Raw genomic sequence first — 71,651 nt, 5'->3', positions numbered from 1 at the left:
CATGGATGGCAAAATCAGGACCAAGGGAGCAATCTCATAACTACTCTTAAGACTGGGAGTTACAGAGGAAGAACTACCCGAGGCATCTTGGAGCAATTTCTTTCCACAACACCGTACGGCCCTCTCAGATCGATGCTACCGAATGGAACACAACCAGAACAGGTCAGCAGACTCCCCCTTCATTATGAAAGAACGATGCAAGAGTCAAGAATGAACATATCTGCTAACAAAATCAAGTACACGGTGGTAGTAAACAGGAAGGCAAGGAATGTTGGGATCGAGGATACATCCACATGTACGTAGATTGCACCCGAATACGAAGATAACCCCTTGTCGAGATACCAGTCTCACCATCAACAAAGACGGAGGGGCTTCAAGCTGGCTAAGCCAACTAAAGACCAAATGGAAACAAGGCCTCAATCTCATCAAGAGCTAACAAGGCACGCGCCAACAAGGCACGGAGAGCAGACAAAGAAACTATCAAGCTCATGGTACGGCACTACCTGTATCAAAGGAGCTATACGACAACTATCTTCCTGTTAGCTAAGGTCAGGGGAAAGTAAAGACCTTCAGCAAGGCCGAAATGCGAGTGATCACCAGCCTCCCAAAATTTACCAGCACCTCAGACCTGCAGAAAACAGCCCAGATCAACCAAGCAAAAGCCCATGTGAGTGGGCTTCCTCTTTTTGTACTTCGACTCCAAAAGAAATACCCAAGAACCACCCTCAACAACCTGAGCGAGGACAAAATGATGGTGGACATGAAACCAACTTCACAAAACCAGGGCAAAGAACACCCCAAAGGGAGAAAATGTGATGAAAATAAACAAAAATTAAGATGGTATTACAGCACTGGCATGGCACTCAGCTTGGGCTGGTATAGCAGTAAGTACAGTTGTGGAGTGGACAATATAAAATGGGTCAGGCGAGCTTGTCGCTTAAAAAGGATGTAGCACTATCTATCAGAAGAAAGATTAACCATAATCAAGGCCTCAGTGGCTTTTCAATACTTGTCACCACTCCTCAAATGACCAGCTGTTGCCAAGTTAATGTTCTGCGACAAAAGGCAAAATCAAGCGTGTGATGAAACCATTGGGTCAGCAGGTCGAGCGATCAGTTTTTGGGTTTTCGATAATAAGTTCACGGTTTTTATCTTGTTTCACCAAGCATCAAAACTATTGGTGATCATTTCAGTAAATGTTTGCCGATCAAGTGAGGAATAATGGCATAAATGAAACAGTCACTAAAATGCCATTTGTTCACACAAGAACCTCGACGATAACCCAGGTTTCTTCCGTTAGATAGAACTAGAAGTCTTCGGTGCCGCTCGCCTGCGCTTTTTCATATTGTTTGCGACTGTACCTACCCAACAGCAGGAGCATGAAAACAGCAGAACTCCAAGCCATCCTCTTGGTTATTGAAGGGTGAAGATCAAAGGACTAACCATAAGGCATATACATTGCCACCGGTTCCCAAAAAGCAGTAAGAGAATACAAATATATATGAAGTAGAAACAATGTTGCAGGGAAAAAAACACCGAAGACATTTAAGACTGCTTACTAGTGATCCAAAACTATTGACAAATTGACTATTGATGCTATTGAGTTTTTCCAAAACTATCTATAGTGTCGCAGAACTATAGTACTATCGACAGTTTTTTTACTATTGATAGTCAGATTTCAGGCGACTATCACTAGTACTATAGATAGCTTTGCACCATTAGAGCAAACACAGTTGCCGCACCGCCGCCTCGCCTCCCTTCCTCCTCTCTTCGGCCAAACTCCCGTCTTCGTCATCACCGAAAGCTGAACCGAAGTTGGGATGGTAAGTGCTTAGGCTAGTTGGTGTCGCGTTAGAAAAAATAAAGCAAGAAAAAGAGAGGGGGGAGGGACACAAACTACTAATGTCGCAAAAACTATCGATAGTAAACCCTCGACAGTACTATCGATAGGTTTACGATAGTTGACTATCGATATTTTTCCGGTAGTCAATTAACAATAATTTTCCGATAGTTGACTATCGATATTTTTCCGGTAGTCAATTAACAATAATTTTCCGATAGTCGATTATCGATAGTACTATCCATAGCTTTTCAAAAGTCTACTATCGTTACTATTATCAATAGTTTTTCAAAAGTCGACTATCGATAGTACTATAGATAGGTTTTTTGCTATTGATAGTAACATTTTTGGCGACTATTGACACCATCAATAGTTTTGCACTACTGCTTACGTGTAGGAACGCAAAAGCATTATACCGTAAAATACCGAGCATGCGCCCACACTCGTGTAAGCGCCCCCTTTTGTTTTATGAAAATTTCGCATTTTCGCAAGACCTAACAAGCGCCCCCTTCTGCGATCAACCTTCCCCAGAGGCGTTTTTTTTTTGTTTTGTTTCTTTTTCTTTTTTGTGGTAAGTTGATTTTTTTCTTGTCCTATTACATATTTCAGTGAAAAGTTATCCCCAAAATATGGATGTAAACAATAATTGATCGCGGTATAATAGAGAATCCAATCCAAGCCAAGCCGGAAAATGTGCGTGAAGTTGCGCGTCACATTCACGTGAGCGCACCAATCCGTCACTTTCATTTGGACTGCGTCATGTTCGGATTGTGCGACTGTCTCGTCTTTGTTTGGCCATGCATTCCTACACGGTGCAAAAGATTGAGGTGGTGGAGTGGCACCGGAGAAATGGAAAGAACGTCCACTTAACCGCTCGCCAATTTAAGCTCGATTGCAAGAGGATCCGCGAGTGGGAAAGAAAACTATGAAGTTCTGTTGCAACAGTGCTTCGGCAAGTTGAAGCTTCGGCGAAAGCTGAGCAACGGAGCCCCGGTGCTCAACCAAGGCGACAATGCCCTCTTCGAGTTTCTGGAGCGCGAGAGGAGGGCTGGACGCGCTGTCAGCAAACAGACTTTTATCCGAAGAAGCCCTCAGAATCGCAAGCCAGCTGCAGCTCAGGAACTTCGTGGCTTCAAGCCAGTATCTAAAGCAATGGAAGCAGCGCTTCAATGTTTTTACGCGCAAGCGACCAATGACAGCCAGAAGGTGCCTGAGGCGTGTGCTGACGCGGCAAAAGCATTTCACTCCACGCTCAGCTGTCCGCAAAGTCATCACGAATACACCTTGCACAACATGGCCAGCATAGACCAGACGATGGTTCGGATGGACACGCCAGCCAATAGAACCAACAACCTTGAAGGTGCCAGCACAGTTCGGATTGCCAACACCGGCTGTGCCCGGCGGGGCTTTACAGTCGCTTTGGCAGCTTGCGCCACTGGCCACAAACTACCAATGTTCGTCATACTGAAAGAGCCAAGTGAAAAAATTCCAACAAGAGCCTTCATGAGCCTTCGTATTCGCGTCTCCAGCTCGACGCTCGCCCTCCCGCGGCGGAAACGGGAAGCGCTCTAGTGAGGGTCCCCCGACTCTCCTGCTCAGCGGGCATGGCGGAACTGCTCGCGATCATGGCTCGCGAAATGTCGTTTCCGAATGTAAACAAGACTCTTCACTGTCCCAACGTAGTGCTGCAGCCGGTATGGGATTGTACCTTACTGGAGAGTTTTAGTATTGCGCATAGAAGCAAACGCGAGCGATATGCGTTTGCGTTAGAGTTCCGTGCCCCACGTTGTGCGTGCGCCCCATCGCCATGCGCCAACCAAGACCGCAGTTTCGGGCTCCGCGCACGCGCAGTGTAGAACACGTAAAGCTAACGCAAACATACAGGGCTTGAGTTCGCTCGTATACGCAATATTAAAACTCACAACTGTTTCACCGGCTTCCAACGCCAACGAAACGTGCTGCAGTGACCAGACGTGCAAGCAGGTAGGCGTTCCTTCGAACTGGAAAGGTTGAGATTGGCAAAACAACGGCGAGCAAATACAAAAGTAAATAAATGTTATGAAAAAACTAATAATTAAAAAAAAGCTTTTTCTTTTTCTCATTTCTTTTTTTTTTTTATTTTTGGGCATTTGGTTTGGAAGGTTATTGGCGGCGACTTTGGGCGTTTCGCCGGTTGTCAAAAGTCGTGACTTTGAGCACAATATACTTTATTCATGATTAATGTAATTTTACTTGGATTTCTCACATTAGCTAAAATGTTTTCATTGATTTTAGACTATTTTTTTATTGGTAATTAAAATGCAGCAACTGAAACCAGTGATGATAATTAGCACAGTTTTTATTGTCATATTTCTTTCGCGCGTTTAAAATTAGATCATAAGCAACAAATTATATTAGAACTTGAAGAATTACTTATTCAAATATGTGACTTTTAACATTATTATTATTGATACAAATCGCGGCAAAGTATGCCTCCAATTAACGCCAAGATCGCGAGAATACGCCATTTAACCATAATAGTCTTTCCAGAAGGTATAATTCTGTTTTCTTTTTAGCATATGAAAAACTCTGACATAGTTATCAAGATAGACAAACAGTCAAACAATGGATGTAATATGAAGTCCTACACGTCACGCGGTGCTATAAACACACACACACACACTTCAGCTGTCTGACTCGGATTCCGTCTTTGGGTTGTTGCAGTGAGAGCAGCGTTTATTAGTTTATACGTTTCGTGGACATATTATAAAAATTAGAATTATTTTCTTATTCTTGTGCTGGAATAATTGTCATTATTTCCCATGACAATTATCTGAGCGAGAGAAAGGCTGCGAGAACGCACAGATATCAGCACTGATTTTTTCAGCAACTACTAATATCACCCTGGATCGAACAATATGTCACAAAATAAAGTTTCCGCGAACAACTTTCCTAAGTAAATAATTACGATGTGAGACACATCTTGAGTCGTGAAATAATTCGAAATTAAGGCCTATATCGAGAAATTAAATCCAAAATAGAGGTAAGTTTCGGTTTCGCTCCAGAATTAAAACGCGCATCCTTCCGTAAAAAATACGCTAAACACCGTTCTTGTTTTCAGGTTAAAGGGGTAACCTGCGCTCATAAAACATTAGCTTCCTTGTATTACCAGAAATAATTTATGTCGCTCAGTGAAGCCAGCTCACTAGACGGGCTCAACAGCGGCACGCATCTCTGACCCTCACTAAACCCGCCATCTTGGAAAATGAGTGGCGCCACCTATAGTTAGTTGGAGTCGCGGATACCGGGTAAAAACAAACTTTTCTCCGCGATTTTTAAAAAAAACGAGCATTGTTGCTATCGTGGGATCGCATTCTTTATTTTTTTTTTGTTTCACCCCTAGCAAATGTTTGTGTCACGGCTTCGAGGAACGGCTGGATGACCTCGGAGAAATACCTAGAATGACTAGGGAGCATATGGGGCCCGAACATTGATGACGTACGACGGCTGTTGGTGTTGGATCAGGCACCGATCCACAAAACACAAGCGACAAAGGACGCCATCCAGGAACGCGACACGGATCTGGTCTAAGTGCCTGCCGGCTGCACCAGTATGCTCTAGCCCACCTACATCTTCTGAAACAAGCCATTCAAGGCTAGTCTTTGAAGGACCAGGGAGGCCTTCATGCGAAAAGAAGAAAAGACCGCCAAAGGAAACTTGCGAAAGCTTTCCCGGCAGGATGTGCTTGAATTCATCTCTGAGGCGTGGGCTTCCGTCCCAGAAGAAACCGTGGCACGTTCGTTCAGAGGCTGCGGCATTGCAAGCGCGCTCGACACGTCCGAGGAGGACAATCTCCATAAGCAGCTCGATGACATCGGCACTGTCGTCCCCGAGAACCCCGACGAACTGAGTGCATCGATATGATTTTTGGGTCAGATCCAAAGTAGTCGTTTGATGGATTCAACAGCGACTTGAGTGAATAGGGGTTCGTAAAGTGAACACCTGGTTCTGCGTACGCATTTCATGGCGTGAACAATCATTGAAGTGTTTGTAAAGAAACCTTTCATTTTGAACACTGGGCAGTGGACATTTTTTATCTGTTGGCCGCCATTTGTTGCCGCCATCTTGAATTCCGGCCTCGAATCAGATCAAAGGCCCTTCCCCCCCATTTTTCACTGAATTATCTTTACATCTGGAGGGGGGCGCATGCTCAGTACTTTACGGTAGTCCCGCAGGTGAGATGTTTTCGAGTAATGTTTCTACCCACATTAAAGTTGTTTCTGCCGGCACCGTATTCAGTGTGCCGCCGTAAATGTAGACGCTGCTGCCGATGTCGAGGTCATAGATGTAGATGTGGTCGCCTCACAGTCCATCGCACGAAGCACACAACGAGCACAAATGAAGTCTGAAGCGCAAATGATGCGCCGGGGGCAGTGCGCCAAGTCCTCCTTTTGCACAGGGCACTCTGGCGGGGACATCACGCTCCATCTCTGCGCAGGCCTGGCTCCCCCACCAGCTTCACAGCTTCCATGACAAAGCATATCCATTGCTGTGGTTTTCTTTGTGTTTTATTTCTGAGGCGTGTCCACTTCGACCTTGAGCGGTGCATGCTTGGCAACATATTTTTATGGCAATCTTTCGGGCACAATGCCGACGACACCTTTTTCCCATAATAGAACCATATAAGGCTTTCGCCTTCAGAAAAAGCAGTCAGGATCTTCGCCCCTTCCGAAAGTAACGACAAAATTACACGGATACTGGGAAATCAAGGCATCCCGGACAACGCTGTAGCCCACGAGACCACGCAGAGAGAATTACAAGCATCCAGCACCGCACAATGAATCATGAATCCCTCAAAAGAACTCTCGCCAACAGGACTTGACCCGGATAAAATCAAAGTTGAAGGAAACAAAAAAAAAGCATGCACGGTTGGCAGTCTTCCTACCTACCTATTGTATGGAGGACAACCCATTCCCACCCAGGCACTCCAGATGAGAAAAAGTGTGCATCTGTCGCATTGCAACAAACATGGCAACCACACCAGTGTTACTTAGAGATTCTCTAAGCCCACATCAGAAGACAAACGTGGCCTCAACCCCAACTGTAAAACATGTTGAGTCCTGGCTAGATGCTGACACCTCATCTGGGACTGCAAAACAACAGACAAACAACGATACGAAGCCATTTCCAAATTTACATAAGATTTACGGTGACCGCTAGTCAAGTGCTACCAAAAAAAAAGCAGATCATGAACTCCCTCCTTGACTATGCTAAGTAAGCAAGCCTGACACAACCCTTCTAATCTCAACCCTCAACCCCATCTAACCTCATCTCTTCTATCCCCGCAAAATCAGACGACTTAGACAAGCTATCATGGTTTGGCTTTCGAGAGACAGCCAGACATTTCGAGAGAATATGTCAAGAAACATATTCTCCTACACCTCTTTTAACTTTAGCAGAGCAAACGCTGGAGAGGATACGAAATGCTCCCCAGCATTCACTCTGCTAAAACGGAAAGAGGTGGGAGGCGCATCCACTAACGCTTTTCAAACTTTTTCCTGTTTAGCTTTCCTCCTCAACTCATAAATCGCGCATTCTACCAAACAGTTCAAGGAGACGAAAAGAGGGGAGTCTCCTCTTGCTCGGAATCTCGTTTGTATACCCGGACAGAGCCATTGCCCCCCTAGAAGATTAGCCCGTCACTCAAGATTCAGACAAAACTTGCTTTCCCCACCCTGTTCACCTCGAAGGTGACCGTGCTATAAAGCTACGTGCTCGTTGGGCCAGCCACACTTTTGCCACGTGATCACGCTCTCTCGCACATACCCACGCGCAGAGAATGAGGTCAAGTGATGAAAGGGAGGCGGCTGATTGGTCGGGCAAGCGCGTAGCTTCCACCACAATGTCAGCTTAGGGGCGAAGGAAATAAGGGAGGTCCGGTATCGTGTGAACGTGCGTTTGGAACCGGTGACACGCTTTGGGAACCGCGGATGTACCACAGTGAAAAGGCAGAGAGCTTACGAAGGGGAGGAGGTACGAAATAGCCCACTGTGTTTTCAGATTTTCGCACTGAAAGTCAGGCTTTTGACTTTCTACGTTTTTTCTTTGGCCCATTGAACGATGTGCTATTAGTAAAATCCCAATCTAAAGTGATTCATACCAGCCCAAAATTCCTTTCATGGGCCCTTTAACCTGTCACCAACTATACACATGACGTGACCCATGCACTTGCGGCAGGTTTGCTTTTGTTTCTTTTAGTTTCGGAGTAAACCTTGTGGTGAATGACAAATTTCTGAGGGAAATTAAATTACATAAAAGATTATCCTCAATACGACCAAAAGCTCATCATGGCACTTCCCAACTCCAAAATGTTGCACAATTCTTGATACAAGCACCAAACATGACTTTCAGCATTGTCCGTGTCATCGCTGGCCAAGAGTGGAGATACGCCTTAAAGGAGCCACGCAAAAATATTGGGCAGGAATGTTTCCCACCTTACACAAACTTGCTAGAACTAGCGGGACCCAAGTATGTATGCTCACACGCAATACGCCACTGACCGAGGAGCTTCTTCGTCACTGTATAATTTCAAAGATAAAAGCGGACGTTTCCTTCCAGTCTCGCCTTTGCAAAACTTGATGATGTAGTTGTTGGGATCATATTGTTGGCATTGTCAACAATGCAATCTCCAGGATTTCGTCATCAGGATTTGCGACTCCGCAGTGACAATATTTAAATGCGACTCATACAGTGGACATGACCACATAGCGTGAGCAATAAATTTTGGCTCATGAAAATCAATGACTTAACATGTACCATATTTTCCGGGCTGTAGTCCGCACCCGGTGCTTAGTCTGCAGGGGAAAATTTGGGGCCAAAAATAAAAGCTTTTGCATAGATAGTTTGCACCCGGTGCATATTCTGCAAGCCGTGCATACCGTAATATCTTGAGAGGTAGCCCACCTAAAATCTAGAGCAAATCAGATGAAAATATGGAGTGGTATAACTTTCAGTGTACAATAATAAAGAGTTAAGAAGTAAATGCTATTTTTAGGTCATGCATCCCTTCCAATCATGTTTTCGTTGCAAGGGGCAACTAAGTAAAGATGACTGTACTTCAAAGTCAGCAACATTCACTTATATTCCGCCACGGCTAACTAGCCGCATTTACATCGAGGCCATGTTGATGCCAACACTACTATTACTAGGAGTGGGCTATCTTTCATTGTTTAAAAATACATAGCAAATCAACCTGAAAAAATAGGGGTGGGCTAACTTTCAGGGTGGGGCGTCTCTCGGGATTTTACGGTAGTCTACACTTTGTGCCTAGTCTGAACGTAAAAATTATCATACATCATGCACAGCACACTTTGACAAATGCCTGCCGTATTAGCTCACAAAGAAGCTTGTGTGATACGTAAATCAACATTAATATACTCCGTTATCCTTAAAATTCTTCACGTCTTGTCACAATGAACGGCCTAGCAAAAACAAATCCTTGTAGAGTCTGCATGCGTAGATAGTATGCATCGGCTAAAATTTGAACTTTTAAACATGAATAATCCATGGGCTATAGCCCGGATTTGGATAGTTGCTCAAGCTCAATCGCTGCAAAGATGGAGATAGCTGAACTTTAATGATCGCTGGAGCTCAGCACATGCGCTGTGCTTTGTCAACCACAGCATGTGGCTATGACAAACATTGGTGCCATATATTCAGTTCCAGATCCCGAGGTCACTTCCTCTGGCTAAAGGTAGAGTGCAAGAGGGAGCAGCAGAAAGGAAGAGAAAAAAAGCAGATGCTCATTTTGCTGAAACGGGGTGAGATATATATGATTGTTTGGTTCTCTTTTGCTGCAAGCTGGCGCCAGGACTCTGCTCGGCGCTGCTGCATTCCAATTGTTGTTTTTCGCACACTCCGTCAACTGAGTCTCAAACTCCAGCAGGCTCCGAGAAAGCCACAGTTACACTGCAACTGCAAAAGATTGGCACCTACAAGCAAGACATCCAAGAAGCATTCTCACGTTTACCTTGCATGATGCAGGACCACTTCGCACCATTCAGTCTCCACATGTGTACACAGTTTCTCCACACTAACACATCACATTCTGTGTTACCGCTGGCTTTGCCACACTAGTATGGCAAGAGGGCAACTTTTACTCCAATTTTTTCCATCACAGCCAGTGCTCGGTGAGAAAAAAACCAATGCATGTTTCATTGGTTATGAATTTTAAGGAATAATTCTAAGTGGTATATACCGAAAGCAAAAAAAGATTGGTTTCGTCCCTTTAAGGTTTTATAAGGTAGCAAGCACCACTAAAATGCACCTGATGACATTTTCAGCTTGCTATGCGCAGGCACCCACTGTTCCAGCTGATTTTATAACCAGTCTCATTATTTCAGTCAAGTATTTCTTTTTTATTCTTACAAGCACATTAGAATGGAAGCTTTTATGCTTCTGAAATTGTGTGGAACTGGCAAGTAGAGGTAAGAAGATACTGCCTGATGGCTTTGGGACTATGGCCACGCTTACATGAATGACACTATTGCAATCTATGCACATTGACTATTGCATTCAATGTGGTCATGTAAATGACATAGCGTGCTAGGGAAGCGCATCGCATTCAAGCCGCTAGACGAAGGTGTATTGAGACGGCGAATGAGTATTCATACAGAGGATTAAGGCAAGGTGCTCGCTGCAAGGGTGGGTGAACAGCTGAGAAAATGGCAGCAGTCTATCTCATTGGCGGCAGCGGGGAACGGTGTCAGGTGTTCGCCTGAAATTTTCTCCCAAGAAGAAATGCGAGGTTTTGTTGCAGTAAGTGAGCTGAATAAAGCTGAGCTGGTCATTGAGGGCAGAACCCGTCCAGGTTTGCAAATCACGACTTGCGCATCAGAAAGAGTCCTTAGAAGCTCCGGCGCAAGCACAAACGGCACCGTGACCTCCGAGCTCTGGTACCGCAGAACGAGCAGCCCCCACCTCAATGCCGTTGCTGCCTGCGCCGGAACCTCTCAGCCTTGGGGTCCGGCCGTGGATGGAGCGATCTGGTGAGGCAAGGCATGGCGGTATTCTGCGGGCGGATGGAAACGATTTTGTTCGCCAGGGCGTGCACACCGAAGTTGCCTCAGTTCCAGAGTGATGCAGCCTGAAGCCCAAAGCGCTTGGGTATTGATGTTTTTTGTGCCTCGTAACTTCTTGCAGAGCATTGAAGAGAGCTTCGTTGATATCTACGCCTGTCGAGAGGGCCTCCGTGGCGAAACACCAGCCAGAAAAAGGTGGTCACGTGGTGTGGCTGGTCCTGGAAACACAGCTCTAATTTTGAGATGCGACATGGCGTGGCACCACCTTCACGTAGAACTTGATGTGCATCCATGCAAACACTGCCGCATCGGCTTTCTACCATGGAGTACTGTAGTCGATCTGCTTAAAGGGGCCCTGCCTCCAATCATATTTAAGCGTCTACCTTTTTTGCAGTTTCCACGTCTCTTGGGATTCGGGCAAGTGAGCGGGCACACAGAAAGTAACTAAATATCAGTGCGTCATATTTTAACCGGACGGCACGGAAACCTCCTCCACCTACGGGGGTGACCCGCAAAACTGAAAGCGCGCAAAATGTGAGGTATTTGGTCCTGGGCTTACTACTGGTCAGAGCCGCTAAAAGCTTCTTTTTAGTCGAATAACAAAATATAAGTGGCGCGAACCGTTTCAATTATTTATTAAAATAGTTTTATTCAGTATTTTAGATCAGAAAAGAAACAAATGCAGTTTATAAAGTTCAGAAACCGGAAATGACCCGTTGACACAACCGCCACCAAGCGGTAAAAAAGGCGGCGCATACTAGAAAAGAATTGTGGGATTAGCGGCGAGCATAGAAAGGTACCGGATGTACGCGGCGGCTCTGCGGCCGTTTACGGACTCGAGGATCCGACCGGTTCAGAGTGTTCCCAAGGCCTTCGGCGCAGGTTTGGCTTGCTGTTCGGCCGTTTCATGGTATGGCAGTGAGTGGCTCCCGTTCTGAACTGATCTTTATTCCGTGTTTGCTGTCGTTTGTGGCCAATGAAGTGTCACGCCGAACTAGTGTTTGGGCATTTGTTAACTCGCAGCGGCAGCAGGCGCTGCACCACTCCTTCTCTGTTGCTAACGGCTTACTCTCGTGCCCATCCGACATAGCTGAAGCATTTAACAAACAGTTTGCTGCAGTCTGGGCCAATTCTTATGCTAATTCGCTGGCCCCCTCTAGCTCAACTACCACTGTTCCTCGTGCCGCCACAACTGGTCAGCCTACATCCATTTTATCCTCCATTACAATAACTACTGACGACGTCCTTGAGGCGGTGTCCCAACTTCGTCCTTTACAGAATCCGGGCCCCGATGGTATCCACTCTCTTGTACTTAAGACCACAGCCCCCTTAATGGCCCCGGCCCTCTGCCGGATGTTCCAGCGTATACTGGACTCGGGTGTTACCCCTCGTCTGTGGAAGGTGGCCCATGTCACGCCGGTATACAAAGGACATGGTACTTGTGCTGATAATTTGTCTTCATACCGCCCCATTGCATCCACCTCAGTCTTGTGCCGCACATTTGAGCGAATTCTCAACTCTAAGATTTGCCTGCACCTTGACAGCAATAGTCTTCTGTCACCCTCACAGCATAGGTTCCGCCACGGCCGCAGCTGTGAAACTGCCCTTGGCACTCTGGTCCACATCGTCAGTGCACACCTTGATGACCACACACCCGTTGAGTTGGTCCAGCTAGATCTCTTTCGTGCCTTTGATTGGCTTCCCTATCCTGGGTTGTTGGCGAGTGCTGAGCTAAAAGGGCTGTGTGGGCCCCTGCTTCGCTGGCTCGGTTCCTTTCTCACTGGCCGTACCCAGAAAGTTATCTACCGAGGTGCTTCCTCAACAGCTACTCCTGTCCTTTCTGGCATCCCACAGGGCAGCGTCCTTGGCCCAGCCCTATTCACCATTTTCATGGACAGCATTACGGATAACTTGGCCTCAACTCCTATCCTATATGCCGACGACATCTCTCTGCTCCAACCCATCCGCACTCCTGCTGATTACGTCAGTCTACAGGCTGACCTAGACCGTTGTCAGGACTGGACGCAGCTGCACCATCTCCCCATCAATGCAATTAAGTGCTCGACAGTGACTTTCACTAATTCAAGTCGCCCACCATTTTCTCTCCAACCACCTCCTCTAAAACTTGGGCATCACGTGATAAGCCGAGCCAGTACGGCTGTGGTGCTTGGAATCGAGCTTGACTCTCGGCTGAACTTTTCCACGCACACAAATCATACTCTATCCAGGTCTCGCCGCCTGCTAGGTTTCGTGACGCGCTTGACCACCGGAATGCCGGCGAGTGCATTCCGGTGGATGCACTCGCATTCCAGTGGGTGCACTTGAATATTGTAGTGCCGTGTGGTTATCCCAGTCACAAGCACTTCAAACAAGTCTCGCCAGCGTTCAACGCCGTGCAGCGTACACCTTTTACCGCCGCACAACACCTAAGAATGAGCAACTCCGCTACGCTGGAATTTCTTCCACCGAACTGCTCCGGCATGCCTCCTGGCAATCCCTTGACTCAAGAGTACGGGCCTCAACAGTGCGACTAATGTGCCGCGTCATGTCCCCTGGCCACCGGGAATTGCCCTACAGTCCGCGCCTGAACAAACGAACAGGCCGTCTTCAGCCGCTCCTTACGCGCACGCAACGCCACGGCTCATCTTGGCTGCCCTGTGCAGCAGCTCTATGGCGTCGGCTTCCATCTGATCACACCAGAACTTTCCCACCCGACGCCGATGACCTCAAGACTATAATGAGGGCTGCCCTACGGGCCATGTAGTGCACCGCCAGTATTGACACACGAACTGACTTGTGAACAACTATGAACAATAGGACCCAGGCTGGGCCCGCAGGCCTTTTGGTATGGGCACCCTGCCTTCTGCGGCCCTTGCAGGCCTGGATCTCCTAAAATATATGCAAATAAAGTATTATTATTATTATTATTATTTATTCATCGCGCAGCAAACGCAATGCATGTTGCCCTGGCTGCCCGCTTCATACAACCTATCCAGAGCATGCTTTAGTGGCGCCCCCTCGAGCCGTCGACACGGGGTGCGGCAGCCGTGAGCACTCGCTGAGCTCACTACCCCTCCTCTAGTTCACGGCCACTCAAGCAACCAAGGTTTATGAAGGTGGTTATTTTTTACTTGTTTTTGTAATTTTCATTTGCCTATAACTTTAAAACTAAAGCGAAATTCGAGAAAAGAAAGATTTATTAAGTTACTACGTTCAGTGCGCTCAGGTTCGGTGCAAATTAAAAACCAGTAAAAAAGTCCTTGCAGGGCCCCTTTAAGTCGCATTCGTGTAAACGGGGCTCATGACTCCACTAAGTTACCTCAAATTGGAATAGTAATAATGGAACTCAGAAAGGCAGCAATACACAAAACAAAATGTATAATCTCATAATTTGTGAACAGGGTGCCTGATATATTCTATTTATATCATCCCAAGCATAACATGCAATTTCTGAGTCTTCCCATTTTTACTGGCAGGAACATTGAAATTACCAATCTGGTAAAATACATTCATGTTCAGCCCCAGATTTGGCTGTAAAGTAGGATGTTCAAGTCTACACTGTATCAGTAACTTGCACAAAAGTGTGAACATTGTATTCAAGTTTCCTCACAAACTATACATGCAGCAATGCTCGATAACACCCAATGTCCAACCCAAATCAAAGTCTCGAGTGGCGAATGTTTTATCAGTAAGCAACATGCTTGATCACTATGACAGAAAGAATACAGTAAAACAATGTTAAAGAAGCCTGCAATCATATTTAAGCGTCTACCTTTTTTGCGGTTTCCACGTCTCTTGGGGTTCGGGCAAGCCAGCGGGCACGGAGAGAGTAACTAAATATCAGTGCGTCATATTTTAACCGGACGACGTGGAAACCTCCTCCACCTACGAGGGCGACCCACATTGCCGAAAGCGCTTGATATGCGACGTCTTTGGTCCTGTGCTTATTACTGGTCAGAACCGCTAAAATCTTTTTTTTTTTAGTCGAGATCCAAAATATAAGTGTCGCGAAGCGGTTTTTGTTCAGTATTTTTGATCAGAAAAGAAACAAATGCAGTATATAAAGTATGGAAACAAAAAAATTACCCGTTGACATACCCGACACCAAGCGGCGGAAAAAACGGCGCATACTATACTTTGTTTCAGCTTCGGTCCGAGCGCGACCGATGTTATGAGCCGAAGAACCAATCAAACAGCGAAAGAGGCGCAACGTCATGCCGTGCTCTCTGCAGCTGATAGGACCAGCCGGCATTCGCCGTAATCTGTGCGTGCCCCTCCGGCGGGTAGTCCTATCAAGCGCAGAGAGCACGCCATGACGTTGCACTTTTTGCGCTGTTTGATTGGCCCTTCGGCTCATAACATCGGCCGCGCTCGGACCTAAGTTGAAACGAAGTATAGAAAGGGCTAGTGGGATGAGGCACCGACAAACGGCGAACGTTAAAAGGTCCCGGATGTTTGTGGTGGCGCTGCGGTCGTATACCGGCTCGAGGATCTGACCGGTTCCGAGCAATCCGAAGGCTTTCGGTGCAGGCTTGGCTGGCAATTTTGCTATCTGGCGGTATGGCTGCACGAAGTAGCTCCCGTTCTGAACTGATAGTTACCCCGTGTTTGCTGTCGTTTGTGGCCAATGAAGTGTTATGCCAAATTAGTCTTTAATTGTGCAGCAAATGCAATGCGAGCTGCCCTGGCCGCCCGCTTCATACAGCCTATCCAACACGTGCTTTAGTGGTGGCCTCTCGAGCCGTCGACACGGAGTGCTCGATGAGCTCACTACCCCTCCTGTAGTTCACGGCCAATCAAGCCAGGACCTACGACGTCATAAAGGGGGTCATTTTTTGCTTGTTTTTGTAATTCTAATCTGCCTATAACTTTTAAAATAAAGCGAAATTTGAGAAAAGTTGTATTAAGTTACTACGTTCAGTGCGCTCAGCATCGGTGCAAATTAAAAACCAGTCAAAAAGTTGTTGCAGGGCCCCTTTAACGCGATTTTCAGACAACCGCGGTAAAAAAGTGTATAATCTGGAAAAACCTAACAATTGAAAGCACTTTTGGGGGCCTATACAACGAGCAAGTTTATCTGCTCTTTGCACAGAGGTAGAGTGAGCTCAGATTGAAGAACACAGTGATGTGATTGGCCTAAGCCATTTGGAGCAGCCAAAACAGCGTTTTGGAGCAGCAAAAGTGGCCTTTGGAGCAGCCAGAATAGTGTTTCGGAGCAGAAGAAGTGGCTTTTGGAGCAAATATTCTTAGAAAAATAATAATATTTGTTTTAAGTGCTGGACAAACGAAGGGCACTTTGTGCTGTGTTATGACAAAACTCGCTGTTTCTGTTTTCACTGCCGAGACATCCCACAAGTGTACAGTGTTGTAGGCGTTGCCGAGCAATTCCGAAAAGAACGCTCGCCACCGTTTTACTGGTTCCTGGTTCCTGACGTGAGAGATTTTCGTTAGAAGTAAGCGAACGCAAAACAATGGATTGCAAGCGCCCCGGCTGGTGCTCTGTCGTGCCGTCATGTTCACATGTACGTGAGGGAAACTTCAGCAAGCTTGCAGTGGCACGTGCTTCCTCACGCGAGCAGAGACAACGGCTGTTCAATCGAAACCGAAACAATGCCACTCCGCTCCGTCGCCAACTGGATCCCAAAATAGTATGCAAAATACAACTGTCCAGCATTCGACAAAAAAAGAAAACAGTCCAGCGGCGCGTGCTTGCCAGGCCGGCAGACGAGGTACAAGCTAAATAGAAAGAAAAACAGATCCTAAGTGCATCGATGCATGACATCGTGAGCCAGGGCCAAAAGTTTTGTGGAGCGCTCTGAGCAAGGACTGAACTCGAGACAAACAAGCGCGCTGTGTGGGTTCAGCGTGCAGACATTGCCTTCTTTGCTTCAGCTCACTACTCCTCACCAACGTTTTTTTGCGGCAGATTTTTCATGTAGCGGGGTCCCTCTTGAAAGATAGCCCGCCGAGAGTAATCTAGGTAATAAATATTTTGATGAGCAGCCTTTGAGTTAAAGAGGGATTTTTTAGAAGAAGAGGAATGTCGATGAACAAGTTTAGAAAGCGCCACATCTGCAGCGACGTGGGGATGGCAACACCCGACGTCGCACGACTACGGTGACCCAGTGGTCGCGCGAGCGTTTCAGCTATCAAAGTAACTCTCGCCGAGCAAAAACATGGTTTTGTATCAAAGCATGATGGCATAGCTGGCACCCGGCACACTAGCGACGGAACGTCCGCACATTCCTGCGAAAAAAAAATGTAAAAAGAAGACGCGAGACGAGATTCCCGTGACGACGAGGGCAGCGAGGGCGCGAAACGCGAGACTGCGGCAAAAACCATGCAAGACCGAATAGACGATTGATGCTGGGTACTTTGCGTCGGGCGGCCGCTTGCGCCACCTATAGCTCAGGCATGCTCAATTACGGTTCTCAGTTTAGTTTCGGTTTTGAAAGGCGACCGAAATTGGACCTTTGGCGCAGGCTTGGCGCAGATTAGCCATATTTTGGCAAAATGTAGCAAGATGTAGCAGGGTTAGGCTCTTGGCGCAGTTTGGCGCAATCGGCGCAGCAATCACATCACTGAGAACATGGCAGATAGAGACAAAGGCCTTTGTTTCCACCCACTTATCTAATCAGAGCGAGCAAGTTGGTCGGAGCACCAAGCTCCAAGACTGTCTGGTAGTTGTAGCAATAGCTGCCTTGTCTTTTCAACAGCTTTCAGAAATTCATCAGATCTTTACAAACGACTTGGCCTTCGAGAAAGAGGAGATGCAATAGTTAATAAGTCATGTTGTTCCTGTCTACTAGCAATTACCAGACACACTACAACGAAGAACTCATGGCTGAGATGGCTACCTACCGAAGCACTTCATCACACAGGTGATCTTACCCCTTTATGTGCCTCCCTCATTTGTGGAGACTCCTCTTGTTTTTGTACCTCCCATCTTTCATGCGCAAATGGATACATTTTGGTACACTTGGTCACAGTACACACGAGAAGTGAAGCAACTCTTGTACAACAGTTTAACTCCATAGACTTTCAGAACTGTTCTTTAGAACTAGCGGCCTGTGCATAATCATAATCATTGAACGTTGACGTACAAGACTGAGCAAAAATTTTCAGTCCCCGTGTCACCACAGCAACAGCAACCACCATGCCGGAGAAAAGTGGTAAAGCTCGACGAGTGTGGCGATGCAGAAGGGTAAAGCTTGATGCAAGGCTGCTGCGGGCACAGGCAGCACTAATTAGGAACTTTGGATTCCATGCGAAATAAAACTAGCAGATGGCAAGACAATCAAATGAGTGTGAAATACTGAGCCCCTTTCAAGATTGGTCTAAGGTTACACCCGCCCTTTAAAAGAATGACAAGAAACCCAGCTTAGCCAGGCAAAGACTTGGAAAAGAGGGGAGCGAAGCTAAAGAAAGAAATCGGCAGCGGCCCAATGTATTGCGTCAGCCACATCGGGTGGAAATTTTTGGACCCAAGAACTCTGAGGGTAAATGCAACAAACAGGAAATTGATACACACATTCCTATGGAAGTTCAACGAAACCAGTGTATAGGAACATAAAAGCCGGAAGAACATATAAATCTAAAATGTATTAACGAGCATCTCTTGCATTAGTTTGTTAGACATGCAAATTGGGTACTGAAAAGCCCATATTAGCAGCATCGCTGGTAGGTTGCAATGTCGCCCTCACAAAGTGCGAGAACAATATCACGATCCTCCAAAGTTCTCCATATGTGATGTTTCCTTTTACTTCACAATATTTTAAAAGACTACTTCGTATGTGCCAAAGGTGTCCGTCAAAAACTGGGCAGCACTGCTCTGTTGAACATAAGGTCAGACGGGGTATACAAATATGTCGCACAGTGTAGTGTATTAACTACCAGATTGCTACTTTGCAAACTAGAGTATTGGCATACATTCACCACAAAATGGTATGTTTCACTGTGCAGTAATGTAAAAAATTGGTTGTAATATAAGATGTTCATTATTATAGGATAAAGGTATGTTTTATGTAATAACATAAGGCATACAATTTCTCATTTGGTGCATTTTTATGTATGACGTGAAGAACACAACAAGATAATCAATATTGTCTTTTGGAGAGATTCGATTTGAAGAAATTGTGATTGCAGGCTACTATGTCACTGAATGTTTTAAAAGAATTATGTATATAAATATAGAGATTCACTCCAATGCTGGTTACACAAACAACATGAGATGGCAAAAGATGAAAAGAGATTCCTCGTTATGATGGAGAATTATCACAACTTCGAGAGTTTAAATAAGCTGAAACAATGATTGAGTGCATCCTAACAATTGTCAGAGCTCACTGCTCTCGCATGTCCCATATATATCCCATATATCCTGGCAGTGTGTGGGGACCATTATCTAAAATATGCATAACATGGAAGCCAAAAGATGGGGTGGATGATTGAAGTCCAATACCAGCTGCTCAGAACAGCCCCCCTCCTGTTGACGCAGCGAGCCCTCCCTCCAACATTGCCATTCTGAGCTTGACCACGCGCAGTTCCATTTCCAAGTGCCTAACCTGGAGGTTGTGCTTCTCCACTCGCTGCTGACGCTCCAGTTCTAAAAGCTCCAATTTTTTCACGTGCACCTCGGTCTTCCTTAGCGTGTCGGCCTCTATGGCACGTGCCTTGGTTTCGAGTTCCGAAAGCAACACCCGGTTGCCGGGCATTGGATGCGACGAATGCTGAAAAGCCGCAGATCCGCACAGGCTCCGCACGTCTTCGATGCGGGGCAGCTGAGCTTCCGGAAAGCTTGCGTGGAAGGCAACGCCGTTGTGCTCTTCGCCGCCGACTGGGAGCCCAAGCACAGAGTCCTCGTCTCCATCGTCGGCCACTTCTGGCAGCGATGGTGGAATGGCTGCATGGAACAAAACATGCTCAATGGGACGGTTTGAATTGACACACTTGCAGCCTGAAATGTCACAAGAATCTGCACTGGCATGATGTCTCAACCGTGCATTTCACAAGTATTTAATGCTACTATGTTTTGATCCCTTAATTGCCACCTGGTGCTGTCACAACTGTGCTCTGTGGGCCCCACGTTTCAAGCTGTGTAGACCACAAAGCCTCCCAAGTTGAAACGAGATGACATTTACCCCCACGCCTGGTCAGGCTAGGCAATGCAAGTCTTAGGGACAGCAATGGTGACTGTCCTTTACAAAAGCAAGGCGTACAAGCTACCACTGCTTCTAGTGTCGAAGGCTTTGAATGCAGTTAGCTGAAGTGCAACTGGTTTCGAACAATGGGCATTGGCATTGAAGTCGGTGACACTCAGCAAACAACAGGAGGTTCTAACATTACGCAAGCTCAGCAAGAAATTCTGTCTTTTCCGAAAGTAAAATTACACCTGGTGCTGACCGAGGAAGCGATACCCAAGTTCTTAAAAGCACGGCCTGCCCCCTTGGCACTCCAATCAGCGGGTAAAGCAGATTGATCAACTTGAAGAGCAAGGGATACTGGACCCAACGCAGCACTCCAACTGGGCTACCCCATTGGTGTTGGTGCGAAAGAAGGATGGAGGCCAATGTCACTGCAGTGATCATCAAAGCACTGTGAATTAGAGCAATGCACGGGCCGCTTTTTTGAGCTTGGGCCCGGTGTCGTGGTAACTTGCCTGCTCAAGTATGGCCCAGGTGTTTGAAACCGGGCCCAGGCTCAACCCGGCCCGAAACCATTTAGAACAGGCTTGGGCCCAAACCAGGCCTGAATTCAATGTCATGTTGCCTAAACATCGCTGAGTGGAGTATGAAAGTATTGGGTAACATAATTTTATGCACTTAATGCGACCATTGAAGGTGAATTGCTGGTAGGCAACTTTTGTCCTTGTACGTCAGCACCTGACGGAGCTTCGAGTAACACGTGTAAATAGAAATAGGCTAGTCGAATTGTGACACAAAAGAGTGATATCAGCCTAATAAATAATAAAGAACAAAGGTGGTGTACATGAATTGATTGGCATATAGACTTAAGCAACAAACGAAACTCTGACCTCAATATTTTTTTTTAATCTTCAAGATGAGTTGAACCACATTATCAAAAGTAAGATGAACTACTCTAATCTCCCGAGTTGTGCCCAAGCCTCGAAAGATAATTCGCCCTTATTTTTGGCAGGATTTGTTATTTTTCAAAAATGCCGAAAGAGAGCTTACTTCTAGTAATTGCCAATCAAAGTCAAATTTCGCGGTTTTACGTGCCAAACCAACGACGGGCATCTGGCACGCCCCAGCGGAGGACTGAGGATTAATTTCAACCACCTGGGCCCATTTTCTCGAACGCGAACCGTGGGTTAAAGTTAACTATTGTCCCTAGAAGGGGGAATTCTAGGTCACGTGACTAGGAGAGCAGGGGCGCCTAGGGAGGAGCAGTACCTACAAGCAAAATGGCCGTGACGTTGCTTAATGAGGACTAATAGTTCTCCTTGGTTCTGCTGAACATTCATTTCGATCCGGCTGTTATATTAATAACGCACCATCAACCAATTAGCACGTCAAGCAAAGCGGTAGTCCAGAGGGACTACTAAACTAACCGACGGCAGCATTCCGCGAACGCATCACCAGGGGTGGAACTCATGAAATGCACTTGGGCGCAGCCACGGGAGCAGCTGAAACCGCTGTTTTGGAGCAGGTTGGGAGCAGCTAAAACTATGTTCTGGAGCAGGCTAGGAGCAGCTCAGATCAGTTTTCATTGCACTTCAGCTTGTGTCTTAGACAAGAACGGGAGCAATTTCAATCGTGCTTAGCAGAACAGATAAACATGAGTGGTTAGGGACCTAGGTAGATGGGATAACAGTGTAACAGATGCGAAAACTCGTGCTTAGCAGAACAGATAAACATGAGTGGTTAGGGACCTAGGTAGATGGGATAACAGTGTAACAGATGCGAAAACTCGTGCTTAGCAGAACAGATAAACATGGGTGGTTAGGGACCTAGATAGATGGGAGAACAGTGTAACAGACGCGAAAACTTGAAACCTCGTGAGCCTTAATGAGAATCAAAAAGCAAGTACCCTATGTTTCTGAAGATAGCGTCCTTGATATTTTCTGAGTGGCTTCCAGCTGCTCAAAACGCAAACCAGCACTGCTTATCGCACAACCCACACGTGCTCGACATAGTAAGTATATGTGCGAACCACGTGACGTGCATAAGCAACGGACGTCCAGTTGCACGGAGGAACAGGGCAACCAATTTCGAGTTTATCCTATCGTGCAACTCGATATCAAAGCAGCAGACTACGATTAACGAAGCTATCGTATTTGAAGCGATAAGCAGGAGCAAGGTTAAAGCACGCCGAGTAGATCTACCGCTCGCGTAAGAGCTGCTGGCCGGTAAGGTTTCGGATCGGATTGCGTTTTAGTTCTATCAAATCACGATTTATCTTGCGAGAATAAGGTTCCAACTTCTAACGATGAAGTACTAAAAGGAATCTTTTGCTCATTTGTTTTCAACTGGCTGACGTCCGGATCCCGGGCCGCAGAGCCTCAGGCAATCTCACGCTTAACGACTCAACCTCACCTCAGCCGACTTGCTTAACCGCTTATGGTTGAAGAATAACAATCCAGTCCCAGGTGGTGTAGCGCTTGGAATGAGAGTTTTTATCGCGCGCTTTCAACTCGGGATACACAGGGAGAATAAACAGAAACAAAGGATTGCAAGGCCGACCAGGCTAAACGCGCTCATTGTTGCCAATCGAGTCAACAAAACCGAAACCAAGACAAAATAAAAAGTTTTTTGGCGCACGTTTTGCGATTTGGCGCATAATGGCACGAGGTATTGGCTGTGGCGCAGTTTCTGCAACATGACGCAAGATGGCGCAAGCACATGCGTCTGGCGCAAAATGGCGCAAATGGCGCAGCCGTTCCACCCCTGATCACTCTTCAGCAGTTCGAGATCCAAGACATATGACGGTACATAAGCCTTGCAAGTGTTTTTATGGTGAGTAAAAAAATATTTTGCGAACGAGTGTTGGTATATATTTATACAAACACGTCTGATTTGTTACATTATGCACGCCAACTCGTGAGCAGCGATTACTTTGCGGAGAAGGGGGGGTTATCCTCGATAAAGTCTTCGTTCCGGGTGAACAGCTGGGGCATTGTACTGTTTTTTTGTTCGCAGTGCGCCGACAGTATGCCGACAGCATCGAGGTTTCTACATATCCCCGGTGGCCAGCAATTCAACGGTGACGAGAAGCTTAGCTTCTCGTCACCGGTGGATCGGTTGGGCAAACGGAAGAGAAGGCAAACAGTTGAGATCAGAAGGAATCGCAGAAACGTGCGTCGCAAGGAACAAAAACGAGACTACAGCACCGGCGTTGCCAGAATGGAAGACACACAGGAAAGTTATGCGTTGTTTATGGCGAAACATATTGAAGGAAATGTTTCTTACATTTTCGAATATTCGTCGACAAACTCTAGCATAGCAGCTGAAATTTCTTTGTACCATCCGAAGCAAATAAATTGGTCTTCAAGTACAACATTACTATATTTTGACTTAAAATACCATACTAGATCGATAAAAACCAGCAGAAAAAGAGGATAAACAAAATGACTGGCTTGTTTCACCGATAGATGGTGCATCTCACTGCCCAATCAAAAATAATTATTGTTGTTCTATATTAGGGATGCCGCGAACTTTTTTCGAATCGAAGTTTCGATGATCGAATCAAGCGGTTCGAAAGGTTCGAAAGATTTCGATTTTTCGAATTGTCTATATCGTAAAATTCGACGGAGGTCAAATTTTCGAACTTGTTAAGCTAAGAAGTTCGACGCTTTTCGAACCGTCGAACTTATTACGCTAAAAAATTCGATCTTTTTCGAACTTTCGAACTTATTGCGCTGCAAGGTTCGATGCTTGTCGAACTTTCGAACTTGACTGACCAAAAAATTCGATGAATTTCGAACTTTCAAATTTATTTATCAAGAGAATTCGAAAAGTTTCGAACTTTCGGATTCTGAAAAGTCAGAAGTTCGACGAACTTCGAACTTTTAGGGTAAAAGTTCGACGTTCGTCGAACTTCGAAAGACCGGCGGACGGTTTCATTTGATTTCAAGTAATGGGGTACATTCGTAATTTTTCTTTCTCGAACTTTTACACGCGGTGCTGCGTTCCTTACAAAAGACAATGTCGTTTATTTCAATGTTCTGGCATGCTTAGGTTTAAAGAAATAAATCCCCGAAGGGGCGAGGAAGGACGACGGGTTTTTGACGATTATCGTTTGTGCCAGATTTGAAGCACGCTGCAGCCGAAGCTATTTATGGTAGATATGTTATACTTTTTTTAAGAATGATCTATGTATAGCCTAGGTAAGTGCCGTCTTAAGATGTGATTATTGTTATTCAACGTGAGTTTCGAAGAAATGTCCAAGCATGTATCTGCATGCAATTATAACCTAAACTTGATATTTATTTTCGTCTAAGTTGTTTGAGGTATCGCATTTAAATTAACACCACAGACAGTATATATCATTGCCATCTGCAGAATACGAAATAATATATTTATTGTTTTTTTCACGTTAAGGAATAAATTAACTCATGGGAGAAGATTTCTAATAGTGTTCAAGTTCAGCACGTCATTAAAAGAAAACGTTTTTTTTTTTTTTTCGCTTCACGTTCCTGGGACGTGTTTCTTTTAGCCTGTACACATTTTGGTAAAGGAAACTTGTTTCGAAGTTCTGAACCTCTGAATATGCAAGAATAGAACACTTCCGACGAATTCTTGATAGTTTTTTTTTTTTCTCCTGCTTTTTATTTTCGCATTTTTTTTTTTTTTTTGTTACTATCGGCACAGGTGTTTAGGTCGAAAAGACAGCTTTGAACTTCCGAACCACTAAGCATGTGACGAGCAGTGCCTTCTGACGAGTTTCTAACAATGACCATCTACGCAACCTTTTATGCAGTGAAGAGCGACAGTAGCTATACATATGCATAAATAATTTCAGATTAAACAGCCCTCTTTCCCCGTATTGTTTTCTTTAACAGTTCGAAATACCTGCAAGGGAAAGAAGGAGGCTGAAGCCCCCCCCCCGCTACCCTCTTTCCCCCCGTTTTTCCTCTTCCGACGCCACTTGTATGGTAGAACGCTCCTCGACCTCGAGTTGTGTCGGCTTTTGTTCTTTTTGCGAGGCGATTCCTCCGTCCCAGAAAATAAACCTCCAGGACAATTATAAACTTCACCGGATGGGATTACTACCAGTGTGCAAGGGGTGGCGAGTTTGCCAGGTCGCTTCAAGGTTTTTCTGAGCCTCAACCTCCTGCTCGCCCCTGGCCGTTTCGAACTGGATGAGTCTCGTAAAACAGTGTGTTCGTGCAATCACTACTGCGTGATGCAGGTTAAAGACCCCCCCCCCCCCCCCGGGGGGCTGGCGGTCACAATTCTGCACTGGCAAATATTCTAGCACGTCCGGGACATTCGTCGTCTCATTTAATTGCCTAACCAACTTCGCAGAATCTAGATATCATACCCTAACTTTTCTAAACTTGATTTCGTGAAAACAAGTAATTTAAGGCATCAAAGTCGCTCCAGCTAAGATCTAAATAGGGCAGCTGCTCGCAGAATATGCTCGCTCGCGTTCGTCTGAGTTGAAGGCCTAAGCAGTGAGTCGTGAAAACGTTATTTGAAACTGAAACTGTGGAAAAACTTGAAAATCAGACTTCGAACTTTGAAAACTTGGACTAGAAAAAAATTCAAAATCTTCAAAGTTTTTTTTTTCTTTTTTTTTTTTTTTTTTTTTAATTTAGCGTTAAAAGAGAATCGAAACCTTCGAACTTTTCGAACTTTATGCAAAAAGAAATTCGAAATCTTCGATTTGTTCGAACTTCATGTCTATAAAAATTCGAAGCGTTCGAAGTTTTCGAATTGTTTTTACAAAGAATTTCGAGATCTTCGAATTTATCGAACCTGAAGTAAAAAAATATTCGAAATATTCGAATTCGAAATTTTGTAAACCGTGAAAGCTTCGAAATTTTCGAATTCGAAACTCCGCTGTGGTCAAAAGTTGTGAATTTTTCGAAATCGAACCTCGGTCGGTACGAAAATATCGAAATTTTTCGAAATCGAACCTCAGTTCGCTTCGCAAATATCGAAACCTTTCGAAATCGAACCTAGGGTGGTTCGCGACATCCCTATTCTATATCCAGCCATTTATTACAGTACCTAGGTAGTTTTTTCTTCCTAGGCACCGTGGTTTGCCAAAATGGGTTTACCATAGCTTCGAGAAAACCGGCCCAGGGGATCTTTTGACGTGCAACCGAAAGCTCGGTTACATGGCGCCTTATCTGCAATCTGACGGAGGCTGATTGCAGGCACCTCAGCCGGGATTCGAACCCGCCACATGGGGATCCGTAGGCCGCTGCTCTCGCCTCAGAGCCACCGAGGCGGCTTCTAGTAATTGCAGAGCCTGGCCAATTGTGACCTCGGCAGAAATGGTGATAAGCAAACATTGCTAACTGGGAAGTACAGTCGTCTTTGGTTCACTGACCCCTTCCAGCAATCACAAGTTTTGCAAATCACAAAATCTAAAACTAGCATTTTTATCTTTTTATTGCATCTCGAAAGTTAGCATATTTCATATTTTCACCTCATTTCCTTTGCAGTCCTGGTCGGCTATCTCTTGGGATATTATGGTATTTCCGCAGTGAATTTGTTCACAGGCAGCTTTCTACAAATACAGTATTTCATCCAGAGCCGCACACTTAATATTATTTTTTTCAGGACCGCATCGGTTTGTGACATTTTGTCACAATGTCAACGGTGACGTGATGGCCGTTGGCATAGTTAGCGAGGCTACCACAGGTGGTCTTGAACTTAGCTGTGAGAGGATGAGAGACGTGAACAGTTATGGACCAGTTTCGTCTGAGTAGGCTGGCAATGTCAGATTTGGCTCCTGATAAAGCCGATGCACGCTACGTTAGGTGTTATTTCGCAATGCGCAACAGCCAGCTGTGACAGCGGTGTGCTCAGCCGCTCAATTTGAGCATAGGAAGCAATGCTATCAAACTTCTGTTGAGTGTTCTAATGCCCAAGAAACACGAAGCAAAATATTGCAGTGGCCGACATGCTGCACTCGGGAAGAAAGCTGAAAACTATAATCAGTCGCGTTTTAAAACGGGTAGATACGGTATAGGTCGACTGCTAGTTCTAAACAACTGTGCCGAAAAAGAATGCCCAGCTATATGGTAACTAACATGGTAGTTCTCCGGCCCCCAAAAGTCATTCTGGAGTAAATCCCAGTATGAGGGTTGCTTCCCATCACATTTGTAGCCCCACCACCAGCATTATTGGTTGTTACGTTTTTCCCGGGTGATGCATTTTTTTTTCCGCGGTCCCTGAAAAACATATCAACGAGGTTCTACTGAAACTAAATCGCGTCTCGCACCGTCAATATTGCTTTAAAAAGTTTTTTGCACGTAAAATTAGCTTTCGTTACGTGTGTCCCAACCAGACTGTTTAAAAGAAATATTTTTTTTCTTTTGAGGGGCCCTTTAAAGAAAGCGCTGGTTCGAAAGTCACCAGGATCAGTGAACCTTCGTCTGACAAAGTTATTTAGTCAGCACTGCACTTTTCACCAGACAACGGGCATCACCCCAGCTGAAGCCATGTTTGAACAGACACTGCCAACTCACCTACAGTCAGCGACAGGTTAACCCTTTAAGTGCCTCGGACGAGCCGAGCTCGTCGGCCACTTTTTGGCTAAAAATGCCATGGACGAGCTCCGAGCTCGTCCAGTGGTTTTTTCGGTAGCCCTCAATTCCATGGACGAGCTAGGCCCATCCGAGTAGTTTGCAACGCTGATCATTGATGGCAGCACTCGTTTTAGACGGAACATTTGTTTTTGCGTCGCCGCGAATTTTTGCGCAGTAAACTTTTAAAATTTTATCTGTATTACTAGAGGAATAAAACTTCTAAATAAAAAACATATGGCACTTGTAGGTTATTTTTTTGAAAAAAGAAGGGGGCACTTAAGGGGTTAAGAACTCGCTCAAATTGACAGGGACAACATCATCGCGAGCGATGCACAACTATAGAGGAGAGAAACGGAACAATTTTCTACCTCGTGCCGTCGAGGGTGACAGCAGGATATGATTGTAACTTAAACAGACGACGCCTTCACGGACGAATAGAAACTGCTTTCAAGGAGTCATTTCAGGGCATCCTTGATTTATTAAAGACAGCAGAGAAGCAGACACGGTCCAGTGAGACAGCATGGCAATCGCGTCACTGGATTATCTCGCGCAGTGTACTGCTGCAACTAAAGCATTTTCATGTCGGCCCACAGAAACCACCGCAAAGAAATGCTCGTACCGCTAGGATTCAGAAATTTATAAACTTAGTCGGGGGTAAGCAGAAAACCCACAAAGAGAGGCTGCACTGACAAAGCGTGCAGGCTGAGGTCTCATCGGTTGCTTAGCCTACCGGCTCGACAAAGTGAGCACACTGAACACTTCGACGGCGACACGACTATTAGATTCTCCTGTCACTAAGAAACTACCACAAACTAAAGTAGATATCGTCACAAGTCTGCGATATAAACCCGGGCTGGTAAAGAGCTGGAAAATCACTTCAATGACCCACCGTCCCTCTGTGTCATAGTCGTGAACCGTGCTTGATGCAATATTGAAGAAAAAAAGTTTGTCAAGTTCAGACGTCATTTACATCAAGAAAACGAGGGGAACTGACTGGCCGGCAGAGTGATATGGATACCTTTGAGAGGCATTTGCCACTGGGTTCTTAGCCTGTCACCGACTGTAGATCTCATCATGCATGCAGCAGATTCACAAGTAGCAAGAGAGAAGCTACCCAAGAACAGAAAATGCAGACAGGAGGAGCAAATGGTCGCGAAATATACGCAGAGAGCAAGAACAGGGGAGGGAGTGTATGCATGTGTAAAAGCTTACTGGAAAAAGGTCTATTAAGGAAGTGCCAAGGTTAGTAGGTGTTGGAAATAGACCTGAAAAAAGGGATATCAAGGCAGTGAGAGAGCTTAGGAGCTCAAGTTTGTAAACTTTCGTTGCTTCAGACAGAAAAGACCGGGAAGTTTGCAATTCTGCCAGTGTCCAAGTTTCAGGACACCTCAAGAGCAGTGATTTAAAGGGGCACTGACACCCCAAAGGTCGTATTCTTTTTTATTGTCTAAAACGATGCAGGTTGTAGTCATAGACACGCAAAAAAAACCGCATCGCGAAAAAAAATTTCCCGCGCGCGCGCGCTCCTTTTTATTTTTGGCGTTTATATTTCCCGCGCTAACCTCCTTGCTTCTTTTGATCGGTGACGTCAAAAATCAGGAAATTTAGAAGCTTTGTAGGCGACATTTCTATAACATTTAATAACGGCAATCGTAAAACATGTTTTTTAACGCAATGACGAACGCACTACGGCCTTTCTTTTTGAAATACCAAAAATCAGATTTCGGTGTGATGTCGCTTCCTGAATTTTTGTTCTCCCTCGGAAACCTTGGCGGCGCTCGAGCAGAGGCTTATCGCCGAGTCGGGGAAGACCGGTTTTTCCCCGCGTCGGCTCCCTTGTATCCCGCCTGCTCATCTCCTCCTCTCTTCGGGTCGCGGTAGCAACGGCGCTTCGCTTCACAGCGTGGTTCGGAGGTCCGAAAGAAAGTCGAGTCGCAGGAGACCGCAAAATTTGACTCACTGCGCTGGCGCGGATCGCGCGGGAACTTCAAATTCGGCATTTGGAAATTGTTTTTTTAATTCACAAATACTGAATTCCCAAGTTTCGAATTTTGAGGGTAATGTCCCGGCATCATTTTCAATCGTTTCGCATAATAAAATAAATTATGATTTTGATGTGTCAGTGCCCCTTTAAGGATTGTTCAAGGTTTGTAAGGCTAATCTCAAACAGCTAAAAAAGGAATGTGGTGGAAATACTCAATGAGTGTCAGATGGATAAAGTCGCAAGAAAGGTTGGAGAGGCTGCGAGGGATTCATTTTCTATCAAATTATTTCTAAAAGACCACAAAAGCCTACATTGCCACATAGGGTACTTGTTAATGAAAATAAAACTAGGAACAAAGTTATATCAACATTTCTCTCAAATGGTATATTGTCAAACGAGTTGACCAGTCCAATCGATATCGGAAATTCGGAAGAACTGGTAAGCTGTGTAACGTCTTTCCACCAGTACATGTGTGAGGTCATGTCACTAGACATTAAAGACATATTATTCCTTACATCAACCATTGCTTCTCTCAAGCTTTAGAGACTTACTAGAGGCAAACTTGGTTTGGTTTTAGTCGTGATACAAAATAGACGTGGGGAGCTTTTTGAACCTAACAGATTGGTATCTGGACTTCACAGCTGTCGAAATTGAGAAGGGTTAAATTTGCTAAAAAAAAAAAAAAAGAGTTAACATCGGATCTTCCCTAGCGCCGGCGTTGTCCGAGGTATATTTGGCTCCATTGGACTTGGCCTCGGGGCAAGTTGTACAATCATTGCCTGAAGGATCGGTGACGATTAAGAGATGCGTGGATGACATTTTCATATGCTTGGTTTTTAAAGGCAGTGATGTGATTGGCCTAAGCCATTTTGGAGCACTTTTCGGAGCAGCCAGAAAAGTGTTTTGGCGCAGCAAATGTGGCCTTTAGAGCAACCGAAACAGTGTTTTGGAGCAGCAAAAGTGGCTTTTGGAGCAGATATTCTTAGACAAATGAAAATATTTGTTTTAAGTGCTGTACAAATGAAGGGTACTTTGTGTTGTGTTCTGTTCTGATGTGACGTGCTGTGACGGAACTCGTTGCTTGTATTTTTACTGCTGAGACATTCCACAAGTGCACAGTGCTGTAGGCGTTGCCGGGCAATTCCTAAAAACCGCTTGCCACCGTTTTACTGGTTCCAGAAGTTCCAGATTTTTTTCAAAAGTAAGCAAGCTTAAAACAATGGATTGCAAGCGTCCTGGCTGGTGCCTCTGTCATGCAATCATGTTCGCATGCACGTGAGGGCAACTTCGGCAGGCTTGCAGTTGCACATGCTTCGTCACGCAAGCGGAGATGGCTGTCCGATCAAAACCGAAACCATGCCACTCCGCTCTGTCGCCAACTGATTCCCAAAACTGTATGCAAAATGTAACTGTCAAGCATACGACAAAAAACAGTCCAGTGGCGTGTGCTTGCCAGGCTGGCAAACGAGGCACAAGCGAAACACACACACAAAAAAATAACCTGAGTGCATCGATGCAAGAAATCGCAAGCCAGGGTCAAAAAGTTCTTGAAGCGCTTTGTGCAACGACTGAACTCGAGACAAACAAGTGCGCTGCGCGGGCTTAGCGTGCAGACATTGCCTTCTTTGCTTTAGCTCGCTTCTCTTCACCAACTTTCTTTCGCGGCAGATTTTTCACGCACCGGGGTCCCTCTCGAAAGAAAGCCCACCGAGAGAAACCTAGGAAATCAATACTTTGACACAGCAGTCTTTGTGTTAAAGAGGGATTTTTGTAGTAATGTATGATTTAAACAAGAACAGGAATGTTGATGAACATGCGGCAGTACTTAGTTGCATATTAGAAAGCACCATATCTGCAGCGACATGGGGACGGCAACACCCCACGTCGTGCGACCACGGTGACTGAAAGGCAGGGACCAAATATTCGCAACTCCAACGCCCTATAGGTGGCGGGGCGGTAGTTCCAAGATGGCGGAAGAGACAAGGATAGATTCTCCAGGATATCCCGTGTGCCTGCTCGCTGACGCTATTCAACGCGCTAAAAATAATTCATTTGTCTACAAGTGCGAAGCGGTTAGGGAGGGATCATAATATAGGTGACGGAGATGTCGATGCGCGTTAGGAAAACGAGCATGCTGTTATTTAAAAGTTGCAGAAACCTCAAATTGCAAAGCTTTGTGGTGAGCGAGCGCGTTTTAGCCACCGGACACGTTACTGTTTGTGGCAGAATATTTTTGAGGGTTATGAAGATATATTTGCGAACGGTATGTTTGGGAACGGTATGAAGATATGATTGCGAACGGCGACCGTCAAGCGTCGGAAGAGCAGCGTTCACAGTATTCGTGTCTTCGCGTCACAGCCTTAAAACTCGCTGCTCACCGTCTCGGTTTTAGTGTATTGCAACACGTAATCAAACTGCTTTATGGTTATTGATAGGAAGTTTGTTACCGCAGGCTACCGTGCGGTGTAGCATTACAACCGCAAGCTCGCGCTGCGCCTTGGAAGCACAATTTTCAGTGCGCGGCAGGAGCGTTGCCGTGCTCATCAGTCTAAAAAGAAAAAAAAAAGGTTGTAGTCCTTACACCCCTTGTCACATATACGACGCTCCAAAACTTCAGTTCGCCGTGCAGCCCACTGACGTCAAACTGACATCCCCAACTTTTACGAGAGGCTTGATGACGGCGCAATATAAGATATTAAACAGCTAAAGTATGCATCAAACAGTACCGGGAAAAAAAAAACGCAGAGGTTTTGCCATAGGATTAAAAAAATCTATTACTTTTTTTTTTTACAGTCATTTACACTTATTTAAGCTATTTTAAAGAGTTGCACAACACGGCTATCAAGCCGCTCGTGAAAGTTGGTAGCGCCGGTTGAACGTCATGCGCTGTACGTCCAACTAAAGTTTAGCGGTGTCGTACGCTATGAAAAAACTGCCTATTAATATACCGTAATTAATATATTAATATAATATATTAATTAATATAAAGAACTATTTTAATATACAGTACACTTTTGTACCGTATTATTTGCAACATTGCGGTCCCTCTGGCCAAACCTGCGCATTCTAAGCTCTCGTCACGAACGGCTGGCTAACACAGACGCAATTAAAATGCTTCGAGCATTTTTTCATTTGCTTTTTAATTACCTGAAAGCAAGTACGGGTATTCTTTCTTTTTAAAGTGCTTGAAATAAACGGTCATGTTCCTTGTAACGGCCTTAAAACGCGAACCCATTCCCTATTTGTATTGGTCGACATACCCGTTGCGCGACGAGTTTTCTCCTACTTGTGGCAAAGCAAAGACTTTCCGTAGACCGTACTATAGAGTCCTTCATTATTAGCGGGAGCGTTTTCCGCCACGTTGAGCACAGATTGAGCTGGTGGCCATGCACAAGACCAGAAATCCGGGGCGTATGCGATACACGAAAAGTCCCTAATGAAACTAGACATCCTGGTCCTTCGTGCATGGCTGTTGCAAGGCTGTTGCAAGGCGGAGCACGAGAATTCCTTCTTTAACGCGCTCCCTTTTTCCGTAAAAACGGCTTCACGCAAGAAGGCCGACAGTCCCTGCCACCGTTTCCGCGCCGCCGCCGCCTCCGCTGCCGTCCCGGCGTCCCCGCTCCTCTGGTTGTCCGTTCGTCCGCGGGAGGGCGAGCAGCGCGCTGGAGTTGCGAATAGTTTTCCCACGGCCGTTGCTTTCAGGAGCGAGTGCTTCAGCTCACAAAATAACTCCTGCCACGTAAAAACGTGGTTTCGTTTCACAGCTTCACGGCATGGCTAGTACCTGGCATGCTAGCACCTGCGTCTATCGTTGAAAATATTTTTTTTTAAAAAAGACGCAAGACGAGAGCCACGAGGCAACGAGAGCGCGAAACACGAGACAGCGAGAAAACCCAGCAAGACCAGACCGACGTTTCATGCAGGGTACTTTGTGTCGGGCAGCCGCTTGCGTCACATAACACACGCATGCTCAATTACAGTACTCAGTTTAGTTTCGGTTTTGAAAGGCGACCGAAATTGGTTTTTTGGCACAGGCTTGGCGCAGATTACCCATATTTTGGCAAAATGTAGCAGGATACAGCAAGGTTAGCCCTTTGGCGCAGTTTGGCACAGCAATCAAATCACTGGAAGAGGACACTACCTAAGATTAAAGCATTCACAGTACATGCAGTGCCCGAGTTGACCTTTAGATGCAAGGAGCCTGATGAAGGTGTGCTGCAGTATTTTGATCTGAGGTTGAACAAGCTAGATGGGCTGTGCTGGAAAAAAGGCAAGCTCATGGCAAAACCTTTGTTGCCCTACAAAAGTTGTCATTCGAAATCGGTAAAGCAAGGTGTAGTGATGGCTCTGCTAAAAAAAAACGCTCTAAAGAAATCTTGTCAGCACAAAGTACAGGAGGCAGTTAGGAGGAAATTGCCACACATGAAGGAGGCAGGGTGTAAGGGTGGCATTGTGGGAGTTTCAATGAAGTGTTTGGTGGGATTCAGTGAAGTGGCAAAGAAAGAAAGGGAGAAGACAGACAGGGTTGCATGCGTTCTGTTTTTCTATAATTTTTCACACAATGTGTTGGCAGTTGCCAGAAGGTTCAGGGTCAAGGTGGTCTTCACTTCTGACTTTACGTTGAACAGGCTCACGCCGTTCACGGGTGGAGCGCGTGGTCGTCAAAAATGGCACGGGGAAGCCGCCGTTGATTGCCAGGTTGATGTAGCATACAATATTTTGATCGCCCATGGGTTTTCGTACGTGGGGCAGACGGAGCGGTGCTTAAATGATGGGCTTCTTGAGTACACGAGGGCTGTTACAGGTCTCCCAACTCTGAGATCGCTAAACATGTGGAAGAATGCAATAATTGTTTGCCCGATTGGGGCCTCACTTTTGTGTTTAGGAAGTTGAAACAGTTCTTTATTTGAGGAAACACACCTAAATCGCCTTCACTTGACCTCTAAGATCTAGAATACCAAAATTACTTTTTTTTTAATTGGGTGCATGGAGGTTGCAGAAAATCATTTTCAAAGTACCGATGAAGGCCCTCCTTCCCAGAGCGTGACGTCACAAAAGGAGTTTTCGAAATCTCCGCCCTCGCGCATTTCAGCGCCTGTCAAGGCCATGCACGCACACTCCTGCTATTTTTAAGAAGGGCAGAAAAAGGCGTAATGACTGGTGCCAGTGCGGCGGCATACACCTAACAAGCTTGCGATTGCATGTGCGGTCCTTGAGCGACACACACTTGGCGGCCGAAAGATTCTCTTACGACGTGACGACTGGTCAGAGGTTTTTTGTGTTTTTTCGTTTGGCACGCGAACATGATATCCACATTCATGGGATAAAACCACTGTAAGGCCGCGGTAAATAGTGTGCATGTTGCGGCTGCTTTGCCGGCGGGTGTGTGTTCTCTTATTATTTGTTTTTGCTCCTGACGCATTCTGCTAGAGTGTTCGGAGCGCGTGGCGTATATGATGTGGCTGCCGCGCCGTCGGTGGTGTGTTCTTTTATTATTTGTTTTTGCTCCCGACGCGTTCGCTCGAGTGTTCGGAGCGCGCGTGTTACCCGATCCGGGCAGTCGGCGCTCAGGCGCCAGCCAGGCGGCGAACAATGCACGGGCCAATTAGACGAGGAATTCGGTTCTGGCGGTTGGAGAACTGACAGGGTATTATATTTACTTTCGGACGTTTATTGGACAGGTGTATACCACGTGATCTTCTTCTGTTTTAAAATTATTGGTCGGTCCTGGCCAGAGGGAGAGGAGGACCTTTCCTACAAAGGCCCGTGTCGGGCGAGAGAAGGAGGGATTTTGGCGAATGAGCTGGGCGCGCACGCGAACTTGGAGGCGCGCAGCGGTGATGCCGGGTCCCTGACTTTTTGTAATGAACGTAGAGTCAGTAATTATTCGGACTAATAAACACCTTGGAAAACGCCAACCATCTAACGGCTCCTGGACTCGGCGACACCAACAGAAGACGCCGAGGACCATCATCATCAGAGAAGCACGAAGAACAAAGAACAAGAAAGAAACCTTTACTGGCGCAGCCGACAGGATGGTCTTTAGGCGTCACAACAACAAGCCATCGGCCTGCAGGGACAGCTGAAGGCGAGGCATTAGAACCGCAAAGGGTGCCGTTCTTCGCCTGCTGTCGTTATACCTGCCGCAGGCCCCAAGCTCTGAAGGGCTCGCCGGAGGAACGCACCGTCCGCTCCGGGGGACCAGGAACCATAGCAGTCGAGGTTCCAGAATCACAAGGAGGGCTGCACTTCTGCTGTTAACGCCAACAATCGGTCGGCCTGCAGGGACAGTCGAGGGCGGGGCACCAGAACCGCAAGGAGTGCCGCTCTTCGCCTGCTGTCGTCATACCTGCGACTATGGCCAAGCAAGCTCTCAGGGACTCTCGCCGGAAGGACACGCCATCGGCTCCGGGTGAGTGGGATTTCTTGCGTACCACTTAGGTTCACGGGTCCCACGGGAGCTGGTTAGATTGATGGGGCGCACCAGGGGCAGGTTGGCAACTTCGGACATGGTTGACGCCCAAGAGGAAAATGGTCAGGGCTATCTGACGCCCAAAGGGAAAATGGGCAGGGCACATCTGACGTCCAACGAGAAAATGGTAATGACGTGCAAGCCGGTAATGTGGAGGAGCCAGAGGCGATTACAGTGTACTGGCTTGAGCTCGAATTTGAGCTTAGAAGGTTGCAGGTGGAGTCCGAGGAGCGAATTGCTTCACGTAGAATTCAGCTCGAAAGCGAGGGCTCTATTCGGTCGAGCACTGGGTCGAGGGTCGGCAGCCAGGGCCCCGTAGACCCTCTGGTACAATGTGCTAAAGTACTGAAGGGTCATAAGCTGCCGTGCGACGCGGACGTCTCCATCTGGTTCGACGAGGTTGAAAAAATGTTCATGACATACCGGGTGCCGGACGAGGCCCGCGTGCACTTAATAATGCCTGCGCTCACGGAGAGGGTCAGATATCTCCTCCGGAATTTGGAGCTCGAAGACTGCGCGGACTACGAACAGGTGAAAACAGCCGTGCTTGACGAGCTCCAGCTGGCACCACCAGAGTACCGCGAGCGGTTTGACAGCATTTCTAAGCACAGGGACGAGAACTGGACACAGTTCGCGTCGAGGGTAAGGACGTACCTGAGTTACTACTTATGCGCGAGGGAGGCGGAAAGTAAAAAAACAATGCTTGAGTTGCTAGTCGCTGACCGGCTGAAGGCAAGTCTCAGCCCGGACAAACTAGAGTATGTCTGCTGCGCGAGGGCGAGACATGGCTGAGAGCGCACGAGATCGCGAAAGTTTTGCAAACATACGATCAGGCGAAGGGCACGAAACGCGATGCCAAGGGTGGGAAGTCAAGGCGTGAAGACAGCGAACTCGCACAAAACCAGACTCATAATAGTAAGACTGGACACGCACCCCGGTGTTTTCTCTGCCACGAGCCAAACCATCTTGCTAAAGACTGCCCGCGCCAATCTAAATATGAGGGTTCGAAAAAACAAGAGACAAAACCAAAATCCTTTGCCCACAATGTAAGGATACACCGAGATGAGAACGAACGGGCGGAAGACGATGAGCCGAGATGTTTGGTCGCAAGACTGGCAGGAGAGGTAGACGAGGTCTCAACATCTAAACTTCAACGCGTCAAGCTGCTCTGCGCGGACGTTCCGACCGATGCAATTCTCGATGCAGGCTGTGAGATCAGTGTGGTCAGGGAAAGACTGCTACCAACCGACGTAAAAGAGCCTTCAGGAACCGTGAAGCTCGTGTCCGCGTTCGGACAGACAATCGTCTCAAAGCTGGCCCGTGTACCGATTAGAGTCCGATCAGACGTCACAGGCGCGGATGGTAGATCGGTGCACATGGTATGTGCACTAACAGACCATCTCGCCCCGGAGGTAGATTGTCTACTCACCAGAGAAGACTGGAAGCTTCTGGGAGAGGATGGGCACTTCAGGCGAGATGGCACCACATCTGTCACTCTGGAGGTCCCAATCGTACGGAACGAAGGCACCACTACTGAAGAAGGGGAAGGCGCGACGACCTTCGCTTGCAGCGCTGCGGATCGTGAGGAGCAGAACGGCGCGTACGAGGTGGCCGATGTTGGAGACGCGACGGCTCACCGAGTTGTGTTTCGCGATGAGCAACGGGGAGACCAAAGTCTAAAGAAAGCGTACGAGGACGCGCGGAAAGGAAAAGGGGGCATGTTCCTCTCGAATGAACTACTCTATCACAGAGACTTGATCGCAGGAACTTGAGTGGACCAGCTGGTGTTGCCGAGATCGAAACGAGAGGAAGTGCTGCAGCTGGCTCACGAGTCTCCGTGGGGCGGCCATCTGGGACCAAAAAAGACAAAAGCTTGCATTAAATACAGCTTTTACTGGCCTGGAGTCGAGCGTGACGTTCCAGAACACTGCAAGACATGTCATGGATGTCAGACTCGTTCTGAGAGAAGACGGGGGGACCGAGTGCCCATTACTCCGTTGACAAGACCAGATCATCCTTTCCAGGTCGTCAATGTCGACGTCACTGGTCCCATGGACGCTTCGACGGGAAGGGGCCACAAGTACGCTTTGTGCGTGGTAGATCTTTGTACACGCTGGCCGGAGGTCGTTTGCCTACGCTCTCTGACAGTGAGGGCCACGTGTGACGCCCTTCTCAAAATTTTTTCTCGCACCGGCGTGCCCGAGGTCATCCACTCAGACCAAGGGACGAACTTTACAGCAGAGCTGACACAGTTGATGCTTGAAAAGTTAGGATGCGCTCCGCGATTTTCCACTCCAGAACACCCAGAAAGCAATGGAGCGGTGGAACGGTGGAACCGCGTGCTGAAAAATATGCTGTTTCACGTTATGGAGAGGGATTCCAGAAACTGGGACAAGTTAGTTCCGTTCGTCTTATGGGCCTACCGTGAAGTGCCCCACGACACGACAGGGGTCCCTCCCTTCCGAATGCTTTATGGCAGGAACCCGACCGTACCGCTTGCGATACTCCAGCGCACCTGGGCAGGCAACGTAAGCGTGCCCGACAGGTTGAGAGAAGAACCTGCAAAGTACTTACGACAGCTGCGCGAGCAGATGGAGGTGGCCGCTGAAGTCGCCGGGCTAACAGTTAGTGTGCAGCAGAGAAACTACGCAGAAAGATACAACCGTACTGCGCGCGTCAAGACATTCCAAGTCAGGGATCAGGTACTACTTTTCGACACAGACCGAGCAAGTAAGATTGCGGCCAGGTGGATAGGGACATTAGATGTTATTGGGCGCAAAAGACAGAACTCTTACAGAGTCGAGAGGGAAGGGAAAAAGACGACGGTAGTGCATGCTAACCGACTCAGACCTTACTACGCTAGGGTTGGACACGTCGGTGTCGTTTTCCACAAAGATGAAGACTTCGGTGAGGTGGACTATGCGCCCCGAAAGGGACCAGCCTCCTCTGGCGGCACAAATCTCGCCCCCGAGAGGCTGGCCCATCTGGACAAGAACGCCAGGGAGGCGGTTGCAAAAGTGTTCTCGAAACATGAAGCATTGTTTGACGGGACACCAGGTAGAGCGAGCGTGGGAGAACACCGGATTGAGCTGGAGGAAGGCTTCCACCCTAAGAAAGCGTATCCTTACCGGGTACCGGAACTACTAAGGGGGAGGTGAGTCGACAGATTAGCGAATTCTTAGAGTTAGGGCTCATCTATCCCGTAGAAAGTGACTTCGCGCATCCGGTGGTTTGCGTCTCCAAAAAGGATGGGACCGTCCACCTGTGCGTGGACTACCGCAAACTGAACGCTGCGACCCGTTCCGATGCATTCCCCATGACGAACGCGCAGGAACTCCTCTACAAGGTTGGGCACGCCCAATTCATAACGGTAGTGGACCTCCGGTGCGGTTATTGGCAGGTGCCCATGTCACCCGAAAGCCAACACCTCACGGCGTTCGTCACGCACGAGGGGCAATACGCGTGGCGGGTGATGCCGTTTAGGCTCAAGAACGCCACCGCCACCTTCCAACGAATGGTGAACACGCTGCTGTCCTCGCACCAAGACTACGCCACCGCGTACTTAGACGACATCGCCATATTTTCTCGCACTTCGGACGAACACGTGAGACATGTGGACATCATTTTCAGTTTGTTGCAGGCAGCGGGCCTGAAAATAAGCGCCGAGAAGTGCCAAATCGCACAGGGTTCAATCCGGTTCCTGGGGCACATGGTCGGTTCTGGGTGCCATGGTCCTGACCCAGAAAAAGTGGCAGCAATCCGGGGTTTGGAAAAGGCCACAAACTAAGAAAGAACTCAGAAGTGTGCTCGGACTCTGTGCATACTACTGCGAGTATGTCAATAAGTATGCCGCTATAGCTACTCCGCTCACTACACTAACGAGGCACGGAGTGCCTGACCCGATCCCGTGGCCGCAACGCCACGGGATCGGGTCAGGCAACGCGGTAGCACTGTACACACCAGAACCTCGCGAGCCAAACTGGCTCTTCACCGTCGCGTCCGCCACGGCAGCCGGTGCATGCCTTGCTCAAGTCGGGAAGGATGGGGCCGAGAAACCAATAGCTTTCGCCAGCCATCGCTTCACCCCGACCCAGACCCGCTGGTCGACCATAGAGCGCGATTTCGCCATAATATAGGCGCTAAAACAGTTCGACTACTGGTTGTTTGGAGCCCGCATTCATGTTGTGTCTGACCATAATCCCCTAAGCTACCTCACCTGTAGCACGCCGCATGGCGCAAAGCTCGTGAGATGGGCGCTCGCCTTGCAGAGGTATGACGTGTCCGTAACTCACCGGAAGGGTGCGTGTCACGGCAATGCCAATGCGCTCTCCCGACTTCGGAACTGTAATTGGGGCACTAGCAATAATCCTGCTGGGATTATCGCTAGTGCCCCAATGCTGAACAAGTCCCTTGCTGGGACTTGTTCAGCAAGTGATGTGTTTATTTTCTTTGCTAGGAGCATTTTGTTTATACATTTTAGAAACGTTCCAAGGCAGGATTGTCAAAACACTTTTGTTTAAGCCGCTTTGTTTGCTTTTTATTCTTTGCGTAGTGCCTGTACTGCAGAGAAGACTAGATTTTGTTTCCTTTTGTACTCATGCGGCCCTTTTGTGAATTTTACTGTGTACAGTTCTAGAAGCCCTGTAACAGTTTTAAGAGGGGAGGTGTAAGGCCGCGGTAAATAGTGTGCATGTTGCGGCTGTTTTGCCCGCGGGTGTGTGTTCTCTTATTGTTTTTGCTCCCGACGCATTCTGCTAGAGTGTTCGGAGCGCGTGGCGTATACGATGTGGCTGCCGCACCGGCGGTGCTGTGTTCTTTTATTATTTGTTTTTGGTCCCGACGCGTTCGCTCGAGTGCTCGGAGCGCGCGTGTTACCCGATCCGGGCAGTCGGCACTCAGGCGCCAGCCAGACGGCGAACAATGCACGGGCCGATTAGACGAGGAATTCGGTTCTGGCGGTTGGAGAACTGACGGGGTATTATATTTACTTTCGGACGTTTATTGGACAGGTGTATACCATGTGATCCTCTTCTGTTTCAAAATTATTGGTCGGTCCTGGCCAAAGGGAGAGGAGGACCTTTCCTACAAAGGCCCGTGTCGGGCGAGAGAAGGAGAGATTTTGGCGTATGAGCTGGGCACGCACGCGGACTTGGAGGCGCGCGCAGCAGTGATGCCGGGTCCCTGACTTTTTGTAACGAACGAACAGAGCCAGTAATTATTCGGACTAATAAACACCTTGGAAGACGCCAACCATCTAACGGCTCCTGGACTCGGCGGCACCAACAGAAGATGCCGAGGACCATCATCAGAGAAGCGCGAAGAACAAAGAACAAAAAAGGAACTTTTACTACCACGCTAAAATCAACCTCTATCTCACTTTGTGAAAGAAGTCTTTCAGCTTCCCTTTAAGCTAAGAAAATGATTATATGCCAAAAAAAGTTCCGAAGAAGACAATCAGGAGTGGCTCCATAAGCAATTGTATAGGTAAGTCAACCGTCAATCACACCAGATGGGGCAACCCAAACATTTTTTGCTTTTATAATTTTATTCATAAGGATATTGGTTTGAGGTTAGTTAAGGTTATTGGTTCAAATGGAGGTCAAGATTAAATGTACCCTAGATGATGGTCACGGAGGCATGTGCTAATTTTCCGAGACATGTGGGGGAGATTGTATATATATATGATTGAGCCAATAAAGTTTTGTAGCTGCGTTTGAGACATTTTGTGCTTGCCACCTTTTTCGTCCATCGTTTCCGGTTTTCAAAACTGTGCTTCAAAGAGCAGCCTTTAAAGAGATACTACAACAAAATTTCGGCACTTATTTTTTGGTCTATATGTGTTCAAAGGAGCAATATCACATCGGACACACCAATATCATGTTAAAAAAGACACGAAAAGGAATTTTAAAACGAATTAAACGATAAGCAAAGAGCACCTGGTGGATGTCGCTAAAGCCTCGTTTGTAACGCCCGTCTAGGAACCTTTACCGGTAGTGACGGTAGCTGTCTCAATCCGGCCCCCACAAGAAAAGAGGGGAAGGAGGAACTTCCCTCTCCCCGAGAATCTCTTTTGTATGACCCAGAAGTCACTATTGTCCCTTTACAAGATTATGGAAGATTAACCCTTTACTCAAAATTGATACAAAAGCAGTCACTCTGATGGCTGGAACGACTTGGACATCCTCCCGACGTCAGCCTCGCCGCAGCTTTGCTCGTCCCGAGACGAACTATGTCACAATTGCGTCAGATGTCACGTGCTCTTCGAGCACTTGCCAGAGTGGGCAGTTTAGGAACGAAAAATACAACCACCAGACTCAAAATACAAATGTGCGATTGTCTTTTACGGATATTGTGGATCATATTCAACCTATTTTTGAACACGACAGGTATGTTTCTAATTTCGTTGAAGTATCCCTTTAACACAGCAAAGTTTGCTGGCCCCTGCCATAGATTGTGTGTTATCAATGCCGAATGTGCATCAAAGAAAAAGTTAAAGAACATGCTGCAAGCTCTGAGCAACAATATACTGACTGATCAACCATTACACAGTCAAAAAAAAAATGTTTTTCTCAAAATATTTTCTAGTTTGAGTCTGATGGCACAGGCAAAACTAAAACACTCTAGCTTTCCTCCCTGTACGAGTGCTTTTGACAACTTGACAAAACTTTTGAGTTTTTCTAAATGTGACACCCTGTACAACACTTGAAGCTTTTGGCATATGGTGTTTATCAATTGATTCAACCTGACAGAGACATCATTGACTGAATATGAGCACAGAGTGGAAATTCGTGGTGAAGAAACATACCACTGTGTATGTCAGCATTCGTCTGCATCCTTCTATCTGATGTAGGTGCAGCAGTTCTGGTCATCAAAGCAACTGGGCTTGGACCGCTGGGCGGAGAACCTGCATAGCAATCCCACACATTCAAGCTGCCCTTTGTTTGTTTTCTTAGCACATTTTGGGCATGTACAAATACCAGGGGCCAGGTGAGAAAAGCAAACTAACTTTCGCAATGCAAAAATAAAGTGTACAGGGTATTGCAACGTAACTTGCACCAAACTTATGATGTTAGCAGGCATCTTATGAAAGTGCTCACATTTTTTTTCTTTAGTGCACCTCGTAAAGCGCATTGAGAAACACTTGTAGAGTGTGTCTCAACTAGAACTTGTAGAGCGCATTGAGAAACACACAAATGAAGTGCCCAGTACAGAGTACACTCTGCGCGTTTTTTTTTCTTCTTAAACCTATAAAAAAAAGCCCGAAAAAAAAAAAAAATGTGACAATGCATTTGCGCCATTTTTAAAGGGGCACCCTGGTGGATTCAGAGATTGTCTATTTATGGTAATGACTCAATTTATGGTCTCTAAGCATCCTGAAAAACCTGAAATTACACTCATCGGCGGCCGATTTTCCCGTTAAATATCTAATCAAAGGTTGTGACACGCCCCCCTTTCTGCACTTTGGAGCAGACGGCAAGGGGCGCCATTGGACAGTGTTTTTAAGGAATTGCTGTATTATGTCTCCTACAACCAAAGATTTTATGTTTTTGTCAAAATATAATACACAGCATGCCTAAAAAGAACAATAACGAGAATGTTCAGAATCTCCGAGCAATTAACTCATTTCATAGGTCAAATTTTATGTAGGTGGTATCCGACCTGAGGATCACCCCCCACCCCCCAAGAGAGAAAAGTGCCCGCATATTATTATTGCTGCAAGTTTACTAGGACATGCTGCCATCTAGAATGGGCAGTTTTTACTAATTAAGGCCCAACAAACAATATCTATCAAAAGCAAGTTTCTACAAAAAGCACTCGAGTGCTCCTTTAAAGCAGCGCTAAAGAAGCTGGTTTAAGAGCACCTTATCACTGGCAGGCTGTCTGAGACAGGGCTTTGCTGCAGCAGATGCTCTCGCATATCTTTGGGGCCTACACCAACAGGAAGCCCTGTCCCATTGATAAGGTGGACTTCGTTCTCTCAGAGCACATCTGAGAGCGTTGCAAGTGCGACACACATTGTCACATGGTCTTTCTTTTTTATCATTCAGAAGCCTTTTTAGGCTAAAAAGAAGTGTGCAAAGCATATTGTCTAGCAAAACACCTTAATTGGAAGTTTGCAGTTTGTGTGCAATTTCAAAAGACATTTGCAAACATAGTTTCACTCCTGTAAAGCAGTCCATTTTTTTTTAAAGTTTGGTGCAAGTTGTTTGGGACACCCTGTATATCGGGGTCTCAAACTCATTTTAGTGTGGGGGCCAGATAGACCCCCTCCAAAAGATTGAGGGCCAACCGGAAAGGGGAGGCAATATTTTGAGCGAAAAAAAAAAAAAACTGCAATGCTGTTTCATGTTGGAAAGCAGCCAACTCTCCCAGCAACACATTCAGGGATTTCCTAGAGCAGGGACATTGTGCTCTCTGCTCTTTGTAAGCTTGCCGTTTTGCCAGTGACACCTTATGCTTTCATTTGCACATACGTCTACTTTGGGCCCACAACTGATGTAACAAAAATTTAAAACGCCAATGTGCTGGCAGTTTTCTATAGAACAAGGGGAATCACACTGTCGTTGCCCTGTCGCACAATTCCCTAGGCTCACCAGTCATGGAAGCAAATATCTCTTCATAGGACAGTTTTTACTTTACAGACAATTTTTATAGCATCACTTAAGAAATACTGACATTTTAAAGGTATTTTCTGACGACCAGAAGCCCAAACATATAGCTTCATCTTCGGCAGTTGCTCCTGCTGAGCGAGAGTTCATGCAGCCGAGGTGCCTCTTTGCTGAAAGCTCGCGCTTCTAGCCTAGTATAGTCGTATTGTCGTTCCGGTTGATCTACATGAGAAAAAGCCGAGAAGCAAATGTTTAGACGAAGCAATACTCTGTTCAAGAGAAAACAGAATAGTGTATAATATCTGAACACGTTATATGAGCAGACCCCCTTTTCAAGCAGAAATGAATTGATGATATGAAACTGCTATTTATGGCATATGTGGCGCTCAAGACATGGGGATGGGGGCTCGCAACTTGCTACCGCCGGATGCACGTGGGCCGCGTGTTTGTGATCCCGGCTGTACATTGATGAAAGCTCAGACTCCTCCAAATAGACGATTTGCAATTTTCCCAAGCGCCCCGGCCCGCACGCGAGGAATTGTGGGAGAAACTGTCCCTCACCTGGCCACTCTGCCTTGAGATTGCATTGCCTTGTCGCTTGTCTCCTCTTAATCCTGTTTTTGATTCTAATACCTATTTTTATCTATTCCAGTGTATTTTTTATTCCTTCTAAGTGTTTCTCTTTTCGTCTGTGTGCGATATTTCTTGAATATATACAGTATTTGTGTCTTTATTTTGCCTTTTTTGACAGGAGTGCCGACGGTCAACACGCCGCTTCACGCGTCGGTCCCCGGGTGAGTACTACCGTTGCTACCGATTCCTATCGCGCTGTTAGCTCTTCATTTGACCCGCGTGCAGTCAAGAGGAGCCGTTTATGAACAATCGCGCACATGTCATATGAGTAGGCAGAGCTCTGAATCAACAATCGCGACGCGAGAGCCAAGTGCACTGTGATTTGGCCGCGCGCGCTTGCTCCGTTGACTCGCACTGCAGCGTATGCCTTCGAGTTCCGCTTACTTGACCAAGATACAGCACGCCGCTTTGTCGCCATGAACCAATTGTCCGAATGTTTGCGAAGTTGAGGCATATGCAACGCTGCGGCGTGATCCGTTCGCAAACGTCGACGGCTCAACGTCGCGGCTTGAATGCGCCTATGGCATGTCTTCGTAATCTAACTGCTAAGCTGTTGTCAGTTGCCAACGCCCTTTTTCAAGTGCAGAGATGTGTTGCCGCGAATCATTTGTCCGAATACCTGCAAAGCCGTAACACCGTTCAGCATATCCAAAGCTGCGGCGCCTGACAACAGCACGCAGTTGTCTTCACCCAAACGCTTCGCAGGACGCTGTCTTTTCGAAAGCGGTGCCAGGAAACATGCTGTGCGCTGGCAGTATTGTTTGCACAGTCTGGTACACAGAAAGCTGTACCACCGGGCATGCTGCTGCTGAAGGTGACCAAACAAAATAAAATACCTTGAGCTGACATCTTGACTAGAGAAATAAAATTATCGAAGGAACTACGAGTTTCAAGATAATTGCCTGGGTGACAGCACATTTCTGCACTTGAAAAAGGGTTTTTGCAACTGACAACCGCTTAGCAGATAGATTAAGAAGGTATATATACCATAAGCGCATACAAACCACGACGTTGGGCCGCCGGCGCTTAAGAAGAGCTCACGCCGCTGCGTGCAGTTTGTCAGGCACTGCAGCGTTGGATATGACGAACGGTGTTACTAGTGATGGACCGAATCTGCCGAACTTCAGTCGGCAAAGTTCAGCAAATGCCGAACTTTTGAGGGAAAGTTTGGCAAAGATTCGGCAAAAATTTGGCAAACATCTGCGCACGCGCAAGAACGCGACGGGGCCAAGGATTGCAAATGGACGCCGTGCATTTGTGCGGTTACCATCGTACAGTCTACAACTACCAGCGGTTACGGCGAGGTACGGAGTAGGCGATGTGGTAACTGCGTCTTTGTCCGCCTTTGTGAGTGTGGTTCTCTTCAATATTCTCTGCCTCAAAAACAAAAGATCGACCAGAAATGGTCGCAAAAATGCCGCAGTCCACTGCGCAAGTGACAAATTATGCGGTACATTCGGGATAACGTGGTTTTTATTTGATCTTTCCAGTGATGCAACGAGGTAGTTGTACATTGACTGACAAGTACTTTAAAGCACTCCTCGCCATTCTAGCAATCCTGTTTTCGGCTCACGAGTAGTTTGTGACAGAACAAAATAATATTGCTTTCAATTAGCGTTATTTCACAGTTTCATCTTTCCGCATAAAACTAAACACAAAACTATCATGCACGTTGCACATCTGACATTCCTCACTCTTCCCACATTTCTAAATGTCCAGTGTGTCCTAACATCAGAAACCGGCATTTTAAAAGTTAAAAACGAGACGTTGCGAATATGGGACGTACACTTTCATGCAAAATGGCATCAAGTGACTCAAATCGAAGAACATGCATATTTACAATAATATGGTTATCTCTTCTGGTGAAGGCTCATCAGCCGTTGCATCCATTTTCGCGCACTAAACGGTGACTCCCAGAGGAAATATAGAACACAGTGTTACTGCCTTTTTTTTTCAATAACACACACTTGCAGGTTTGCACAGATAAGGCCTCAAAACCGAAACACGTGTGTATCGAGACTGCGCCCGCTGCTACCCAACTCCGTTGTCACACATCTTCTGTACAAAGTCACTTTAAAATTATCAGTAAATATACAAAAATGGCACGGATACATTGATTTTGTAGGATATCACCTTATTTAGTAATAACTGCGTCAATATGCGTTTAAAAAGAAACTTTCTTTGCACGATAAAGCGATATATCAACTTTTAGGCCTGGTAACATGTATTTTTGCCGAATCTTTAGAAAAATTCGGAAAAAATTCGGTTTTGCCGAATCCTTAGATTCGGCGCCGAATTTTCGATTCGGTAAACGTTCAGCCCATTATACTAGGTGCTAGGGTTTCGCAGGCATTCGGAAAAATGATTCGCGGCAACACATCTCTGCGCTTGAAAAAGGGCGTTGGCAACTGACAACAGCTTAGCAGATAGACTACGAAGGCATGTCATAGGCACATTCAAGCCGCGACGTTGAGCCGTCGGCGTTTGCGAAGGGATCGCGCCACAGCGCGCAGTTGTCAGGTGCTGCAGCGTTGCATATGCCTCTACTTCGCAAACATTTCGACAAATGGTTCAAGGCGACAAAACGGCGTGCTGTATCTTGGTCAAGTAAGCGGAACTCGAAGGCATACGCTGCAGTGCAAGCCAACAGAGCAAGCGCGGGCGGCCAAATCACAGCGCACTCAGCTCTCGTGTTGCGATTGTTGATTCAGAGCTCTGCCTACCCCTATGACATGTGCGCGGGTGCTCATAAACGGCTCCTCTTGACTGCATGTGGGTCAAATGAACCAAAAATGAACAGCTAACAGCGCAATAGGAATCGGTAGCAACAGTAGTACTCACCCGGGGAACGACGCGCGAAGCGGCGAGTTGTCCTTCGGCATTCCCGTCGAAAAAGGCAAAATAAAGACACAAATACTATATATATACAAGAAATATTGCGCGGCGAAGAGAATAGAAACACTTAAGGCCCGTTCACACTCTTGCGGCCGAGTACGACTGCGAGAGACGAGATCTCTTAAAACTTCTTAAATGTTTCTAGAATGAGGGAACACACTGGCATTGTGGCGCCATCTATGCGGTGACCCTGAGACTGCATTTCACAAGAGCGAATGTTTTGCGGGATTTCCGAGGTCAAATGTGCGTAATACCCATGCAGAGGCTCGTTTATAACATTGACAAAAGTTTTTCGAGCCACGAAAGAAAGGATAATGCGCGAGAAATAAAAAACTATGCCGGACCGCCGAGTTTACACTGCTTCCCAATAGATGGCGCCAGTGTGTTCTCTGGTTAAAGAAGTTTTAAGGAACCCAGGTTTAAGAGGTCACAAGAGTGTGAACGGGCCTTTAGAAGCAATAGAAAATACACTGGAATAGATAAAAATAGGTAATAGAATCGAAAAACAGAGGATTAAGAGGAGACAAGCGACAAGGCAATGCAATCTCAAGGCAGAGTGGCCAGGCAAGGGACAGTCGCTCCCACAATTCCTAGCACGCGGGCCAGGGCGCTTGGGGGATTTCGCAAAAGGTCTATTGTAGCTCTAGCAATTGTGATAGATGAACTTGGAACACGAGAAGGTAAAAGTGATTTTCTTTATTTTTTCTATTGGAGATTAGCACTCATTTCTGGCAGCAGACATTATTCATCTCCATATCTTTACAGACTCCACTGGCTCCCATTTTCTCACTGAAAATCACTCGCAGCTTTTTAATCAACTGGTGCCAAGTATGGACTGTTTAGGATTCTACCCCTACTGCTGGTCTTGCATTCGGGCAGAGTTCACTCTTTCAGCGATGCCTAGTTTATTTTCATAGAACGAAAAACATGCTTCACTAACATCTTGCACATCAGGAGTCTCATGGTGAATTCCACTCGCGGATGTGGAGTATGCCAAAGGCACCATTTCGGAGAACCCATCTTCCACTGGCAGATCCGGCTCAAACTGGTCATCTGCTCATAGATTTCTGGCAGCGCCCACCCTGCGGATATGCTTCCACCCCCACCGAAGTTGCTCCATCAAAATCAATGGAGCTTGGCAGAAGTCGACAGAAGCATGCTATGTCAGTTCCTTTCACACTGCATGAGCAAGCATGGCACAGTCGTCAGACCGTCAAGGTGGATCCATTTGGCTATGGTGCCTGTAGTTCGGTTTGATCGGTTGTTTACGTAGGATTGTGACAGCTCGAACACTCCTACTTCACGTGGATCAGGGCTGCTCAGGCGTGACTGGAGTGTGCCAAATCGTAAGTGCCACATCTGTGATCCCAAGAGAACAATGAAAAAAAGAAAGGACAGAAATTCCAAAAGGAAGCAGACGTAAGGTCGGGTGTGTTCGTTTTGCCAAGCCTGTTTACTTTGGTACACTGCATGCCGCCAACCTTTTCTTTCGCAATAAAGCAAGAATAGACTAGGCAACGGCCGTTCAAGTGTGGGTTTGCTACCTCTTTGTGTTTATTAAAGTCTTGCCAGCCATCTGAGCTCCACCAATGGCGATCGCTGCGGGTGCCTCGCTGGTCTCGAGGCGGCGGAAAGGTATGGCACAGTGGCGAATGTAAACCTCCTCCTCTCCATTTGTGACATGGACTTCATGATACAGATAATGCGCCCGACCTGTGTCGAGCGTGTTGCTTCCGCAGCAGGACAGTGACAGTAGCGCTTGATCGTCGGAGAGCTCAATCAGCTACTCAAGTTCGAGCCAGGCAAGTTTGAGCAGCAGCCATTTTGAGCTCCGGTGGGTCACTCCCCAAATGTGAGCACATATTCCACTCATCGATTTGGACCGTGCCTCATGAAGCAGATTTTCGTCTCCCTCGCGGATTTTGAGAACTGTTCCAGACCTACCAGCACTACTTGCCATCAGATATGCTCCACATGTTTCCTGTGACTCATTAGGATATAACCCTCGAGACCCTCGCGGCTTTTAGCATTCTCTCCCGTCTTGAGTGATGGGTGCATCACATCTGTTTTAGGCCACCGATTTTGCATTTCTCCTACCTATGCAACAGAGTGGTGGCGGTCCATAATCCCATCATTAGTTTACAATCTCTCTGCTCAGTTTTTTATCTTATTTTTCTAGGCTTGTGCGAATAGTGTTTTTTTAGTTTGAAGCGAATAATTCAAATAGTTGTAGGAAAAATTATTAGCAAAAGTTCTGCAGTGGTCACTTTACCGACCATTTATTTTCACTGCAACGCAGCCACAAATCAAAACTTAAGCTCATGCACAAATCAAAACTTAGTACAAGAAAAGTCAGCGATTTTCATGAAGGAACACGAGCTGCTGCACATGATCAGGGAGGAGAAGCTCCCTCCTGCAGCTCACGATGCTTCCTGCGCTTGAGAAAAGCCTTTCACTCCTAGTCTGGGTTGCTGGTATCGAGAGATACCTACGGGCAACACGGACCAGGGATGGGTACAGATGTCTTCCCCTGCACCTCCACCATGCCAAGGGGTCTTCTGTGCGCGCAAGGAGGGGTGTCTTCAGGTACTCAACAGACTCGGTAGCGAATTCGTGGCCAGGCTTTTGGTGCGTGTCAGAACTAAGACTGGTGAAAACATACCACAGGGTGTCTCCTAACGAGTCTCCTATGCCTCCGCTGGTTTGGGCGGCTGCATCACTAGGCTTGTCCACTGATGCGCTCTCCTCGACGGCCTTCGTCAGGAGTGTGCGTGCCCATTTTTTTTCTGCCTCTCCAGTGTAGCACCCGTCCTTGTACCTGGGGTCCACCAACATTGACAAGGCTAGAAGGCGACACGTCTTCCCATCTGGAAATCGTGTCTTGATGCTTTGTATGAGGCTTGAGGCAACTGATCCTGCTTCATCGGTAGAGTGTCGACTGAGAACAACCTTGGTGCACTCTAATAAGGGGATCACTTGGGAGAGGGTCGGATAGCTGTATCCAGACAGCTCAGCTGTGGCTTGCTCGAGAGGCTGCAAGACCTGCACTACTGCAGACATGAGCCTCCACTCACTTGCACTGAGAGGTTCCACTGTGTCACATTCCGACAGCTCCACACTGACGGGCACGCGAAGCTTCACAAGCCTCTTCATCATGGCGTGTTCACTGTTCCAACGTGTTGGAACGTCTTGCACAACTTCAAGTGGCTCAAGGTTCATGTTCTTTTGGATTTCCATAAGGCGCCCGCGGGCCTTTGCACTCTTTTTATATCGAGCCCCAATGGTTCTAGCTTTCGCACATAACTGCGAGAAACCCGCCACTTCTTTTTTGGCGTTGCTGATGCACAGCTGGAGTGTGTGTCCGAAGCACTGCACGCCAGACCACTGTGACCGTACAAACGCTGAGGTGAAATTCCTAGCGTTGTCCGTGACTACATAAATCGGCATGGTGCCTGGCACTGGTAGTTCCCAGTCCTCGGTAGGACTTTTGATGAAGTGTTCCAGGTTTTCGGCCGTGTGGGAGTCCGTCATGTCCGTACAAGCCAAAGCGCGCACGTGCTGTCCGAATTATTTGTCCATCACGTGGCAAGTCACGGAGACGTAGCTATTGTTTGCGCGCGAGGTCCAGCCATCCGTCGTGATGGAGTAACATTCTGCCCCACAACTGAAAATGTCTCGCAGACTCTTTCTTAGTTCTTTCTTTTTGGACTCGTATAGATCCGGGATGACAACCCGCGAGAAGGTCGTCCGCGATGGCACTGTGTAGTCGGGCATGGCAAGCTTCATCATTTCAACGAAACCACTTTCTTCTACGATGCTGTACGGATGCATTCCGCTAGCAATGAAGTTCGCTATTATCGCCGTCATTTGTTTCGCTTTGGGTGCAGTCGGTTTCAGTTTGGGCTTGAAACTGTCGGCTAGCGACGGTCGCTGATGATTCGGTTTACTCCCGTTCTTGTGTTTGACGGCACTCCCGCGTGTTTGACGCTCACATTCGAAAGTCTTGTACGAATCAGGGTGCCTTTTCAGGTGCGTTGCGAGGGTCGTTGTCGTACCCTTTGGAGTTTTCAGCACTGCCTTGCATTTGAGGCAATGAGCTTAATTTCCCGGTGGCACTTTCAAGAAGTAGTTCCATATCGGATTTCAATACACACCGGCTTCACTCTCATCGTTCCCGGCTGCCGTCGATGACCCGTCAGCCATACGAACGAACATGCAGCACCTAGAGCGAGCACACTTCGGAATCCTTTGTGGAGCTGCGACGGCTGCGACGCACGATTTTTTGATCGGTTTAGCATGTCTTGGATTGGATATTTTTTATTTCTTGATGCCGATGCGGCTTTCGTGAGTAACAACCGAAACCGAAACTACCAAATATAATCGGCCTTTCTTCCGCTATTCGTTAGTGCCGAATACTTCGAACTTTTACGAATATCAGAATTCGGATCGAAGCGAATACTGAATAATGTACTATTCGCTCGAATATTCGGAAAAATTGAATATTCGCACATGCCTATAATTTTCACTTCGTATATTTCAATATGTATTGTTATCTCATCATCTTTGCTTCCTGGCTGTTCATAGTGCAATTAAAAAAGTTGTAAGATAAACTCAAAAACTTTTGTGTAAAGATGTTTTCTCGGGATCTGTTGAACTTGTCAATTTCCTGAGTTATTTGAGCAATAGGGAAACAAATTAAGTCATTGGTTGTTGTTTGGTTGTTATTTTTCTTTATATTTTTATTTAACTGGCTTTTACAAATACCTAGACAAATATGTTCTATTCGCCTCGAGATCGAACCGTGTCGCCACCGTGCGGCCGAAATGGGAAACGCGCGAAAGCGGGGATACCGCCGCGCGTCATCTGCTACGGGCGCACGCTCAGAGCATGGATCTCGACGACGCAAGCCCGTTTCAGGCTGAGCTTGACATTCCTTATTAAATGTTTTGTGTTTTTGTTGCCGTTTCTTCTTACTAAAGGATGTGTTCTATCGTTTCCCATGCGTAGAAATTCAGCAAAGCAATTATTATTAAGTCGAAGCTTTGATAATCTTAGTGCGTTGGTTTGTATACAATCGCTGGTCCCACATATTTTTGTTATCTCGCACAAACCGTGGCTTCCATAAAGCATTGAATGTCGAGTGGGTCTGTGGTTTGATTCGAAAATTAACCCGACTGATCGCTATCCCTTTAATAGACTAATCAATCAATAAATCCGTATGTTGATTTTTCGCCGGTAATATTGCGTGAAAGGCGTTAAAACTGCACATTTTTTTTTACTGGTTTTACTATGTCATAAATGGCAAATCGCATTCCCATTCTAAACTTCACTCACTCCTACAGAAATATGAACACGGGAAGCCTTTTAAAGTGAAGTATTTTTTTAAAGTTATTATTTAAACAGTATAATCACCCTCGGTGAAATGACAATCACGCTGAAGTGGTTTACCGTGCAAGCCTGTGTCACAAAAGAAATAAAGACGTCAAAAATATTAAAGCAGGCAATTTTTTACTCCTTGTTGACTTTCTCCAGCAAAAGACTGCAATTAAACGGCAAAAAAAAAAAAATGCAATTAAAGCATTACTTGAATAATCTGAAATTTAACCGATGAGCTGCCCAGTTCCGATATACGTTAGGTGAGGGCGGAGGGTGATCGGAAAGTCTCGTGAAGGTCGCTAGCCTTCACCAGTGAAAGAGTATCACTGCTGCCGATGCTGTCTGTGTCGTGGTGCGCGTCGTTTGTTGGGATTGCAGAGTCTACTGTGTTTGAATGCAAGATTATTTAGCCAGAAGTTTATAGTCTCTTGACATCCGCGGCCCTCACCAAGAAAATTGAAGCGGGTGAACCCACCCTACCGAGAACAACATTTAATAACAGGAACATTGCTGCGTTGCTCGGTTACACTCGTTTACTACAGTCACGGCAGATATATTAGAACAGTTTGTTTCACTTGCTTCAGTTGTCCTGCCAACCGTGCAGTTTGCAGGGGGGCTATGTTCGACAAATGTTTCGTTTTTTCTAAGAAGAAACGTAAGTGACAGAAGTGATGATATCGCGTCTGATTGGTTAGAAGTTCAAAATGACGAAAAAGGGAACTTTCATCATTTGAGCCTCTAACCAATCAAACGCGATATCGTCACTTCTGTCACTTCCTTTTTTTTTAGGAGAAACGAAACATTTGTCGAACATAGCCCCCCATTTCTTAACTAGAAGAGACACACCCTCCTCATCGAAAAGCAGTAGATTTGTTCATACTCCAAAAAACTTACCCACACTATGGCACAGTAAAAGGACAGAGGAACTCAATAGCATGGTAATTTCCAATACAGCGTTAACTTATCTTCATCCCAAAATATTTATATTACTGCAAAAGCTAAAAGTTAAAAAAAAAAGCATAGAAACTGCGATTTCACAGCCCACAGCACCAGTATTATGTTATGTGGGTTGGGATTGATTGTTTCTTTTTCTTTTTCATTCACACGTTGATGAACCGATACACCCATTTTAAAAGAAACAAACATTTAACACAAATATTCCAGTTCAGCCGGAGACAGGCATCAGTCGAGGTGATCCATGCTTTCCAACGTCTGCCTAGAGCAGACGACGCACCCACAGAAGTGATTATATAAATTTAGGCCGCACGCTGGCAACACGATTCGATCTTCACTGAAGCACCGAACAGTACCGCATCCTTTCCCGCTAGAATTGTTTTACCACCGATAGTATGCGACAAAATAAACGCAAGAATCTACGCCGTCTCACGCGCGAACGTGGAGAGCCTATGGGGCGGCCGTTCTCCTATCCTCGCTTTGATGATGATGATAGCGCGACCGTAGCGCCACCTCTAGGTCGATCTCGAGGCCAATACTGCAGAATTTTGTTTCTTATTTGGAAGTCTCGTCCCATGAGGCCTCCCATAAGAGGGCACCTGTAAATAAATAAATATCATGCTCTGTTCTTACCAGTCCGAGGTGGATTTTTGGTTGAAGTTTCTGCAGAGCTCTCCTCTGAAAAAGATTACATTTTCAGGTTGAGTAATAGTCTCCTGCATTCATTTTTCAAGCAGCAAGTTCCATAAAAGAAAGGAGCAAAAAGTATGATATAATGGCTGCCAGGAAGTTGAGAAAGGTGCTCCACGACTGAGGCTAAACAGATCGCAAAGTTACCCGCAGTTGCAAGTTTGTGGGTCACATACAGCAAATTACAATACTGCTGTTATCAGTATGAGGCTTAAAATCCTATTTTTGAGAAAAAGGAGTCTCAATTTTCTGCAGTCAAACGAGATGCAGTGGCCTTCTAAATCTAGTTCAGCAGGAGAGATGATATCACAATGACAATTTTGTGATCATAAGAGATGGACTGCTGATATAGTCTGCATATTGTTGGAGGTAGCCAGCAAACAAAGAATATCCATAATCTTTTTTATTAATATTCCATTCATATAATTTATGTAGGTGCCACTTGCAAACAAACACAGCTTTAAAAAATACTCAAGGTGCATAAAAATAGATAGGAGAAATAACAAAAAAAAAAGTTACCTCAAAAAGAAATGTACAGAGGCAAGCTAGTTAGGACACCATTGTAATCTAAACCCTGAGACAAGGAATACGAAAGAATAGCCATGTCTGGCCAAGTTCAGTTGAGCCTTTGCAACAGCATGTCTCTTTTCTCCCTTCTTTCTTATTTCTGTGTAAATGCGTATTTATTGCCATTCACTTGCAAAACAAACTCGGTTGCACTCTAGATTTATTGTTGTGTTGCTTGTTCCCCTAGATTTTTATGCTAGGATTATGGCATTCTCTGTTGCTGTGAAATTGTAGTCAGAAAGATCAAAATAAAAAGATTGAGGTACACCTAAAACCTTCTTATCAGTTGTGAATGCAAAAGCATGTACATCAATCTTGCTCTACGCGTGTTGGCGCGCTGACTGGCGCAGACTAGAGTTCCTGTATGGGCTCCCTACGGGAGCCAGGGTTGCGCGTCTGTTTTCTACGTGCCGCCGCGCTGCTATACGCTGACATCCGATCACGTGAGGAGCCAGATCAAGTGCCATGCAGGAAAGCAGACGTTGCACGCGCGACGCCACTGTTCATTGAATTCAGTAGCGTGAGGAGCGAGATCAACATGCCGTGCAGGAAAGATGGCGCTACAGAGATGAGCACGCAACTCTGGCTCCCGTAGGGAGCCTATACGGGAACTCTAGCGCCGACGAACACGTAGCACCATGAGGTGGCCGGCGATGGGAGCCTGGTCGACGCATGCTAGCCAATGAGATTGCAGCAGTGTAAAAGGTACCGTTGGCTGTGGACGTGCGCTAGCCAATGGGATCGAAGCAGTGTAAAAGAGCCATTTGGCGTGGTTTCAAAGCTGATGACGTCGGCTCGCTCCATGAGACAGCTAATGCTTTCGCATTGAAAAGAGACAGCTCTTTTTTATCACTCGACATATCTTATTCTACAACAAGATGATACAGTCGAGAGATTGTCAGTCAACGCTCTTATTGTGCATGCTCTCTTCTCGAAGCTGTAAGCTAGTGCATAAATCTGACCGTTGTGCCATCCGACGACGCTACACGCGCACACCCTCATGAGCTATTCGAAGGGTCTAGAAGGGCTTTAGACAGGTCATGCGACACCTCATGCTGCAGAGCTGGGAAGCAGTGGCTTCTGCCTATTTAGACTGAACTTACTTTATGGAGATGTAATTGGTGGACAGTTCAAGCGCTCAAAGCCTGGAAAGTGTTGTCAACAGCACTGGGGCAATGGTGTTCAACTTAAGTCAAACATTTGCTCCAATACATGTTTAATTACTGTTGTTTTGTTTCATTATAAAGTGCAAGCAAAGTAATGCCATCAGAGTGAGCTGCATGCTTTGTGCCTGCCTTGCATTCGCTTCACATCTGTCAATGTGCTACACTTTCGAGGGATTTCATTGTGTGCCTAAAGGTTGTTTGAGTTTTAAGTTGAAGTTTCTCAGATTTGTTAAGGGCCGGTGCTGACAGCTGAAAAAAAAAAGAATGGCTCAAGGCAACAAAAATGTGTAGACTAGAAAGTCATGTAAAGAATATCTGTCAGATGCAGTATCAAACCTTGGTATTCGACAAAGAAATAAAACTGCTACACAGGTGCACTAAACGTAGTGCTATTTCAGCAAGGTTGAGAGTCAATCCTATAGAGCAGGGGTCTCAAACACTCGGCCCGCGGGCCGCATGCGGCTTGCGACTCGCTTGGACGCGGCCCGCAGGCTACGAGTAGTGGTCCCAATGTCTCGAGCGCTAGAAATGGCATGCGCCATCGTGATCTCCTCTCGCCGATTCATTTTCGCTCGAAAAGCAGCCATGCCATTTTAACGTATTCACATAGTTTATACCTATTTGTGTGCATTTACCCTCTGTTTCTTTTTATATTTTGCTTCGCAGCTTTCTGTAATGTACCGAAATTCCACTACTAGGCTGCATGCGCAAGGTATTCGCTGAAGGAAGCATTTCGGCTGCACGAACTCTTGATCAGCAGGAGCAACTGGCAAAGATAAAGCTACGAGCTCGGGATTCTCGTGTTCAAAAAGATGTCACCATTATAAGACAAGTATTTGTTCGACTGTTGTAGTAAAAATCGTCAGGAAAACAGCAACTGCTGATTGTTCTTAAAGACATGTTGAGCTTTGTCAATTTCTGCATGAATTGACCCACGGGAACGACAGCGTACTTGTTCTATTAAAAACGTCAGCATATTGTCGAAGCGGTGTCATTTTTATTATCACATCACGTCAAGGGCCAAAGAGTCTTATAAAAAATCAAATCTAAGTTGTCACTGGGAAGACTTTGAGTTTACAAAGAGCATAAAGCACAAGGTCTACCCTTACCACCCCCCCCCCCCCCCCCCCCCCCCGGCACCCCCGCGTCTTACGTTGGCCGTAGTCATTTCAGGTGTTGGATATTTGGCCCCCACGCTCAAATGAGTTTGAGACCACTGCTATAGAGAGATACTAATTTCGGTAAAAGTATGCTACAAGCATTCTATTATCCAATAAAGGACGGCTCCTCGACACTCGGTATAGGGACACTGCCAGACACTTTTGAGGCATTGCGAAATCCGATTAGTCTTCGTGCTTTGACAGCATCCCCAGGGCAGTTGTCCTCTACGCTTCATTGTTAGGAGACGTATCATTATCCTCTGATGCCGTGCGAAAGGGTACCATCAGCAAATGCCAAGCTCCACTTAAACATGCCACTAAAAGCTGCGATTTGCGAGTGCGATTGTGTGAGCGTGCAACCAGGAAGACCGATTACTTCGATGAGTGATAAATCTGAAGCTTATGAAAATTACGTTCTGAAATCATAGTCGTTGTCATCCGTTCGCGTCTACTTTTACGCATCCGATTTCGTTCATGTCGCTATTGAACCGTGTACACCACACGTCCGCGGTCGTCGATTTTTCGTTAAGGTTTCACCTTTCACGTTAGAGGCAAAGAACACAGCAGTCGTTCAAGTAACGATGAGGAAAAGCACAACACACGGAGGCTTGCGGTAACGTAATTATATGCTTGCAGGACTGCTCTTACCTGAAGCCGTCGTCCCGTCCAACGCCCTGCGTAGGCGCTTGTCCTTTTGGTTCATGTTCTCGATGAACTTCTTCAGCTGCTTTACGCTACGACAGCGGACGCCTGCCGTGCTGTTGTATTTGAACGCGAGCCCACGCCATGCCCGCTCCCGGACTTTCAACGGCGATGCACCGATTTTGCACTTCAAGTGTGGCTTGTCTTTCTCGTAGAGCTCTCGCAGCAACGCCTTCTCGAAGTCGGAAAAGAAAAACTTGCAACGCGGCTGATAATCGGGAAAGAAATCATGGAAAATCATGGAGTTTTCCATCACAAAGACGGCGATGTCCCCGATCCGCCGAAAACTCACCTCCGTTGTTATCTTTTTTTCTTAGCTCGAACTTGCCTCTTTCTTTATTTTTCTTTTTCTTTTGTTGTCAAATCATGGTTGCCACTCCGCTCACTCTTTTCGTCGGTTCGTTTTTACACATTATTTCGGACCGGTTTCGAACCTTTCCTTGAACAAAACCTCGTTGGAACAAGAATCTGTTACAAAAATGTGTAAAAAATAGTTAAGTGTAGGTTTTATTTAGACTTCAAATTAACAGCTAGATAGATAAACAAAAACTTTAGGAAAAATCCATTCTTGACGACCTTTTTTCTGTTTGTGCTGTTGACCCTGGAAATTCCCCTCCCTTTCTCTTGTTTCCACTTTTCTACGTGCTGTTCTTGTGATGTGATTGAGGCGACTGAGGTGATCGTCGTCGGCTGTTGTGTCTGCTACGTGATGCCGTATTTAGGAATAGGCGTTCTTTGCAGGTATTCCTAGGATCAGATGTACCATCACACCTTGGTTGCGCGATTGGTAAGTACAGTATGGTGCTTTTCACCGAAAACCTTCCGAAGTGGCGCAGATACCGCTCATTTTCTTTTGCTCGTAGTTCTAGCCATTCTAGCATAAAGGTGATCCCTCAATCGTCATTCGAGGCCTTCACTTACCTGAGGCGTAATGTAAAGGACTATAGAATCCTACGTTCAGGGCCAGGGCCGGTTTCGGGCGCCAGACGGAACTACTCCGCTGCGCGGCAACCGGCTTCGAAACCTTTTGAATGAGTCAGTGTGCCAACAATAGTGAGAAAATTAAACGATGGATTGAACCCATAAAAGTGGAGGGGAATAGTCTTCGTCTTTTTTGTGGCTTTCCTTTTATATGTGTTCCCGTTTAATGCGCCGAAAGATTTGTAGCCGCTGTAGTATATTATGCGGAAGCTTAACGCTTCATAACCCTGCTCGTTAATTAATAAGAACAGTAAGCAGGTGAACTATCTAAAGCGAAGTTTTTGTTTTGCTGAGATGACTCACAGTTGTTCCTGTTCGATTCGGCCGCAGGTTGCTAGGATAGTTTACCTACACGCGAGTTGCCCTGTTTTACAAACGTAGTTGCTCAATCGCTTGCTTTCTCATTTTTGTTTCACAGATCCACGGGGTGCGGCTGTTCGAACGTAAAAATAGTTTCGTCTCGTAGGCGTGTTTGCCGTAGGACCCCAGCTCTCAAGATGGCTTCCGTTGCCCTTGGAGACAAGCGGCACCCCTCCACTGTCAAGAGCACCAGCACTCCCGATGATGACATGCGCGCCTACGTGTGCGGCTGGGGCGCCGCCTTCGTCAACATCATCTGCACCTTCCCCATGAACAAGGTCATGTTCCGGCAGATGCTGCACGGTGTCCAGACCAACCACGCCTTCGAGCAGCTACGCCGAGAAGGATTCCGCCACCTCTACCGCGGCTGCCTCCCTCCTCTCGTCCAGAAGACTATTTCCGTGTCTATAATGTTTGGGACCTTCAGTGGCTACAGCAGATTCATTACGCACCACTTTCCAGAGTCCAGCGACCTCACGGTCAAGCTCTTTGCCGGACTCATGGCGGGTTCTACAGAGGCACTGCTGACCCCGCTGGAGAGAGTTCAGGCTTTGCTTCAAGACAAGGAGCACCATCACCGCTTCAGGAACACGCTCCACGCATTCAAGTTTCTCTCACCATACGGCATCACGGAGTACTACCGCGGGCTGGTCCCGATTCTGTTCCGCAATGGTCCAAGCACTTTTCTGTTCTTCACGCTCAGAGACGAGCTGGGACATCGTGTTCCTGTGGACAAGGACATATTCTGGCAACGGACTTTGAGCGACTTTGTGAGTGGGGCACTTATCGGGGCTTTCGTGAGCACCTTGTTCTACCCGGTGAATGTCATCAAGACTATAATGCAAGTGCAGTACGGCCCTCCTCACCCTGGTATGGTAGCCGTCTTCAGAGACACGTACGCTGAGCGCAAGAGCTTAAGGAGGATGTTCTATGGAGTCCATCTCAATTACACACGGGCACTTGTCTCGTGGGGAATCATTAATGCATCTTACGAGTTTTTCACAACTCAATACATGAAGCATGTCAGTAATTCAAGGAGTAGTTGATGAATTGTAATGTCTCCTGGCATTCAGTAATGCTTACAGCATACTTCGTGCTGTACTTAGGTTCATGCATTAATTTTAGTTGGTTTGTGAGGATCTTTCTTGTAGCGTTCTCTTGCTTGGGTGAAAGGAAAATAGAATGCTATGATTTTCAGCTCATATAGTGCTTTCAAATAGTTTCTAAAGGAGCTAAGCACTGTCTTTCACGAGTGTATGAGCAATTCAAACATGGCATATAGCTTTAGAGCTTTGGTGCTGTGTATATGTGCATCAGCATCATACCTGGTGGTGTGCACACTTGTTATTTCGTTGGAGTATTTATTTGCTTAATGTCCATAAGGTGTGCTTTCCTTGCATTGTGAAACCACTCACAAATCTTTGCAAGGTGACGAGGAAAGTGCCAGTAACATGGCAAACATTGCAACTGTTGTTACAAACATTAAAAAAATGCTTTGAATGTGATCTCTAGTAATTATATTATAATCTTGCAAGCAGTTTTTAATGTCATTGAACTCACAGTTTTAAACATGTCTAGTTGAAAGCACAGGCTTCTTCAATAGGACTCTGTTCAAGAGTTGGAGCTTAAGTTCGTCAAAGCCATCTCGAACTCTCATCAGTGACAGCTGTACTACTGACTAGGCACAGAATACTTCCTGATCTTCAGGCAGCTTTGCCCGCCTTGTGTTGTAAACAGCTAGTAGATGTAAAAGAAAATCGCACAGAAGCCTAAATGCAGTCTGGAGTATTCCGCCACACAAATAAATATAGCGTCTTGTGCCCAGTGCTTAAAATTCAAATGCCATTTAAGGTTAAATATCGGCAATTCTATAGACTTTGTACCATAGGTTGTAAAATGTGGTGTTTTGCATACCTTAAATGTATTTGCATGCTGACACTAAGGGCATGCTTTTAAAATTTAATTAATGGGCAAGTGTGGTTCTTCATGTACACTACAGATGAATGTTTCAGGAATATTTGAATGATTGCTTATAGTAATATTACCCATTCTAAAACAAAACATCCGAAGAAATTGTGTTTAGAAGGTCACCTCTAGAACTGTTTTATTATTTACTGTCAAGTGTCTGTTCTGAATCTAATAGACTTTTGGGTCAGTAGATCTCGAAGTCTGTCTGTCTACTGTGCAGTTTGGGCCTCGTGTGTACCTGACTGTTATCTTCAAGAAGAGGTTGACGTCCATGTAATTTGTGCAGGTATCTAAGCACTATGTATTACATACCACAAACAGGAAATTATGATTATTTAAGCTTAAAGTAACATATTGCGGTGCTTTGTCTGCACATTTGTTCAAGTAATTCTGGTCTCTGAATTCCTATATTTTCAATGCACCGGGCAACGCAAAAAGTACAAAGAGATCGCTTATTTTTACCAACGAAAGTATTTACTGGAGTTGAGAGATATCCTTGGCCATGCCAGACTTGTTGAATATTTTGCCTGTTTTTTGGATCTCTGGTTTGGAAATTAGTACATGCTAATTAGAAATAAAGCCTGTTTTTACACATCCGCAGTCTCGATAAGCGTATTGCAATCCAGTCTATATGCGCCTAGGAACTGAGGGAGAGGAGGAGACGCGAGCGCGGTGAAACGTCAAAACGTCTCTGCGTGGTGGAATTGGAACGAACTTTAGTAAAGCTAGCTGCCTTCGTCTCCACTGTAGTCGTCAAGCGAGTTCCAGTACGAGTCAAACGCCGGCCTTCCGCGTTCTGACACGTTCGATGGGTGCTGTAGAGACTAGGGAGCCTTCATGTGCGCTTTGCTAGGGTGATGCCATCCTTTGTAATACCACTCGCCGACAAACCAGCAGCTATTTTGTTCCTCGGCGATAATCCGTGGGGCTTATAACCCTCCCGGAAACAAGCACCTTATCTCAGAAGTTCGGAGCAGCGTTGTGGAACCCACGGAGTGAGGATTAGCATTTTCCCTTTCGGATGGGATTACCGATGGACACAAAGGCTACTTTCCGGCGCACGGGGAAACAATGAGAGAAACAACATGGCGGTGGACGAGGGTGTGGGAAAGGGAAACAGGCAGTTGGGATCTCCTGCCCAATACGAAGCGCACATAAAGGCACCCTAGTGGAGACAAGCTAGCTTGAGGTATATCCGCATCAGAGCTCTGCGTGCCCGCGCGCTCTCGCCCTCCTCTCCTTCAGTTACTGAGCTCATAGTCACTAGCTTCTCTTTCGAACGCCCGACCTCCAGGACGCGCTCCATGCTGCGCGCGCTCGAGGTGCACGAGATTTCGAAATGTTGTTGAAAGTAGGAAGCTCCTCCACGCCGTTCGCTCGTATCCGTAGCACCGTCGGCACGCAGTGTGGGGCTATATCGTTCACCCTTCGCCAAGTTGCAACGAGACGGGGTATAACCGAGGGCTCTCAGTCTGCTGGCGCCGCCTGGCTGTTGCCGGTTGGCTATACGTGGCTTGCACAGGACGTCATTTCCATTGCCCTCCAGAGAAGAGGGGAAGAAGGAGCTTCCCTCTTATCAGGATCCTCCTTTGTGCCTCCGGGATTTGTACAGGCGTCGCTATTCTCCCCCCAGAAGATTATAGAAGATTAACCTGTCACTCAAAATTCTTACAAAAGCAGCTTCTCTCTCCTCCTTTTACTTGGTGTTCAAATGTGTGCGATATGACGTCAGTGCAAGGACCCTATACGTGGCTTGCACATGACGTCATTTCCGATACTCTCCAGAGAAAAGGCGAAGAAGTAGCTCCCCCCTTATCAGGATCGTCCTTTGTGCTTCCCTGATAAGCACAGACGTCGCTGTTCTCCTCCCAGAAGATTATAGAAGATTAACCTGTCACTCAAAATCCTTACAAAAGCAGCTTCCCTCTCCTCCTTTTGCTTGGTGTTCAAAAGTATGCGATGTGACGTCTTTTCCAAACAGGATACTACAAAAATCATGAGGCGATAGGACTCCGACATAAAACGCTCGGCGCAGCGCATCCGTCCAGTTTTTTTTTTTTTTTTTTTTTTTTTTTCTTATGAAAAGATTTTTTTTTTTTTTAAGATTGTTTGCGTGTTTTTTGCGGGGGCCTTGAACATGTTTACCACATGAATCCGGTCAGCCACTAGCAAGCTATGTTGGTTCTAGGTCAATCGCTTAAAGGGATACTACAACGAAATTTCGGCGCTAATTTTTTGGTCTATATGTGTTCAAAAGAGCAGTATCACGTGGAACATACCAATATCTTGTTAAAAAAGTCTCGAAAAGGAATTTTAAAACGATTTAAACGATTAGCAAAAAGCACCTGGTGGATGTCGCTAACGCCTCGTTTGTAATGCTCGTCTCCGGCCACGACGAGAGAAGGGGGGAAGGAGGAACTCCACTCTTCCCGAGAACCCCTTTTGTGTGTCGCAGAAGTCGCTATTCTCCCCCTAGGAGATTATAGAAGATTAACCCGTCACTCAAAATTTGTACAAAAGCAGCCGCTTCGGTGGCTGGAACGACTAGGCCATCCTCTCGACGTCAGCCTCGCCGTAGCTTTGCTCGTCTTGAGACGACGTCACGATTGCGTTGGATGTCACGTGCTCTAAGCTGGGCCTTCTCCGAGCGCTTGCCAGAGTGGGCCGTTTATAACGAAAAATACAGCCACCAGGATCAAAATACAAACGTGCGATTGTCATTTACGGATATTGTGGATCATATTCAACCTATTTTTGAATACAACGGGAATATTTCAAATTTCGTTAAAGTATCCCTTTAAAGGAGCTGTGCAACAATTTCAGGGCTTTGCTGAAATTATTGTGGAAGTTAATGCCTCACACTTCTGAAGTGAACTACAGAAAACAGATTTTGCCTGGATACACTAGTTTTTATTTTAAAAAATGAAAAAGATCCAGGTTTTTGCCGCCTTTCAACTCGTACGTCGTCTTCCGGGTCACGTGCGCAGTGACGTTGATGGGGTAGGCGCGGGGTTCCGGAAAAGTTCTCTCTTTAGAGCCATAAGTGAGCAGCGAGAACTCATCCGCTCGCGACCGCATGACTAGGGGTGTCGCGAACTTTTGTCGAACCAGATTTTTTGGTCGATCTTTCGGGGTTCGACTGGGTCGAACCGGTTCGACGAACCTTCGAACTTTTCACCAGATTCGACCGGTTCGACTTTGTGGACAGTGTGGCCAGACCTTGATACAAGCATGTCTAGGTTTGGAGAATTTCTTTTCTTATGCAAAGGGTTATTTTATTTTGTGAACAGCTGCAATTGAAAAAAACTAATTTTATTCACTGAAGAAGTCAATAGCTTAAATTTTAGTACTGTATTTACTGAAATAGCCGATCAGCGCTGCACTTAATTCATCTCTTAGCCATTACCATCCAATCCGAAGCCAACTGGCCAGCCTGTCGCGCATGCGCACATGAGTCGAACCTCAATACAAGGTTCGACGAACTTTCCCCTAAAAGTTCGACAAAGTCGAACCTGGTCGAACTCAAACCGCGGCCGGTTCGCGACACCCCTACGCGTGACCCCGTGCTGGCAGGCGCCGCCCGAACAATATGGTGAAAGGAAGACAGTCTCATCCGGGTCCGGCCATACCCGTCCGGCCCTGCCCCCTCCCCCTCCGGCTTCTGGCGGCTGTTCGCGGTAGCAGAGAGAGCTGACGGTTTTGTGGACCTAGGATAGATGGCGCCACTAAAACTCCGTATCATAAAAGTTTTGTCGATGATACAGGTTTTTGACGCGTTTATATATATGTTGGAACGACAAGATTTATAGAAAAGTTACCTTTTATCGAGCAGGTATTCGCACAACTTGCTATCTTTCTACAAGATTCCCCATTGACGTCACGCTGCGTGTTTCTCATGGCCGCCGCTCGCGGCTGCAGGTCGGGAAATATTTTAAGTTTTGCCTCGCTATTGCGCGGCGGAATCGCAACGTTTCGATGAAGGGAGGTGTGTGTTCTGCCATTTGTGACAAGGTGAACAATATCAAAAAGCAGAAGATGCCAATTCTTTCAACGTTAAAATCGTTGCACAGCTCCTTTAAGGCCTCAGCTGCTCTTTAGGTCCCTAAAACGAGAAAGGGAAGGACTATGTCCAAAATCTTACCCAAATAGATCCGAGCTACTCGGGCGGGTCGTGTCACGTGATAACGCAGATAGAGCGACGCTGGACGCAAGTAGGCTTTCGAACGCAAAGGTGCAAAACCCTTACACTGGAGTAAGATGTAGTACATTTTGGGAACACGGCCAAGGATTCGAGGGCCCAGCAGAACATATGGACAGCATTGGCAGGTGGCGTGTGATGTCAAGTCTGACGAGAACCGAGGTATCCCGAAAAACGGTGGAAACGAAGAGGAAAATCGTGATGTTGGAGGGAGCCTCAAGTGAGGTGGCATGAGATGACAAAGGACTGTGAAGGCAAGCTAGAGCAAATGAAGGCTGAGCTTAACAAAAAATGAGAGAAGCGGGCCAAACTGGAGATGCAGGTGGAGGAGCTCAGGCAAGAGGACGCGTGGAAGGCAGGGCTAGAAGAGAGGAAAAGAGAGTGGGAGAATAGAGTGGAGCGGCTTATCGGTGTAGTTAATGAAGTTCAGATGGGCAAAAGCGAGGAAAGACAAACAACGATGGCAGAATTGCAGGTTATTCTCAGAGTAGAGGTCGAGAAGATGGCCGACCTGGAAGCACAGTGGGAAGAGATGAAAAGGGAGTCGACAGCGAGGTAAGTGCCAGATGTGCAAAGAGAGAACAGGGAGGGAGCGGTTTCGACTCGAAGGAGGTTTTAGCACCTATTGTGAAGCAGCAACAAAAGGAGAAGGAAACAGCTGGATTGATAGAGCCTAACCTGGTATCGGTTGTAAATGGAGGGGGTCACAGCATAGTGCCAGGAGAGGGAGGGCAGCCGCCGGCAGTTAGGAGAATCCTACTAGTCTGGTACCCCAACGTGGCAAGAATCGTTGAGGGAGTAAGCAAGGTGAAAGAGAAAAAAGGGTGCGAGTAGAGGCCCAGCCAGGAAAGTACGTGGTAGGTGCCATTGCCAAAGCGGAGGAGATATTGTGGGACAACATGGAGAGGGAAAACTTAGTGTTGATCCACGCAGGACTCAACGACGTGTTGAACGGGGAAAGAGAGGCAGGACTGGGAAATATGCACTATTCCACGTGTCCGGGGACAGTTTCTTGACATCGAGAGGCAGGCCATTGAGGCTAACCATGAGCCAACGACTTGAGTACGGCGTAAAACAGATAAGCTGGAAGGTTTATGGGGCTGGCTCCTGCCTTTTACACGGGGTGGAATCCACTACAGTCCAAACACAGGTAGGAGAGTGGGAAAGAGGATGGGTGGGCATGTTGCAGCTTTTTTGGGGACCCACAGAGCCCGGAGAGCACCGGTCGATTCACCAGTACCATATGTACCAGTACCGGAGTCGGGGGAAGCTCCTGGGTGTGAGTACCGCAAGAGCTGGAGGGAGAGCAGGAGGAAGCCCCGTAGAAATAAGAGAAAAAATCGGCTCAATATAGGCTTCATAAACATGTAGAGAGATAGAAACAGAATAAAGTGGGAGGAGATTGGTGAACAATTAGAGGCTGAAACATGCACAGTGTATGGGGTAGCAGAAACTCACCTTAGAGGTGAAGAGGAACCACTGTACTTACCAGGCTACTCCTGGATGAGATGCAACCGGAGGAAAGGTGAACGCAAAGGCGGAGGTCTAGGCATGACTGGGAAAGTGAGAAGGAAAGTTACAGAGAACACGTCTGGCTGAAAGGTAGGGTAACAGGTCTGAACGCTCTTCTGGGGTTTGCTTACCTGAAAACAGGAAATGACTCAAGGGAGGTAAATACAGACCACTTTACATGTAAATCGAGGGACATCAGAGAAATTGGCCTTAATCGGGAAATAATTATCATAGAGCCATGAATCAATACCTCATAGAAACTAAGGCCGTAGCGCTCTTCTCGTGACGACGCAAAGGAAGGCCATCGGGGGCGGGCGTCGAAGCGAAGGCAGCGTGGATCGACCGTTGTAACGCGCTTTTATAGTCACATACGCGCGTCTTATTAGTTAAATGAAAGCTGCACATAGCAACGGGTCTAGAAAACATTTTATTGCACGGGCAAAACATTACACCGCTAAATAATCGGTACGAAATGGCACGAGGTATGCGACAAAGACGTTTAAAAAAAAGTGATTGTTTTAAGTCGAAAACATTGAGTCACGAATTTATTGGTGTAGGAATGCATATTTTATACAAAAATACTTCGACAAAATGGCGAAAAACGCAGTGATTGGACACAACAAAAGATATCACAGTTAAATATCAGGTAGACGTAGTCAACGCGGACACGGCTAGACAAGTGTCACGATCATGTAAGCGATGTTATCACGTGCAGTCACTGAATTCTTGCATTATACCCCGGCCACATGGCAAAATTAATGAAATTTCGATCGAATGGCATTATGGGGTCGACAAATCAGTTTGCGACGCTCGTATAATCACTCAAGACAACGAGCTGATTAAAGGGGCCCTGCAAAAGCGTCTACCTTTTTTGCGGTTTCCACGTCTCTTGGAGTTCGGGCAAACCATCGGGCAAGGAGAGAGTAACTAAATACCAGTGGGTCACATTTTAACCGGACGACGCGGAAACCTCTTCCATCTATGGGGGCGACACGCGGCGCCGGAAGCGCGCGATATGTGAAGTCTTTGGTTTTGGGCTTACTACTGGTCAGTATAGAGTGACCACCCGTCCCGCGACTCGCGGGACTGCCCCGTATTGAGGGCTCGTGTCCTGCGTCCCGTAAGAAATAACAAAATCTTGAAAATGTCCCGCATTTCACTCTGCTGTAAACTTCACAATGCAACTCATGGCGCTGCTGAACAACGGGGCACGGGGAAGTGCGGAGGTCGCTGGCAATCGTGTGAATCGCGATGGTACAGCATTTTCGATCCAAGCATTGCGGGAAGCGACCGTCGTTCTCGCATTAGAACTGACGCGCATGAGTCGTTGTGACTCTCTTCCCTTGGTGGCAATATATTAGAGAAAAAATTGCCCGCCAAAAGTTGAAAATAAGTTTTTGTAATTATTTTCAAATCCGTGCTGTGTCAACGCAAAAACGTTGCTGTCATTTTTTTTTTTTTTTTTTTTTTGAGGACGGTTATTTAAGACAAAACGACTGCAACTCACAACGGTCAAAAACAACAATACTCGAAATTTCTGCTGGAGCATGTTAGTAAACATAAGAATCAACAGGAAACAAGACGCCATAAAAGATTTACTGTTTCTTCTTTCCTTCTGATGCATTGAGTTCTGCTGCAGTTGATTTTGGAAGCGCTACAGGAGGATATCAGCAAGATCACACCCACCCAAGGTGCTGGACCAGACGGGATGACTCCTGTTTTTTTCAAACTCATCTCCCTCCATGCTCTACCCTCACTCTCCACAGTCTTCCAGGGCCTTCTGAATCAGGGCGTCGTGCCAGACTCTTGGCGACGGGCCCTGGTTACCCGGCCCCGTTCACAAGGGATATGGGAAGCCCTCCGATGACCCTCGGCACTACCGTCCTGTGTCCATCACATCAATTGTGTGCCGGACGTTTGAGAGAGTTCTAAATGCGCACCACTTAGACTTTCTCGAGGAAAGTCGTTACTTATCGCCGTCGCAGCATGGGTTTCGCCGGGACAAGAGTTGCGAGACTGCTCTCGCTACTGTGGCACATTTCGTCAGCGACAACATGGACAGCCGGGTGGCAACGGACCTGGTGCAGTTGGACCTGAGCAACGCCTTTGATACACTTAACCTGGCCACCCTGAGGCGGAAATTGCACGATGCTGGCATAGAGGGCCCGTTGCTAACTTGGCTGTCACATTTTGTTGCTGACCAAAGTCAGCAGGTGGTATATGGGGGCACACGTTCGGATGAACGGAACATTACGTCGGGCGTACCCCAGGGTTCGGTCCTCGGACCGACCCTGTTCCTTGTGTACGTCAACGATATGCCACAGAGCAACATACTTCTGGTGGTTCAATATGCTGACGACACCTCAGTCCTGTGCCCCGTGATTGACACAAGGAGCCGCCAGCACCTTCAGGACTACCTCGTGGAAGTGGAGCACTGGGCTCTAGCAAACCACCTGCAGCTTAGCCCCAACAAGAGTGCTGTGATCCGCTTCAGTGCCAGGAAGAGTGTGACCCCACCGGAGTACACACTCATGGGAGCAAGCTTGATGCCTTGCAAAGCGCTCTCCATCCTTGGCGTGATGTTCACCTCTACGATGGATTTTTCCGCTCATGTCGCCTGTGTGGTTGCTAAGGCTCGGCGTATGCTGGGCTTCGTTGCACGGGTGACGAGGCCCTGTGAGCCGGCTTCACTGCGTACATTGTATACGGCGATGGTACTCCCATCTCTCGAGTATTGTTGCTCCATCTGGTCACCAACCCAGCAGCATCTTATTGAGCGAATCGAAAGCGTCCAGCGGAGGGCGTCCAGAGCAATATGCTGCAGGGCACTTGGATATGTCTCTGGACAGGACACCAGCTACTGTGACCGGCTGAAGGCGCTTGGGTGGCGCCCGCTCCAACATAGGCGCCAAATGTTCCGTGTGCGTTTTGCCTGCCGGGTGTTGGACGGTTCCCTGTCAGGCACCTACCTCTCGGCAGTAGCTCGAATTGGCAAGAGAAGTGGACAACCTGACGAGCTGAGGGGGAGAACATTGCGCCACAGTTCCTCACTGCTCCCTGCTGCTATAAGAGACTTTTTGAAACTTCCCCTTTGTGTGCGCAGCCCCCTGCCGTCAAACGGGGCAGAGTCGCGAGAGCTGGCCAGGATGTATGGGATGCAGCTGGCATCCTCGTCATTATGCCTTACTTGTTTCCCACCTTCTTTTCTTTCCTTTGCATGTACTTTCTGTATTGTGTATATTCTGTACATATATATGTCTGTTATGTTTTTTCACATGTGGTGGCGGGCTGGCAGGCGCTCTGCGTAAGGGTTTTTCACCTATCTGCCTAGCCCCGCACACCACCACATGTGCCCATTCCAGTATGTGCAAATAAAATTATTATTATTATTATTATTATTATTATGTTTTCAACTTAGAATCACTGGGAGTGAAAATTATTTGAGCTCAATTGCCGCAATACAATTTGCAGCTGTATAATATGCTTTGAGACAAGATAGGATGTTAAATATGCTAGCAGAGCCACATTTCGTGGCGTCTGTTCATAAATTTCCTCGAATATTTATTTTTTCTATGATTCTATTTTCCCTCCTTGCGCCCCAGTCTCAGGTAAAAAAACCTGAGACTGGGGCACAAGGAGGGAAAAATATGCTTCCTTCTTCTACCCCAGTCTCGAGTTAAAAAGCATCTTGATAAACTTCCCTCAGCTCGACCGCTCACTAAGTTAATTTTTGAGTTGCCACAGTCTTAGTATAGTACCGTTCGTCTCCTACCCCCCCCCCCCCCCCCCCACTCCTCCTCCCCCA

The 71,651-nt window shown here is 46.6% G+C and overlaps 2 protein-coding genes and 2 pseudogenes across 2 annotated transcripts; 3 read left to right on the top strand and 1 right to left on the bottom strand.

The window, feature by feature from the left end:
- The first annotated feature begins 2,598 nt into the window (after positions 1 to 2,598).
- LOC115310037 lies at positions 2,599 to 5,131 on the top strand (annotated as a pseudogene).
- A 111-nt stretch (positions 5,132 to 5,242) lies between these two features.
- Positions 5,243 to 5,743, top strand: LOC8052830 (annotated as a pseudogene).
- Positions 5,744 to 18,948: 13,205 nt separating this feature from the next.
- On the bottom strand, positions 18,949 to 59,179 carry LOC8052829 (myb/SANT-like DNA-binding domain-containing protein 3). The gene is made up of 4 exons (XM_002434102.5): positions 58,774 to 59,179; positions 55,176 to 55,220; positions 42,881 to 42,979; positions 18,949 to 19,798 (listed from the first exon to the last, which is right to left on the bottom strand). Exons 1-4 carry the CDS (start codon positions 59,078 to 59,080, stop codon positions 19,365 to 19,367), a joined length of 885 nt encoding a protein of 294 aa, XP_002434147.2. The 5' UTR covers positions 59,081 to 59,179; the 3' UTR covers positions 18,949 to 19,364.
- Positions 59,180 to 59,340: 161 nt separating this feature from the next.
- LOC8029927 (mitochondrial nicotinamide adenine dinucleotide transporter SLC25A51) lies at positions 59,341 to 62,731 on the top strand. The gene is made up of 2 exons (XM_029968300.4): positions 59,341 to 59,614; positions 60,227 to 62,731. The coding sequence occupies exon 2, from the start codon at positions 60,306 to 60,308 to the stop codon at positions 61,212 to 61,214; it is 909 nt and encodes a 302-aa protein (XP_029824160.2). The 5' UTR covers positions 59,341 to 59,614; positions 60,227 to 60,305; the 3' UTR covers positions 61,215 to 62,731.
- Positions 62,732 to 71,651: the final 8,920 nt, after the last annotated feature.

This window comes from Ixodes scapularis, unplaced genomic scaffold, assembly GCF_016920785.2.
Source record: "Ixodes scapularis isolate PalLabHiFi unplaced genomic scaffold, ASM1692078v2 PGA_scaffold2__306_contigs__length_199485367, whole genome shotgun sequence".
Taxonomy (NCBI): Eukaryota; Metazoa; Arthropoda; class Arachnida; order Ixodida; family Ixodidae; genus Ixodes; species Ixodes scapularis.
Note: the sequence above shows the minus strand (reverse complement) of the source record. Positions and strands in the feature narration are given on the sequence as shown.

What these genes read in the sequence shown, in the direction of transcription:
- LOC8052829 (XM_002434102.5), bottom strand. Translation starts at nt 59,080, where the DNA reads ATGGAAAACTCCATGATTTTCCATGATTTCTTTCCCGATTATCAGCCG. An exon ending in CAAAAATCCACCTCGGACTG is followed by an intron (nt 42,980 to 55,175) that starts GTAAGAACAGAG and finishes ATTGCTATGCAG; the next exon opens with GTTCTCCGCCCAGCGGTCCA. An exon ending in GAATGCTGACATACACAGTG is followed by an intron (nt 19,799 to 42,880) that starts GTATGTTTCTTC and finishes TGTTCCATGCAG; the next exon opens with CCATTCCACCATCGCTGCCA.
- LOC8029927 (XM_029968300.4), top strand. Translation starts at nt 60,306, where the DNA reads ATGGCTTCCGTTGCCCTTGGAGACAAGCGGCACCCCTCCACTGTCAAG.